The sequence below is a fragment of the Salmo salar genome, chromosome 23 (genome assembly GCF_965601325.2).
Source record: "Salmo salar chromosome 23, fSalSal1, whole genome shotgun sequence".
In the NCBI taxonomy this organism is placed as follows: Eukaryota; Metazoa; Chordata; class Actinopteri; order Salmoniformes; family Salmonidae; genus Salmo; species Salmo salar.
Genome location: NC_138313.1, coordinates 2976995 through 3049083, shown reverse-complemented (window position 1 = coordinate 3049083; position 72089 = coordinate 2976995). Strand labels below are relative to the sequence as shown.

General features: G+C 42.1%; 3 protein-coding genes and 1 non-coding gene across 7 annotated transcripts; 3 read left to right on the top strand and 1 right to left on the bottom strand.

Annotated features, from left to right (window-relative positions):
- Window positions 1-13236: 13236 nt before the first annotated feature.
- mk03 (Mitogen-activated protein kinase 3) lies at window positions 13237-27884 on the top strand. Of its 2 annotated transcripts, NM_001173796.1 has the most exon segments (10): window positions 13305-13644; window positions 15056-15238; window positions 16684-16873; window positions 17631-17747; window positions 17869-17983; window positions 19230-19361; window positions 20544-20653; window positions 23504-23634; window positions 23849-23971; window positions 27438-27884. In NM_001173796.1, coding segments are annotated over 8 exon segments (1170 nt in total). In that variant the 5' UTR covers window positions 13305-13441; the 3' UTR covers window positions 23624-23634; window positions 23849-23971; window positions 27438-27884.
- Window positions 27885-28004: 120 nt separating this feature from the next.
- LOC106583904 (lysophospholipase D GDPD3) lies at window positions 28005-56672 on the top strand. Of its 3 annotated transcripts, XM_082967880.1 has the most exons (12): window positions 28005-28161; window positions 29641-29873; window positions 30190-30232; window positions 46905-47040; window positions 47266-47311; window positions 49377-49495; window positions 50864-50953; window positions 51536-51669; window positions 51904-51963; window positions 52094-52145; window positions 53808-53904; window positions 55912-56672. In XM_082967880.1, the coding sequence occupies exons 2-11, from the start codon at window positions 29735-29737 to the stop codon at window positions 53898-53900; spliced, it is 912 nt and encodes a 303-aa protein (XP_082824006.1). In that variant the 5' UTR covers window positions 28005-28161; window positions 29641-29734; the 3' UTR covers window positions 53901-53904; window positions 55912-56672. The 3 variants fall into 3 exon arrangements, with proteins under 3 accessions (XP_082824006.1, XP_082824007.1, XP_014024024.1); XM_014168549.3 differs by lacking the exon at window positions 53808-53904 and having other exon boundaries at window positions 28009-28161; XM_082967881.1 differs by lacking the exons at window positions 52094-52145; window positions 53808-53904 and having other exon boundaries at window positions 28007-28161.
- LOC123729954 (U7 small nuclear RNA) lies at window positions 54683-54737 on the bottom strand. The gene has a single exon (XR_006761650.1). It is a non-coding gene; the product is annotated as a U7 small nuclear RNA (small nuclear RNA).
- Window positions 56673-60498: 3826 nt separating the features above from the next.
- Window positions 60499-70156, top strand: LOC106583905 (protein yippee-like 3). Its single transcript, XM_014168554.3, has 5 exons — window positions 60499-61539; window positions 62852-62970; window positions 65606-65649; window positions 67984-68092; window positions 68269-70156. Exons 2-5 carry the CDS (start codon window positions 62854-62856, stop codon window positions 68356-68358), a joined length of 360 nt encoding a protein of 119 aa, XP_014024029.1. The 5' UTR covers window positions 60499-61539; window positions 62852-62853; the 3' UTR covers window positions 68359-70156.
- Window positions 70157-72089: the final 1933 nt, after the last annotated feature.

The window sequence follows — 72089 nt, the reverse complement described above, 5'->3', positions numbered from 1 at the left end:
CATCAATGAAACATTTGACCTCAATACAGTTTTTTGTTCCAAAAACTATAATCTTTTACAAATAGTTTTTTTTAAATGGTATTGTCACGACTTCTGCCGAAGTTGGTTCCTCTCCTTCTTCGGGCGGCGTTCGGCGGTCGGCGGTCTTCTAGCCATCGTCGATCCACTTTTCATTTTCCATTCGTTTTGTCTTGTTTTCCTACACACCTGGTTTTCATTTCCCTCATTAATTGTTGTGTATTTAACCCTCTGTTCCCCCCATGTCTTTGTGTGGAATTGTTTGTTGTAAGTGCTTGTGCACATGTTTACTGGTGCGCGACAGGTTTTGTACCCATGTTTGTTATTCTTTATGCCGTTGGTTTTGCAATTAAACTGCTCCGGCTATTACCTAGTTCTGCTCTCCTGCGTCTGACTTCCCTGCCACCAGTTACGCACCCCTTACAGGTATTCTTTAAAAGGAGTGCAAAGGCGAATTCAGTTATTGCACATGCGCACTTCAAAGAGTAGGAGTTCCCTAATGGAAATATGCAAATACATGCTAGAACGCACCAATGGGATTTCGCTAGCTCGTGCTTGGCTCTGCTCACCTCTTTGCTTGTTCTGCCCACCTCTTTGCTTGTTCTGCCCACTATGATTAATTTGCTCCCATTGGAAACAACTGGACTACTTTCAATGAGACTTTTGGAGAAAAAAAAACATGCAGGGCTTGACATTAACCTGTTTATCCACTTGTCCTTCAGACAAGGTGACTGAAAATGTTGTTGTATTGTTTGATGCAAGAAACCACTTTACAAAATAAAATGCATTATTATTCCCATACCATTATTACAGAGAATCAGACAAATTATGCTACCCTCTGCCTATTGGCTACTTAGCTTATTCAAGCCTGTCTCAAAATACAACCTTCCCCTTTAAAAAAAAAAGCTATTTACCTGACTCACTTTTCAAAGATGTCTAGAAATATATATACATTTTGTGCTCTTGTAGGAAGCAATCACTCCCTTATTAATTACTACAGATAATTTATAACCGGGCAACTCACTAACTAGCAAAGGATATGAACATAATGTGCACACGTGGCTACATGCAGCTCTCGCTTTGATCTCGTTTACTTTTAACTGGACTGTGTTCGTGCTGTAAACACAGTCCAGTTAAAAGTAAACGGCACAGATCCATATATGGCAATGGCCTATAAATAGGAAAACTGCAGCTCTGATTGTTTATGCCACACCGGTCTGTGTATAGAGTATGAGCTGAGTAGTGCATGTCAATGCAATAGAATCCTACTCCGATGCGTTCTGCCTACAACAAAATCTCCTACATAGTTCGTTTTGTTTCGGTATGTTTCATTGAAAGTGACTAATATTGCATTGATTTGATCACAATTGCCACAGTAAAGGGAAACGTTGATAATGTTAACAGGGAAAACTCAAGTCAAAATGCAAAATGCAAGCTGAGATCTATCACTCAGACTTAAAAAACGTAAGCCTATGCAATATTAACCAATTAAAAACAGTACTGTAGCAATGAGGTTTGTGCAGTAAGCTATAGAGCCAATACATTATCACCGCATATTGACTTTGCTTGAATTGCCCTGCCAATCCATTGTTGTTCGGGACATTTTTGTAAATTATATTTCAAAATGTGAGCTAGGCCATATGATCACACCGATAATAGATCCGTTGTTGTATTACTCGTGAAGCACAGCGGAGTGAGCATACATTTAAATAATTAACTTTTTATTTTATTGGGCTGATGGTGCCTGCATCTGATGGTCAGTCTCAGCGGAGGGAGAGAGCAGCAGACTGGGGGTCTGCCTCTCAACATCCCACTGCTCTCCCTTACCAAAAAGGGACACCGTCTTCCAGATGATGGCGAAACTCGAATTGCACCGTATTATTTCTGTCTCATGTTGTTACTCCAATGAACAGAGAAAGTGAAATATTCCTCGATATTAAAAAAGACCCAAGTCGCAAATAATAACAACAACGCAAGCCTATAGAGATTCAAAGAGGGGGTATATTATTTTGGCCCTGGTGGCACAAAATCAAAAGTCTGACTGCATGGGGATGCTTGGACATATGGCCAATACGGGGGACCGTGTTGTGAGTGTTTCAGGGAAAAGGTGTACATTTGACTTCCATCATCTAAGACGTGACAATGGTTAATAAAATCTCCCCATTTTTGCCCATTTTTTTGCAGTCTTGCAGGCCTTCTCATACAGCTACAACTGTACATGCATTTGTAAATCAAGACCTTTCTTGAGTTGGGCTCTGGGATGGTGCAACTGTTGCGAATGTGAGCCTATGGTTGTGTGGGGGAAAAGGTTACAGTGTGTATGAGTGTGTGGGTGTATGTGTGTATACAGCAACTGTTGCGAAGGAGTAAAAGATGTTAGAGACAATATAGGATGATTCACAATAATTGTTTGCTAATATAACAATTGCTTGCAATAATGTACTTTTGGTAATGGCTAGACTGGTCAGAGGTAAAATCCTTTGCATAAATTGCCTATATTACTACAAATATGAATAGCTAACTATGAAAATAAGAAACAGGGTTTTAAAAAAATATATATATATTTTTTGATGGCTATATATATAATACAAATCGAGGTGAGGGCGATGGAAATGCATTTGGCGGTTGATCTGCTTCTGTTCTGTAAATGGCACTGTGTGCTCTTTTCGAAGGATGGATCCCAGTCTCTTCAGGGCTATGGGATACGGGGGGTCGGGGGTGGTCTGCCGGGCATTGGGATGACAACCCAACTCGGATGAGGAGGGCTTTTAGCGGGTGGAATAGTGGGGACCAATTGGAGGTTTACTTAGTAGCAATGCAAATATCATGGTATAGCTATATAGACACTCAATCATCATGTTACTTTTTAATGGTACATTTACAAACATATATTTTGATAAATAGAATTGAAAGTTGTGTCTCATTATGGTAAGTGGTGAAATAAGTAAAGCCAGTTACAATTGTAATGGCCTAGCAGATAATAAGAAAAGACGATCAGTATTTACCTGGCTAAAAGAGAAGGAATATAATATCTATTGTTTACAGGAAACTCATTCAACAATTTTAAATTAAGTTTTGTGGAAAAAGGACTAGGGGGGCGAAATATATTTCTCCCATGGGCAAAGAAATTCAAAAGGGGTGATGGTATTAATTAGCAGTAATTTTGATCCAAATGTGCAAATTGTCCAAACAGATCATCAAGGTAGATGTATTATTTTAAATATGTTATTGGACAATAAACAGATATGGCTTATTAACCTATACGGTTCAAATAATGATGATCTAAGCTTCTTTGAAACTATATATAACAATTTATCAACTCTACAAGCAACACTCAACTCTAACATTATGGTGGGAGATTTTAATACGGGTTTAAATACCTCTATGAACCGGAAAGGAAATCACACTACAAACTATCACCCTCAGGCACTTAACAGAATAGCTATACACCACAAATATCTCACTAAAAACATATAAAACATTTTTTATTCTAATAATAATAAAACTAAAGCCAATGCTAAACATAGCATATGTTTTATCTGTACAAATGAAATCTCTCCTTCGGGAGTCCACTGTATTTTATCTAACAATAACATGGGTTAATCATAAATTAGTCCCATCAATAATTTAATATATATTGCATAGTGTGGGATCCATTATCTACAGTAATTTGCCATCCCTAAGAACTGCAACATATTTCTTTTCATAATTAATTTTAATGCTTATAAAATCACTGTTTTTCTATCTCTATCTATTTCCCTGCCCTGTTGGCTTAAAATATGTCCTAAATACTTATTAACATAAGTCTACCATAATTCAAAATGATTCTTGCTAACTTTATAATCTTATTCAACAAAAAAATATAATAATACTATATCAATTTTACAGCCTTGTTGTGTTAAATTTCACACAAAAATATCATCTACATACAACAACAGCTAACTACCTAAGGGAGAATAAAACTTGGCTAGGTTACTAAACATTACTTAAAACCTGTTTAGGATAGGGGGCAGTATTTTCACGGCCAGATAAAAAACGTACCCGATTTAATGTGGTTATTATTCCTGCCCAGAAACTAGAATATGCATATAATTGTTTGATTTGGATAGAAAACACCCTAAAGTTTCTAAAACTGTTTGAATGGTGTCTGTGAGTATAACAGAACTCATATGGCAGGCCAAAACCTGAGAAGATTCTATACAGGAAGTGCCCTCTCTGACCATTTCTTGGCCTTCTATAGCCTCCTTATCGAAAACAGAGGATCTCTGCTGTAACGTGAAATTTTCCAAGGCTCCCATAGGCTCTCAGAAGGCGCCAGAACGGGGAATGATGACTCTGCAGTCCCTGGGCGGAAAACAGTAGCGCATTTGGATAGTGGTCGATCTGAGAACAATGACACGTGCACGCGAAGAGTCCATTTTACATGTTCAGTGTTTGAACGAAAACAATGTCTCCCGGTCGGAATATTATCGCTATTTCACGAGAAAAATCGCATAAAAATTGATTTTAAACAGCGTTTGACATGCTTCGAAGTACGGTAATGGAATATTTTGACATTTTTTGTCACGATACGCGCCGGCGCGTCACCCTTCGGATAGTGTCTTGAACGCAAGAACAAACGCAGCTATTTGGATATAACTATGGATTATTTGGAACCAAACCAACATTGAGTGTTGAAGTAGAAGTCCTGGGAGTACATTCTGACGAAGAACAGCAAAGGTAATACCATTTTTCTTATAGTAAATCTGAGTTTGGTGAGTGCCAAACTTGGTGGGTGTCAAAATAGCTAGCCATGATGGCCGGGCTATCTACTCAGAATATTGCAAAATGTGCTTTCACCGAAAAGCTATTTTAAAATCTGACATAGCGATTGCATAAAGGAGTTCTGTATCTATAATTCTTAAAATAATTGTTATGTTTTTTGTGAACGTTTATCAAGAGTAATTTAGTAAATTCACCGGAAGTTTCGGTGGGTATGCTAGGTCTGAACGTCACATGCTAATGTAAAAAGCTGGGTTTTGATATAAAAATGAACTTGATTGAACAAAACATGCATGTATTGTATAAGATAATGTCCTAGGAGTGTCATCTGATGAAGATCATCAAAGGTTAGTGCTGCATTTAGCTGTGGTTTTGGTTTTTGTGACATTATATGCTAGCTTGAAAAATGGGTGTGTAATTATTTCTGGCTGGGTACTCTCCTGACATAATCTAATGTTTTGCTTTCGTTGTAAAGCCTTTTTGAAATCGGACAATGTGGTTAGATAAAGGAGAGTCTTGTCTTTAAAATGGTGTAAAATAGTCATATGTTTGAAAAATTGAAGTTTTAGGATTTTTGAGGAGTTTGTAATTCGCACCACGCCCTATCATTGGATATTGGCGAGGTGTTCCGCTAGCGGAACATCTAGATGTAAGAGGTTTTAAGGAAATCATGAATGTCATGGATATATTGGAATTAGTGGATATATGGAGGCTTAAATACCCTGACCTAGTGAGATATACATGGCGGAGGCTTAATCAAGCTAGTCATCTTATCTACATTCTTATGCCATTCTCTCTGGCACCAAAAGTTTAAAAAGTGTTGATAGGGGACAGAATGCGGTCGGATCATCACATAATTGGCATATATATTACTCTTACAGAATTTCCACGTGGGCGAGGATATTGGAAATTTAATCAAAGCCTACTAGATGATAAATTGTTTAGAACTGGGACAGAATAATTTATAACTGACTTTTTAAGACATAACATAGGTACAGCAGATCCCCTTATTGTATGGGACACTTTTAAATGTGCATTTAGAGGCCAAGCAATTCAGTACTCATCTATAAAACAAAAGCAATTGAGATCAAGAGTCCATATTAACCAAGGAAATTGAAGGACTAACAGTACAGTTGGATAGCAATAAAAACTGTACCATATAGGCACAGAATAAGTTAACAAAAAGAAATGGAGGAACTTATTCAAGAAAGATCCAGTGTAATATATTATAAAAATAAAGCGAACTGGATGGAATATGGGGGAAAATGCACCAAATTCTTTTTCAATCTTCAATATAGAAATGCTACCAAAAAAATGTATTGAAACTTGTTACAAATGATGGAGTCACGCATGATTCACCGAATGATATTTTGAAAGAGGAAGTAAAGTACTTTAAGAATATGTTTTCGTTTCAGTCTCCTCCATCTCCACTAACCGAAGCTAGTTGTATGGATTTATTTCCCTAATAATAATGTAAAATTAACATCTGTACAGAAAGACTCATGTGAAGGCCAAATTACAGAGGAGGAACTTCTTTATGCAATTAAAGCCTTTAAGACTAGGAAAACTCCAGGGCTAGATGGCATACCAGTGGAAGTATACCAAACTTTTTTTGATATACTCAGAGGACCATTATTAGCATGTTTTAACCACGCCCATATAAATGGTAGATTATCGTAACAAGGTCTGATATCATTATTACTGAAACAGGACCCAAGTGGTACATATAAAGATCCTGTCACGACTCCTGCCGAGGGTGACTCCTCTCCCTGTTCGGGTGGCGCTCGGCAGTCGTCGTCACCGGCTTACTAGCTGCCACCGATCCCTTTTTCCTTTTTCCTTTTCTGTTGGTTTTGCCTTTATTTAGTGCACCTGTGTTCTATTTAGTAATTAGTTGGGTATTTAAGCCCGTTTCCCCACCTGTTCTGTGTGCGGGCTTGTTTCGTTCTTTCACACTGTGTGTTGTGTAGTGGAACGTGTTTTTGTATGAGACTCTGTATTTTGATTACGCCCTGTTGTATTTTTGGGTGAATACTCTTTTTGGTCGTGCGTCTAATAAAGCACTATAGTAAACGCTCTTGTTTCCTGCACCTGATTACACACCCACAACGTCCATCGTTACAGATCCAGTCCATTTAAAACATTGGAGGCCTCTTACACTTCAGTGTTGTGATGCAAAAATCCTAGCAAAATGCTTGGTGCATAGAATTAAAAAAGTATTGTCAGATATGATTCATCCTAATCAGACAGGTTTTTACATGGAACTACATTGGCGATAACATAAAACAAGTACTGGAAACAATAGAATACTATGAAATATCAAGGACACCAGGCCTGGTTTTCATAGCTGATTTTGAAAAGGCTTTTGATAAAGTACGACTGGAGTTTATATATAAATGCCTAGAAAATTTCAATTTTGGGGAATCTCTTATAAAATGGGTTAACCTGTTGGGGCTAGGGGGCAGTATTTTCACGGCTGGATAAAAAAACGTACCCCATTTAATCTGGTTACTAATCCTAATCAGTAACTAGAATATGCATATATTATATATGGATAGAAAACACCCTAAAGTTTCTAAAACTGTTTGAATGGTGTCTGTGAGTATAACAGAACTCATTTGGCAGGCAAAACCCTGAGACATTTTCTGGCAGGAAGTGGATACCTGATGTGTTGAATTACCTTTAAGCCTATGCCATTAAAACACACAGGGGTTGATTAATGTTTTGGCACTTCCTATTGCTTCCACTAGATGTCACCAGCCTTTACAAAGTGTTTTGAGTCTTTTACTGTAAGATCTGACCGAACAAGAGCCATGGAACGGTGATGGCCGATTAGACTCTGGCGCGCGAGTTCATGTTGGGTACCCTCGTTCCAATACGTTATAAAAGAGAATGCATTCGTCCACCTTGAATATTATTCATGTTCTGGTTAAAAAAGGCACTAATGATTTATGCTATACAACGTTTGACATGTTTGAACGAACGTAAATATATTTTTTCCCCTCGTTCATGACGAGAAGTCCGGCTGGCTTAGATCATGTGCTAACAACACGGAGCTTTTTGGATATAAATGATGAGCTTTTTTGAACAAAACTACATTCGTTATGGACCTGGGATTCCTGGAAGTGACATCTGATGAAGAGAATCAAAGGTAATGGATTATTTACATAGTATTTTCGAATTTAGATCTCTCCAACATGGCCGTTTGTCTGTATAGCAAAGCATATTTTTCTGGGCGCAGTGCTCAGATTATTGCAAAGTGTGATTTCCCAGTAAGGTTATTTTTAAATCTGGCAAGTTGATTGCGTTCAAGAGATGTAAATCTATAATTCTTTAAATGACAATATAATATTTTACCAATGTTTTCTAATTTTAATTATTTAATTTGTGGTGCTGACTTGACTGCCGGTTATTGGAGGGAAACGATTTCCTCAACATCAATGCCATAGTAAAACGCTGTTTTTGGATATAAATATGAACTTCATAGAACTAAAAATGCATGCATTGTCTAACATAATGTCCTAGGAGTGTCATCTGATGGAGATTGTAAAAGGTTAGTGCATCATTTTAGCTGGTTTTATGGTTTTGGTGACGCCTGTCTTTGAATTGACAAAACATTACACACAGCTATTGTCAATGTACTCTCCTAACATAATCTAACTTTATGCTTTCGCCGTAAAACCTTTTTGAAATCGGACAACGTGGTTAGATTAAGGAGATGTTTATCTTTCAAAGGGTGTAAGATAGTTGTATGTTTGAAAAATTTGAATTTTGACATTTATTTGGTTTCAAATTTGCCGCTCTTGAAATGCACCTGCTGTTGATAGGGTGCACCACGGGTGGCACGCTAGCGTCCCACATAGCCCCAAGAAGTTAAAGTTATGTATAGTAACCCCAGGAGTAAAATAGTAAATAATGGCTACACTTCAGAAAGTTTTAAACTATCTAGAGGAGTAAAACAAGGTTGTCCACTATCGGCATATCTATTTATTATTGCCATCGAAATGTTAGCTGCTAAAATTAGATCCAACAATAATATTAAGGGATTAGAAATCCGTGGCTTAAATGGTCTGACGGAGATGTGGACATACTCTTTATACAAATCCCAAAAGAAAGAAATGATCTCACTCCAATACATTTTATAGAAACTTAGCAAAAATAGATAAGATCTTGCTACCATGGAAAGGAAAATACCAGTCTATTTGTGGAAAAATCACCCTGATTAACTCTTTAGTCATATCACAGTTGACCTATTTGCTTATGGTTTTGCCTATACCTAGTGACCTGCTTTTTAAATTATATGAACAAAAAATGTTCCATTTTATTTGGAATGGCAAGCTAGACAAAATTAAAGTGGCCTATTTATACACTGCTCAAAAAAATAAAGGGAACACTTAAACAACACAATGTAACTCCAAGTCAATCACACTTCTGTGAAATCAAATTGTCCACTTAGGAGGCAACACTGATTGACAATAAATTTCACATGCTGTTGTGCAAATGGAATAGACAACAGGTGGAAATTATAGGCAATTAGCAAGACACCCCCAATAAAGGAGTGGTTCTGCAGGTGGGGACCACAGACCACTTCTCAGTTCCTATGCTTCCTGGCTGATGTTTTGGTCACTTTTGAATGCTGGCGGTGCTTTCACTCTAGTGCTTTCACACCCACAACGTCCATCGTTACGGATCCAGTCTACAACCCACACAAGTGGCTCAGGTAGTGCAGCTCATCCAGGATGGCACATCAATGCGAGCTGTGGCAAGAAGGTTTGCTGTGTTTGTCAGCGTAGTGTCCAGAGCATGGAGGCGCTACCAGGAGACAGGCCTGTACATCAGGAGACGTGGAGGAGGCCGTAGGAGGGCAACAACCCAGCAGCAGGACAGCTACCTCCGCCTTTGTGCAAGGAGGAGCAGGAGGAGCACTGCCAGAGCCCTGCAAAATGACCTCCAGCAGGCCACAAATGTGCATGTGTCTGCTCAAACGGTCAGAAACAGACTCCATGAGGGTGGTATGAGGGCCCGACGTCCACAGGTGGGGGTTGTGCTTACAGCCCAACACCGTGCAGGACGTTTGGCATTTGCCAGAGAACACCAAGATTGGCAAATTCGCCACTGGCGCACTGTGCTCTTCACAGATGAAAGCAGGTTCACACTGAGCACATGTGACAGACGTGACAGAGTCTGGAGACGCCGTGGAGAACGTTCTGCTGCCTGCAACATCCTCCAGCATGACTGGTTTGGCGGTGGGTCAGTCATGGTGTGGGGTGGCATTTCTTTGGGGGGCTGCACAGCCCTCCATGTGCTCGCCAGAGGTAGCCTGACTGCCATTAGGTACCGAGATGAGATCCTCAGACCCCTTGTGAGACCATATGCTGGTGCGGTTGGCCCTGGGTTCCTCCTAATGCAAGACAATGCTAGACCTCATGTGGCTGGAGTGTGTCAGCAGTTCCTGCAAGAGGAAGGCATTGATGCTATGGACTGGCCCGCCCGTTCCCCAGACCTGAATCCAATTGAGCACATCTGGGACATCATGTCTCGCTCCATCCACCAACGCCACGTTGCACCACAGACTGTCCAGGAGTTGGCGGATGCTTTAGTCCAGGTCTGGGAGGAGATCCCTCAGGAGACCATCCGCCACCTCATCAGGAGCATGCCCAGGCATTGTAGGGAGGTCATACAGGCACGTGGAGGCCACACACACTACTGAGCCTCATTTTGACTTGTTTTAAGGACATTACATCAAAGTTGGATCAGCCTGTAGTGTGGTTTTCCACTTTAATTTTGAGTGTGACTCCAAATCCAGACCTCCATGGGTTGATAAATTGGATTTCCATTGATTATTTTTGTGTGATTTTGTTGTCCGCACATTCAACTATGTAAAGAAAAAAGTATTTAATAAGATTATTTCGTTCATTCCGATCTAGGATGTGTTGTTTAAGTGTTCCCTTTATTTTTTTGAGCAGTATATAACGAATATGAATTCGGAGGACAGAAATGACATTAGACCTCTCATTAAAGGCATCAGTCATACAAAAGTTATACTTAAATCCAAACTGTTTCTCTAGTAAATTGGTAGGAATGTCTCATCCCATGTTCAAGAATGGCCCTTTTCCCTTTATTCAGATTACAACTGCTCACTTTCGGTTGTTTGAAAAGGAAATAATCTAAAAAAATATCGTTCTTTTTTAAACAAGCCTTAGAAAGTTGGTTGCAATTTCAGTTTAATCCATCTGAAAAGACAGAACAAATAATACAGCAAATATTGTGGTTAAACTCAAATATACTAATTCATTTAAAAAAAAATGTTAAAGTATAATTTTAGTGAATGATATCATAAATAGGACTGGTGGAGTTGTGTCACACATGCAGCTAACAGACATATGGAAATGTCTGCTCTACCCAAAATTACAATCAACTAATTGCAGCATTACCACAAAAATGTTGAGTGTGACTCCAAATCCAGACCTCCATGGGTTGATAAATTGGATTTCCATTGATTATTTTTGTGTGATTTTGTTGTCAGCACATTCAACTATGTAAAGAAAAAAGTATTTAATAAGATTATTTCATTCATTCAGATCTAGGATGTGTTATTTTAGTGTTCCCTTTATTTTTTTGAGCAGTGTATATTTACCAAAAAAAAGATATGGGGATTGGAAATTATGCAGACAATTACATTGATGGAAGCAACAATCTTTCCGCATTATTAAGCTGATCCACCCCTAAGAAAAAAAAGAAAAGAAAAAAAAGGCTATAGATACACTTTCCTACTCATTTACTACTTCTGAAGTACTTGTAGCGCTGAGTGAAAATGGTTTTGAAATCTCACAGTATCAATTTGCTGTAGCTTTCTTTAATGCCTGCTTAATTACTGCAAAACCCGTCATCTGAGCCAGCCGATTGGCCCGCGGAAGCCGGCAGTGCACTTGATTTGCTCTCTGGGCATGCCGGGATTGCAGATTGTTTCTCTAGTCTAGACACATGAAATTGTTAAAAATAGTAAAAGTTCGCACACCCGGCGCGCAGGGCAGCTGAATTGAGTGCATCTACCGCCAACAGCCACCCTTTTCTCCTTAATGTCAATATTGTCTCATCGGTGCAACTCCCCGACCGGCTCGGGACAGGCGAAGGTGTAGCTGTATCGTTAGGTTTTTTTACAGAAATGTTTGGCGATCGACTAGGAATGCCTTGGAGATTGACCAGTCGATCGCGATCGACCTGTTAGTGACCACTGCTCAAGAAAGTTGAGTGAAATTGAATCTCGTGCTTCTTTCTGTGGGCTAATATGTATGCGCTGCAGTCCTGTGGGAGCTGCGCTGCAGTCCTGTACTTCACTACATTCCCAAAGAAAATCATGTCGTTTTTACTCCAGACATTTAACCTGACACCCAAAAGTACTCGTTACATTTTGAATGCTTAGCAGGATTAGAAAATGGTCCAATTCACACACTTATCAAGACAACAACACATGGTCATCCCTTCAGCCTCTGATCTGGTGGGCTCACTAAACACAAATGCATCTTTTGTAAATTATGTCTGAGTGTTGGAATGTGCCCCTGGCTATCCATTCATTTTAAAAACAAGAAAAAGGTGCCATCTGCTTTGCTTGAAAGAAGGAATTTTAAAGTATATTTTAGAAGTTACATTTACTTTTGATACTTAAGTATGTTTAGAACCATATACTTTTAGACTTACTCAAGTAGTATTTTACTGGGTGACTTTTACTTGAGTAAGTTTCTATTAAGGTATCTATACTTTTACTCAATTGGGTACTTTTTCCACCACTGCTGTGATATGTGGTTGTCCACCCAGCTATCTTAATTAAGAGGTTTTAATTTTTAATTTGGCATTTATTTAACTAGGCAAGTCAGTTAAGAACAAATTCTTATTTACAACGACGGCCTACCCCGACCAAACCCTCCCCTAATATGGACGACGCTGGGCCAATTGTGTACCGCCCTATGGGACTCCCGATCAAGGCCAGTTGTGATACAGCCGGGATCGAACCAGGGTCTGTAGTGATGTCTCTAGCAATGAGATGCAGTGCCTTAGACTGCTGCACCACTCGAGAGGCCCTAGGTGAATGCAATAACTGTAAGTCGCTTTGGATAAGAACGTCTGCTAAAGGACTAACATGTAAATGTAAAATGGGTTGTAAAAATACATGAAACGTCCTGGGTGTGGGGAAAATGGAGGAATACAGGTTTTTATCACAAACAACATCACATTGGATCACTTTTAAATGCGGAAGACACATTTCAGTTGAATACATTCAGGTGGAACTGACTAGGTTCCCCCTTAACGGAAGACACATTTCAGTTGAATGCATTCAGTTGTACAACTGACTAGGTATCCCCTTTCCCTTTTATTTGGGTTCAGTTTCAATTTTTCTATTCAGCCTGCCATCCAGATGGTGGCAGTAACACATCACAGTTGGGATGTCAACCGCGGCTTAAATTCCAAAGCAAAGAAGAAGAAGAACTAGAAACGAATCCATTTACACACTCTGGAGGGGGGCCTTGAACGACTCATATTCATCCGTCAACGAAACGAACCAGGGAAATATATTTAACCTTCCTATCAACCTGAAGTCAATTTTAGATTTGCGCCAGGCCCCCTCCCAAATATTGACTGAAATAGTAGATTTCTAGACTGAATCATGGCGGATTCGAGCAACAGTGCTGCTTCGACTGGAGCTACAGGCTCGAATACTGGTGCCGCCGGGGCTGTTGAGCCCGAGGGAGCTACTGGAGCTACGGGGATCAAGCCCGTTTTGGAGGTGGTAAAGGGGCAGAACTTTGACGTTGGCCCCCGCTATGTCAACCTCTCGTACATCGGGGAAGGGGCCTATGGAATGGTTTGGTAAGAGAAAATAAACAATGTTCGCCGTAAAAACGTTGCCTTGAGTATAATGTTTTTTTTTTTTTTAAAACAAGCCAGCTAAGCTTCGCCTGAAGGCGTTGGCTAGCTCACTGCCTCCTCTGGATGTAAACGCACAATTCTGCACATACCCTTGTTGTGTATTCAATTGTACTTAACGTTACCATTGGTAGTAAGAAACTATTTATACGTAGTTAACTGGCTAGCTAGCAACAGATTGACAGCGTTTGGCTCACTTAGCTAGCTATAGTAGTTAGGTTTGTAGGTAGCTACTAACTAGCTACGCTTTGTGGTTTTGATGCCCACCTATTGTATCAAAGTAACGTGCACAATTGCATAAAACGAACAAGCTAGTTTCTACAAGACACAGCATACGTCATGTGTAGTACATTGGGGCAAACAATGTTAGCTATCTAGCTAGTTTGCAAACTAACTAGCTATATTATAACCGCAGCGCAGGCTAACTTGCTAGCTATAAACGTTATCTTATAATTAGCTAATAGGCGTGGTTATTATGAGGCTGCCAAAATCTTTTTCAATACAGGAAGTGCGATGAAGTGATTGCGCAGGTCTTTGTAATCTTGATACATTAAACAGTCTATCGTTCACACAGCGTGAGTCGTTTTTTGATGGGTCAACTGTTACTAGCAAGTTAGTTACCGGTAGCTAACTAAACAGTTCGTTGGTTAATTAACCAACCTCACTGGTCATACCACTAGTTTTCTAATAGCAAATGTATTTCTGTGCAATGTTGCATAGTGCACAAGGTGGGCGAGAGAATTGTTTAATTAAGCAAGTTCAAAGATTGAGTTTAGCACGATTTCAGATGTTTACATTGGGCCTTTTATGGTAAAGGGAACCAGACTTTACAGCTCCAGCTATATGCAGTATCAACATTTTATGTACCTCTTGTAGGTGTATGGATGTCAAGTCAGCGAGGCAAGTTTTGACTTGCGAGTCAGATCAAGCATTTCTGGCCTTATCCAAGTTATCTAAACAATGGCTAGGGAAAGTGTTACACCATTATTTCCTACTTGACATTTTTTTACCAAACGCAGAACTTCCTAGGGCACGCCATAGCATGCACACTCTGAATGTAATCAAAACCGTGTATAGACTATTTATTTTTAATGACTCAAGAACTTTTACATTACCTTGACAGTTTTTTATTGACTAAGTTGTCAATTAGAGCCTAACCTTAATAATTCAATATGAGCCCATGTTCTGCGATGGTTCCTCTTAGTTGGTCGTCTCATTGTGCTCATGCTCAGGTGTCAGTCATCACTGTGTCACTATTATAAAGAACTGCCATGTCATATGCAATGTGCTGGGCTTATTGTGCAGGTTGTAACTGGAGCCCTCTCTTCCCCCCCCCCCCCCCCACCCCACGCAGCTCGGCCAATGACGGCATGACAGATTCTCGCGTGGCCATTAAGAAGATCAGTCCATTTGAGCATCAGACGTACTGTCAGCGCACACTGAGGGAGATCAAGATCCTGCTGCGGTTCCGCCATGAAAACATCATCGGCATCAACGACATCCTGAGGGCCCGCCGCATCGAGTGCATGAGGGACGTGTATTCTTTTACCCGAAAAGGGAAAGGGGGATGCCTGGTCAGTTGTACAACTGAATGCATTCAACTGAAATGTGTCTTCCGCATTTAACCCAACCCATCTGAATCAGAGACAAATGGGGAAACTGTGTGTGTGTGTGTGTGGTGTGTGTGTGTGTGTGTGTGTGTGTGTGAGTGTGTGAGTGTGTGAGAGAGAGAGATATATCGATCTCTGCACATTACTAGTGGTGGGTAGGCTAAATAAATACAACAGAATAGGCCTAGTTAAAATAATAGTGATAAAGGAACCGAAATATGCTGGGAAGAGCATGCCCAGAGCTCATGGCTGAACAGTACCCGGCTTGAAATTGGACTGGGAGAGAAGGCCAACATTCCCTTTGTTTTATTTCTTTTTTACATCCGCTCCACCAACCTGCAAAATTACACAAGCATGGCTCCTCGCTCCACTCAGCGCACATGCTCTGGTGTGGTATTAAAAAAATACTCATATAAAATGATGTAGAATTGCATGAAATGGGTTTATCAAAGGCTTTTCTCAGACGAGCAAATACTATGATAGATTTATGCAATGCAGGCTGTATCATAGCATCATAATGATAGATTTATGCAATTTATCCAGGCTGTATCACAACCGGCCGTGATTGGGAGTCCCAATTGTTCTTAACTGACTTGCCTAGTTAAATAAAGGTAAAATAAAACAATTATTATAAAGTTAAACATTTTTTTTTTATAATAATCTGAAACTGCATAGCTAAGGCTCTGGTCTGTCCAAGGAGTGAGGGTAAATAGTATGCATTTTCTCTATCTACTTTGTTTTAATTATTATTTTGGGTATAATGGAGGGTCTGGGTTTTATTTTTTTTAAGTGTTCAGGGAGGGTCTGGTACAAATATATTTTACTGAAGGGAGGGCCATCCATTTTCATTTCAGAGACGTCCAATTTTTCTCCAAGTATCCCTCATAAATAACGTACAGTCCCTAAATGTTTTGCATTGTTCCAAGGTTGATGACTTAACCTTTGTTTTCAGTGTTATAATTCCATGCAGAAGCATTGGAAAATAAACAAATTCATTGGACCTGCGCCGAAGTGAAAATTACAGGAAGTGAATGTTAGCAATACAGAGGGGGACGGGACTAAGTGATATTATTATGGGTGTGTAAAGGCCTTTATGTTTTTTAAAACTCCACCAAAAATTCACACTTAATACATGGAATTGTTTGCGGTCAGGTTCAAATGGATATGTGGTTGTTGACCTGTAGTGCCCGCAACTGTCATATTCCTCCTCATCCTCTGTTGTCTCCTGGAATGGCGCCACCTGCTGGTTCCCAGCTATATAGTGCTGGTCCTCATGGAGACAGACCTTTTCAAGCTTAGGTCTAACAGAATAACATGGGTTATGGTTTGGTCCCCCTCTGTTCATTAGGCTCCTTAACCCCTTGTTTCCCAGCTACATAGTGCAGGACCTGATGGAGACAGACCTGTACAAGCTCCTGAAGACCCAGATGTTGAGCAACGACCACACCTGCTACTTCTTGTACCAGATCCTGAGAGGCCTGAAGTACATCCACTCTGCCAACGTGCTGCACCGTGACCTCAAGCCCTCCAACCTGCTCATCAACACCACCTGTGACCTCAAGGTAATAATAACCAGAATACTACTACTAACCCTATATCTACAATACTACTACTGCTAACCCCAACACTACTACTAATCCCAACTGTAACCTTAAGGCATGGTTAGCTACCCATTGGTATAAGATCAGGGCTGATATTTATAAAGCATTTCAGAGTATAAGTGCTGTTCTATGGTCAGTATTTCCTTGTCAATACATTTTTATTTATTTAGCTAGGCAAGTCAGTTAAGAACAAATTCTTATTTTACAATGATGCCCTACCCAGGCCAAACCCTCCCCAAATCAGGACAACGCTGGGCCAGTTGTGCGCCACCCTATGGGACTACAGATCACTGCCGGTTGTGATACAGCCCAGCCTTAACTATTGCCTACCACTGGGCGCGAACTCGTGATACTCAGAGCCGAAGCGTGCTGCTCAGACCACTGCGCTACGGCAGTTCACTAATGGACAGGAGGCACCTGATCCTAGATCAGCACTTTTTCTCTGAGACACTTATGAATACGCCCATGTTTACCCTAGCTATCACCCAATCATAACCATTAGAGAGTGGGGAAATCTAATCTTGGACCAGTGGTTAGGGTCTAACCAACGTGTGAAGAAAATGATCTACTCTATAAGCATTAGAGGGCGTTGTGAGGATTTGCTGGCATGAACAGGCATGTATTTCTTCCGCCGGTTCTGTTGCAAATTGTTTCTTAAGTTTTGTGTATGTGTGTCTGCATGCTTCTCTCCGTGTTTTAATGACGGCTCTTCCGTCAGATCTGTGACTTTGGGCTGGCACGGATAGCTGACCCAGAGCATGACCACACAGGCTTCCTGACAGAGTATGTGGCTACGCGCTGGTACAGGGCCCCCGAGATCATGCTCAACTCCAAGGTGGGTGTGTGGACTGTGCATTGATTACATGTCTGTGGACCATGTTTTCTCTGTCAGGACTACTCCTAGTCCTTTGATAGTGTGTATGTGAATGTTTGTACTAACGCCGTGTGTTGTTCAGGGCTACTCCAAGTCCATTGATATCTGGTCAGTGGGCTGCATCCTGGCTGAGATGCTGTCCAACAGGCCCATCTTTCCTGGGAAGCACTACCTGGACCAGCTCAACCACATACTGGGTGAGAGAGAGACAGGTTGCGAACCAAATGGCAGCCTAATCCCTATCTAGTGCACTTCTTTTGACCAGAGCCTTATGGGCCCTAGTCAAAAGTAGTACAATATAAAGGGAATAGGGTGTGACACTCCCTCAAACTTTTGCATGACTTGCTGTGTCCTCTTTTCCGAAATACCCTTTGGAAATATCCTTGACTTTGGCTTCTGTCTGTGAGAAGGGTGGACATGGCTAAACTTACCTGAACTTGCCTTATACACTGAACAAAAATAGATCCTCAGGATCTTGTCACGGTATATCTATGCATTCAAATTGCCATTGGTAAAATTAAATTGTGTTCGTTGTCTGTAGCTTTTGCCTGCCCATACCATAACACCACCGCCACCATGGGGCACTCTGTTGACATCCGCAAACCACTCGCCCACACAACGCCATAGACTCTCTGCCATCTGCCTGGTACAGCTGAAACCGGGATTCATTGGTGAAGAGCACACTTCTCCAGCGTGCCAGTGGCCATTGAAGGTGAGCATTTGCCCACTGAACTTGGTTACGACGCGGAACTGCAGTCAGGTCAAGACCCTGGTGAAGACGACAAGGATGCAGATGAGCTTCCCTGAGAAGGTTTCTGACAGTTTGTGCAGAAATTCTTTGGTTCTGCTAACCCACAGTTTCATCAGCTGTCCGGGTGGCTGGTTTCAGACAATCCTGCAGGTGAGGAAGCTGGATTTGGAGGTCCTGTGCTGGCTTGCTTCCATGTGGTCTGCACTTGTGAGGCCGGTTGGACATACTGTCAAATTCTCTAAAACGACGCAGTAGAGAAATTAACATTAAATTCTCTGGCAACAGCTCTGGTGGACATTCCTGCAGTCCGCATGCCAATTGCACGCTCCCTCAACTTGAGACATCTGTGGCATTGTGTTGTTACACAACTGCACATTTTAGTGGCCTTTTATTGCCCCCAGCGCAAGGTGCACCTGTGTAATGATCATTCTGTTTAATCAGCTTCTTGATATGCCACACCTATCAGATGGATGGATTATCTGGGCAAAGGAGAAATGCTAATTTACAGGGTTGTAAACAAATTTGTGCACAAATAGATCTCCTGAAACATGGGACCAACACTTTACATGTTGTGTTTATAATTTTTGTTCAGTATACATTTTATATTTCCATTTTCAAAGCATTTCAACTGTTTGCTACCTTGTGTCCTGCTGAACAGGACCCAGGTGTAAAGTGTGTGATTGGTTGTGCAGGGATCCTGGGCTCTCCCACTCCGGATGACCTGAACTGCATCATCAACATGAAGGCCAGGAACTACCTGCAGTCTCTGCCTGAGAAACCCAAGATCCCCTGGAACAAGCTGTTCCCCAAGGCGGACAGCAAGGGTAGAACACACATTATTACATTATAGTAATTTATCTTACCCTGAGTGATTTAGTACATTCATCTTAGGGTCACTAGGTAAGATCGTCATAGTAAGAAACTGTTCTTCAATAAAGCAGCTATTAGCAAAGTCAGTGCAAGAAAGGCAAGTACAACAGCATTGTTTTTATTTATTTTTTCACACACAAAATACATACATTCACAGTTTGATCAAGTTTGATCATAAAGTTAGTGGTCCCCTCCCCCATGTCAAACACTTGGATTCAGGAGGTGGGATTAGTAAGGGGATAGGGTGACATCACCTTACCTAATTTTAATACGCCAATGGTAACATGATATTCCCTTACCTAATTTAAATAAGTATAGCCTTGTAACCAACATTGGCGACGGGTGCCAAAATGTGACTGTTGGGTGTCAGCAAATATATAATACAAATTTTACACTTCATCTATGGCAAAGATACTTGTATGTTTCCCCTTTCATCTGTGTCTGGCGTTAACTAGTTACTGGCTAGCTAGGTCTTCAGCCAGCATGAAACAAAAGGGGGGAAGAGTCGTTCAAAGTTGTCAACACATCCGTCAGTGTTGCTGTCAGCCGCCTCCCAAGAGACATGCCAAACATTGATGCAGTTTCGATGTGCTTTGAGTTGCTTTGTGTATCACAAAATTAGCTTGAGATGATTTTACTGCAACACGGCCCCACTGCATCCAAGTTGATTTACACACTACTGGTCAAAAGTTTTAGAACACCTACTCACTCATGGGTTTTTCTTTGTTTTTACTGTTTTCTACATTGTAGAATAGCAGTGAAGACATGGAAACTATGAAATAACACACATGGAATCATGTAGTAACCAAAAAAAAGAAATGTAGAAAGTAGTACAAATGAAAAAACCCTTGAATGAGTTGGTGTTTTAAAACGTTTGACCGGTAGTGTAGGTGTTTCAAAGAGCTGTCAGTCGAGTTCATGAATGTAAGCTCCCTGGCCCTCTCAGTGTTTTTTCAAACTTCCTGGTAGTTAGCCATGAGAGGGGAGAAAAATAATTTTTCTCCGATGTTGAGCATTTCTATCCAAAACAAATATTATAGCTGATATTTGAGTAACTCAAAAGGCTTTTACATGGGAATCAGAATGCCTGTTAATGACCTTTTAACAACACCCGTCTCTCCGTCTCCTCCCTCCAGCTCTGGACCTGCTGGGCCGCATGTTGACCTTTAACCCTATCAAGCGCATCACGGTAGAGGAGGCCCTGGCTCATCCCTATCTGGAGCAGTACTACGACCCCACTGACGAGGTATGACAGCAGCAGGCCACCCTCACATACACTAGTGTCCTCACATACTGTAGTGCCTTGTCCAGAAACCATCGAAGGCCCTTTTCACATATAAAATTTGTTACTCTGGTTCAATTTCCTGAAGCGTTTGAGAATTCTACAAAATATGTTTTGCTTTCACAACACCTAAAAATAGACCACATTTTACATGCTAGCTTTCTAACGGGCAAAGTTCCACACGGCTCACGCTGTCACGTCACAATACCTGAAACTTTGGTCCTGGATTGTGGTCCTACTACTCCTGCAGGTCCAGGATTTGTTTCAGCCATGGTTCGTTTGCGTTTTACACATGCTTTATAGCGTGGATAAGTAGGGATGCGCATCTTTCCCTTTCAAGACCTATCTAGATACATGGGCTCTGATACGATACAAGAACGATACATTTTGGTTTGAAACGATTCGCTGCGATTCAGTTTAGAGAACAAATTGAAGTGATACGATTCGATGCACTAACATTTGTTGAATAAACACATTTTCCATTCTAAATAAAAATCTGCTGCTGCTGGATCTCATGAGCTGGGCCTCTCTGAGCTGTATGTATGCATGCCCCGTTCAGCAGGTATAGCCAGTAGCTTACTTTTATTCCAGTAAAACACCATTTTCAACAGCTTATAGATGATAACCTATATAATTTTCTAGGGTATTATCACTCAACTATAGTAATTAAGCCTAATATTGCGCAAGCCATTTTAGCATTTGAATGCTGAAGGTGCAGATTCAGGACAGGCAGCCTACATCGTGTTGGTCAGGGTATCAGGCTACTAGGATACTGATATGCGTGTAACGTTTCAACAAACCCACTGTAGCACTGTACTTCTCATATCCCACTCTGGGTTAATGTGATGGGCTGTAACTGTTAAGTAGCTCTCGAGCCCTGGCAGTCCGTCCATACAGTATGTAGTAAGTGCAACACAAGGTGCATTGGATAATTCGTTGACGACTTCAGCTTGCTTATATAGAGTGGGTACTACTTGTTGGCTGAAATGGGTACGAGAGGGCGAAGTTCATAATGTGGCGCAAGCACTTTCAAGAGGTGCTGAAGACACCCTATTCTTCTCAACCACCGATAATGGGTGCATATCCGTGGCTATAAACATACCTATCGCTCTTGTAATTTCTTTGACCTGGTCAGAATCAGCTGCGAAGGGCTGTTTGGATGCACAGGGGAGACAAAGGTTTTTCTTTTTTTAGTTTCCGTCTTGCTCCAGTGGTAGGAATGCTGGGGTGATGTCAGCCTGTCAACATGTCAAAATCAAATCCAATTTTGGTGCCATACACATTTAGCGCACACACACAGCAATAGTTAAATAGGATGGCATTGACCAGAATACAGTATATACATATGAAATTAGTAAAACAGTATGCAAACATTATTCAAGTGACCAGTGATTCTATGTACATAGGGCAGCAGCCTCCAAGGTGCAGGGTTGAGTAACCAAGTGGTAGCCAGCTAGTTACAGTGGCTAAGTACCAGGTGGTGATACAGCCCGACAGGATGCATGTGTAAAAGTTTGTTAGGGTCTTAGGGGCCAAGCCAAATTTATTCAGCCTCCTGATGTTGATGATGACGATGATGGAGAATTCTCCTGGTTTATCGACCTCGCCATTGCACAGAGCTGGATCCCGGCTGCGTATCACAAAAGGACAGTTTGAAATGCGGCAATTGAGATTTTATTTTAGATTAAAATGTTTGCATGGGCACTAGTTGTTTCAACGGAATAGTCTGAAATGTTTTTTTTTTTTTCCCAGCTCAGATTGACTCGAGGCATACAACGTAACGTAAGCATAGCCTATAGGCCTAGATGTTTTTATGTATTTTCTTTAATTTATTTATTTGGGTTCGCAGTGCAGACCGAACCGAGGTCCCTGTGCTGACCGGTTCGGTACGAATACGTGTACCGTTACACCCCCTAACTATTGATATTCCCTAGGGTTGTTACATGCTTAGTTCAACATACCATAACACCACCGCTAACATGGGGCACTCTGTTGACATCCGCAAACCACTCGCCCACACAACGCCATAGACTCTCTGCCATCTGCCTGGTACAGCTGAAACCGGGATTCATTGGTGAAGAGCACACTTCTCCAGCATGCCAGTGGCCATCGACGGTGAGCATTTGCCCACTGAAATTGGTTACGACAATGAACTGCAGTCAGGTCAAGACGCGGTTGAGGACAACGAGCACACAGATGCGTTTCCCTGAGACTGTTTCTTTCTTGTGCAAACCCACAGTTTCATCAGCTGTCCGGGTAGCTGGTTTCAGATGATTCCGCTGGTGAAGAAACCAGCTGTGGAGGTCTCAGGCTGGCATGGTTACACGTGATCTGCAGTTGTGAGGCCGGGTGGACATACTGCCAAATTCTCTAAAGTGATGGAGGGGGCTTGTGCTAGAGAAATGATCATTCAATTCTCTGGCAACAGCTCTGATGGACATTCCTGCAGTCAGCATGCCAATTGCACACTACCTCAACTTGAGACATCTGTGGCATTGTGTTGTGACACAACTGCACATTTTAGTGGCCTTTTATTGTCCCCCGCACAAGGTGGACCTGTGTAATGATCATGCTGTTCAATCAGCTTCTTGATATGCCACACCTGTCAGGTGGATTAATTATCTTGGCAAAGGAGAAATGCTCACTAACAGGGATGTAAACAAATTTGTGCACAACATTTGAAAGAAATAAGCTTTTTGTGCGTATGGAAAATTCTGGGATCTTTCATTTCAGCTCATGAAACATGGGACCAACTTAAAATTTTGCGTTTCTATTTTTGTTCAGTGTAGTATTTTCATTTGTGTGTGTGTGTAGCCTGTAGCAGAGGAGCCGTTCACTTTCACCATGGAGCTGGATGACCTGCCTAAGGAGAAGCTGAAGGAGCTCATCTTTGAGGAGACGTTCCGCTTCCAGGCCACCTACCAGGGCTCCTGAGACATATAGAGGTAGACACACATGCATACACGCATACATACACACATGCATACATGCATACATGCATACATGCATACATGCATACATACATACATACATACATTCACTCCATAACGATTACTAGAGCTTTGGAAAAGATAGGTGGACATTCTGCTCACACATGAAGACACTTTTAGCTGTGATTTTTCTTTTGTCATTTTTATCTCCTGTTCATATGTGTTTCAGCTTTGAAGACGAGTGACAAAGCGGCACGGAGTCTTGAAACAGGAAGACTCCAAACGACAAGATACAAAAACAACATATATATATATACAGCATACAAAAAAAAAGGACCAGAAACATTTAACAGTTAGTATTTTCTTATATATATATTTTTATTTCTATTGCGGGGAAGTTGTGTTTTTTTGGTGGGAGGGACTGTTGTCTACTTAAAGGAAAGATTCACCCATTTTGAATGTTATTTTGTTTATGTGCATATCAGCGACGTTCTATTGATTCCCGGGTTATTTCATGTGTATCCTGAGCTATTGCCAATCAAACAGGCAGAAATTCGGATGGTATGTCGTAGCATTGTGATAAAGCCACTCTCACTACACTGTAAGTTAATAGGAATTCGACTGTTAGATCGCAAAAATGTCTATAATACATGTCAGATTTCAAATCCTGGCCGATGTCTCACGGGAGGTTGTCTTCTCTCAAATGAGCCATTGATCATATTTTTGTGATTATTCCTACCTCGAAATGTGTAATTAAACAGAGGGTCCACCACATTTCTTCTATTTGTCTGCTCTTTTAGTTCATGGTGCATTTCATGGTTCCATTGCGTATGTCAGACTCTGCTCTGCGACTCACATCGAGCTGCAGGTTAAACATGGTGAGATTGTAGACTCCTAAATTGATAGTGCTGTTTGTTTAGGCAATTTTACAACTATTTTGCATGCTGATATTGACTCTGGTGTTATTTTGTGTAGCTACACTTGCTAGCCAGCTTGCCAGCCAGCCCATAAAGAGAACATTGGATTGTGGGTTTTGTTGTCGAATTGAGCTGCAACTGATTTCCATTTTCACATGTTGCTACCAACCTTATTATAACAACAAAATGAAACATTTGTTCACAAAAACGTTGTTCTTACATTAGTGTTATTTAACACTGTAAATTATAGGAATGAGTGGTTTTGGGTGGATATTTTCTTTAAGTACTACTGCGCTCATTTTAACCACCATCAGGATACTCTTCCCTCTTTCTCTTCTTTTACTGCTTTCTGCGAGGAGTGTGCACTGTTTAAAAAGCAAGAACTTAATCTTACTTCTGTCTGACCAACTCCATTTACCACTCTTCCCTAGGAGCCTTTCTTTTTTCCCCTCTGTAAATCTGTTTTCTTTCTTTCCATCTCTTTCTCACTAGTCACAGTATATGTTACTGTATTAACCAACACCTTAACTGTCTGTCTTGCTCCATGGAATTATTGTTTGAGAAAAAAGACAAAGAAAAGATGGCTGGGCGCTGGTTATATGTGTACATACATGGTTTTGTTTGAGTGATCTCGTGGCGGTTTGGTTTGTACACCGTTATTTGAATGTTTATGATCAGTCAGGAGTCGTATTTGTATGTTTTGAAGTTTATATTTAAGAATAATTTAACATTTTTTGGGGGGGGCCACTGATTTCTAGACATTCTCTACTTGCAAAAACAAACTGTTTTACTAGCATGTTGAAGTTTTATATTGCGTTGTCTTTTCTTTAGAAATTATGTATGTTCATCTAAATGAACATGCATACATTCTTAAAATGTACAAAAGTGGCAAAGGGAGAGTGGGATGGAGGCATGGAGAGACGAGAAATGGCTTGAATCGTCTTTGTACTGTAACCCACAGCTCTCTTTCTCTATCCACACTTATAAAGAGGATGAAAGAGTTTTCAGATAGAAATACATGACCTAGAACAGGTATGATTACCCCACATCTTAGAAATGCTGATGTGATTCTCCTATTCTTTCTGTGCTAGTCTCTGACTCACTAACACCGATCAGCGACATGCCACAGACCCTCACCGGTCCTTAAATGGGAGGTTAAGAAAATAACTCCAATCTTTGTTGTAGAGAGGTACATATAGTATGTTTCTCTTTGCCCAAAACCAAAATGTCACCAAAACCAAATTCAACTTGAAATCAGCCTCCATATTAGAAAATATTAATTTCTCTGCCTATTTGCCATTCCTCCCTCTCTCTTCCCTTCATGTGTCTGGTATCGTTTCAGGGAGGACAGTGATCTGTAAATACTGTTCATTTATTTAGTTGTGGAGGGTGGCAGGCAGAATCAGCAGATATACAGCTGACATTTACTTTAAGCTTGTGTTAATCTGATACTGGTTGCCATGGTTACGGTGTCTATGGTAATTCGCGGCTGATTTGCTCTTTGTTTCCTGCTAATGTACCATGTTTTATGGTGATTGTTGCTCAGAGCTTAACGCATTGCTGTCAGATCTCTGAGTGTCACATTTTCCACTCACATCGAACAGTGGACTGCTCCATTTTGCCATAGCACATCCTCAGCCCCTCAGACGCTATAAGCCTTTCATTGGTAGAAGTGGCCCTACTTTCAGATCTGGGATCAGTTTAGCCTCTCCTAATCCTTACATTTAGTCAATAGAGGAGGCGGAGAGTAAATCTGAGGCCAGGGCTGTGTTCAGTACGTTCTGGAACGTTCAATTGAACGGAAGCAATGCTGTACTGAATGACCAGTTGAAAAACTGGGAGGGGTTGGGTAAAGCTGTCAGCATGGCTACTGCCCTTTTTTAAAACACTGTCAGTTATGAGCAAACACACCTCAAAGTGTGTTCAAGAATGTTTTTGGGAAACGTGTCGGTCAGTACAAACCGTTCCGCAACGTAGCAAATGTTAAAGCGAACTGAACGCACCTCTGATCGATCAGTGCATATGAGCAGTATCATCCATTCCACATCCCTCAATTACCAACCATGCTTTACTCAAAGGGCTTTCCCCTTCAGGTCCCACCCACCTTACATTTATCTCGCTTCTGATTGGCTGAGACCTCCCAAACCACATCCCAGGTTGCTCTGCCATTCGTTTACTCATTTCTTTTTCTCTTATTTCCTCCTGTACATTTTTATTTTTTTTGTTCCTCCTCCCTCGAACTGATAACTTTTTTTTTTCCCCCCCAATCGTGGCTAGAAATTAAAGCAGATCTGATTTAAAGGGGAGGAGCATTGCTTGAGTGACATCTGTCAGTCATGTTGGGGGAAGAGGGGTTACTTGCGTCAATCATCTCAATCAGCGCACCTGCACTTTGCCACAGTAACCAAACTTTTTCCCCTTCTGTTTTTTTCATTGTTTTTTTTTTCAACTGTTTTAGTCTTAAGTCAAGACATTGGCCTACTCTTTTGCGCTTACTTAAATTTCTTCTTTTTCCTCCCTCTAATCTGCTTGTATTTCTGGGCAGATTTTTCATGGAAGCTCACTGGAGCTCGTCACACTTTTTATTGAGTGTGTGCGTGTCAAGTGTCTGAACACACATTTGCGGTGTCCCACCCTGGTCCGCACTGTTTCATTGTGTGTGTGTGTGGGGGATAGTCTGTGGTTGAAACACAGCAGACACTACTCCAATCGGCAGGATGTATGCATGTGTCTCTCTGCGTCTGTGTTTTATCTTTTTGAAACGCACTCCAGAGGCTTTCCCCTTACTTGTATCTGCATGTTTGGATTCTTGTGACTGTCTGTCGTTCTCTGACCAAAAGCTGCTTTTACTATCCCCCAACCCCTTTTTACCCCCCCCCCCCCCCCCTATCCCCCCACCAGCGACACGACCCAACTGACCGCCAGTCTCATCGGAGGACCATGTGAATGAACCAACGGGACCATGTTTGCAATACGCAATCACTCACTTTTTCACAGACGCACGCATACACACATCCTTGCACACAAAACGCACCACACATGCACACGCACAGAATACATGAATAAAACATAAATAGTCAGGCCGGTTTCTTAATAATGTCCTTTTTTTAAATGGCTGTTCTTATTATTGTTATAGTGATGAGTTGTTTTTTTTTTTATATACATAAGGGATTTTTTATTTTTATTAATGTTTTTATTTCTCTTTTTTGTTTCTCTTATGGTTGTGCTATAACTAGTAGTGTTTTCACAGATATGAGCTATTGAGGGTTATCGTCTGAGTATTATGAATTAAACAATTTAACAAACAATTATATACATATAATAAATACAATTCCTGATACTGGTAAACTGTCTGTTGGTTTTCTTTGTCTTATGGTCTGTCCTTGTTCGTGGTACTGAATGGCAGTGTGGACAGCGTTATAGAAAAATCTAAGGATAATAGTGAATTTGCCAGTAATATTCGCTGTTAACGTGTCACAACCTGCTAAAAAGAGTAATCTCCTCCCTCCTGTTCCAAGCCAAGTTGTCTGTCCTGTTAGACAACTCTTTCTCCTTTTCCTCCTCGGCATGTCTGCATGGGTCAGGTATTCTCCCACGGAGCTCAACCTCTGTTTACTTCATCAAGGTTTGGGAATACGTAAAGCACGACTTTAGTTTAATAGCTAATGCAGGATTGAGTGACAGACTGCATTTGATATACTGGTTGGTTACAGAAGGCAAAGGGCACTAGAAAATCTTACAATACCTGCTTGAACTGGACCTTGGATTGTGTTTGTGTGTCAGTTGAGGAAGGAATGCTATACTGGGGAGTGAACAATTTATTTAATTTTTTTCTCTGGCATACATTCTATGCTTTTGCTTCTCCGATTTATCTAGTCTAGTCTCTCGTTTGCTAGCTTTCAGCATTTGTATTGATGTAAACAATGCTGTGCTATACAGAATTCTGCTGAAGTTGCATGCCAGCTTGTGAAAGTGCATTTACATAGTGTACTTAACAAAGAATAGGTGTCAAAAGCTATGTCTGTGTGTTTGCGCCCGTGTGTGATAAAAATTTGAGTGAGTTTACATACCCATCCTTTGTTAAATAAAAGGTACCTGACGGCGTCGAAACCTGCCATGTATCAACGCTTGCTCACACGCCCTTTACCAGCCTATACTGTTAGCTCTCTCTCATATCTGTTGCTAGAGGTAGCACCCATAATGTTATCATTACATTCATATTCCCACCCATAAATGCATGTTATTTGAGGTTTGCTTTTAATGTATATTATAGCCGCACTTCGTGTAGGATAGTTCCATTTACATGATTACTTTATCACACACACAGTGAAAGAGAGCGTGAGTTTCTGTGTCACAAAAGGCAGTAAAGCCTGAGAAGAACAATCTATGCCACAGGGAAGGGAAAAAGAGGGGAGAGAGAGGTGTTGGAGACCAGCTCCTACTGACGGACTAGTATTTTAATTAACTGTTATTTTACGACTTTGTGTGGGTACCAGTTACACAGTGAGAGGGAGAAAGAGAGAACGGTAAAAAGGAGAGTGCGATGGAGAGGGTTGACTACAAACAGAGCCCATGGAGGGAAGGAGAGTAGTGTTAGGTGAGGTTATGAGTAAGAGTTTTGCTAAGCATTCGAGTGCAAGTTATGGGAGTAGGACCTTGTGGCACTTCCTTCGGATGCCTCCTTTGGTTGTACCAGTTTTTCATGTCCTGTTTTTTTGTTAACTGTATGAAAGTTGTTACAACATTGTTCTAGGCTGACAGGTGACCAATGGACTGACGGAGAGAGAAACCGAGTGATCAGAATAAGAGAAGGCGTAGTAAAGTGGAGGATAGAAAGAGAGAAGATAATTGTGTGAAAAAGAGTCAAGTGAAGTTTATTATATGAGCAGGTCAATTGAGTGTCTTTAGATGCACTTGAAGAGGATTTGGAGTGGTTTCTACATTGGCTGTTAGTTACCTGTGTTATGAAGCAGCTCGGTGGGGGATAGCTGAAAATATTCAAAGTATTTTATTACAACTTGCAGAACAAGGGACTCATCTGGCAGGTTCTTTTCCATCAGTACACAGCCTGACATTTGTAGGTGTTCTATTCATTTATTGTTAGAGTATCTAGGAGGATCCAAGGACCTCTGCCTTTTGATACTGCGCCTAATTGCCTTCGGACACTTTTGAGGACCGTTTGTTGAGGAGAATTGATTATGGCCAGTTCCCTGTACTTTATCCTTCCGGCCCTAGGGGGCTACACCCTGACGTCACTCTACCTGTTGAAGAACCCTCAGATCCTCCACAAGAAGAAACGGGCTGCCTTCCACTGCACCCACATCTCACACAGAGGAGGTAAGGAAGGAACGGTGGAGGGATGTAGTAGTTAACCTTGCTGTTTCACTTTTCATCCGTAATCATTGACGTGAATGGACTGGACTAGTGAAAGTGGAATGTTTGGAGCCTGTGGTGTAGCTGCAAGCAGGAATGCTGAGTGACTATTGATTTGACCCAGAGTCACACTATATTTGGGTAAATATTTGGCTCTGATTTGAACTATCCTGTTATTTCAAGTCAGTGGGGATCAAGGAAAAGCAGGCTATAGAGCGAGAGTCTTGGAGCTGGATATGACACTGATATTCTCTGCTTTTCTTCTGATCTGTGTTGGCAGGAAGCGGCGAGAGGATAGAGAGCACCATGGAGGCCTTCACACAGTAAGTGACCAACCCTAACCAAACCTGACTTCAGATCAGTTACAGTGCTTATCATAAGTATTCACCCCCATGAGATTCCTTCACATTTTATTGTGTTACAAAGTGGTATTAAAATGGATTTAGTTGTATTTTTCTTCAACGGTCTAACCAAAATACATGTATTTTTAATAAACGAGTCAATACATGTTAGAAACACCTTTGGCAGAAATTACAGATGGGATTCTTTTTGGGTAAGTCTCTAAGAGCTTTGCACACCTGGATTGTGAAATATTTGCCCATTATTCTTTAAAAAATACTTCATGCTCTGTCAACTTGGTTGTTGATCATTGCTAGACACAGACAGCGAATTTCAAGTCTTGCCATAGATTTTTAAGCAGATTTAAGTCAAAACTGTAAGTAGGCCACTCAAGAACATTCACTCATTGGAGGCTGCTGAGGGGAGGACGGCTCATAATAATGGCTGGAATGGAGTCAATGGAGTGGCAACCACATCTTTAATGTGTTTGATACCATTCCATTTACTCCATTCCAGACATTATGAGCCGTCCTCCCATCAAATCAAAGTTTGTTTGTCATGTGAAATGCTTACTTATAAGCCCTAACCAACGGTGCAATTTTTAAGTAAAAAATAGGTATTAGGTAAACAGTAAAGAAGTAAAAAAACAGTAAAATGACAGTGAAACTAACAGTAGCGAGGCTATATACAGGTGGTACCGGTACAGAGTCAATGTGCGGGGGGACCGGTGAGTCGGGCTAATTGAGGTAATATCTACATGTAGGTATTGTTAAAGTGACTATACTTAGATGATAAACAGAGAGTAGCAGCAGAGTATAAGAGGGGTTGGGGGGGGGGGGGTCTTGAATGGCAGGACACAATGCAAATAGTCTGGGTAGCCATTTGATTACCTTTTCAGGAGTCTTATGGCTTGGGTGTTAAAGCTGTTGAGAAGCCTTTTGGTTGTAGACTTGGCACTCAGGTACCGCTTGCCATGCGGTAGCAGAGAGAACAGTCTGACTGTGGTGGCTGGGGTCTTTGACCATTTTTAGGGCCTTCCTCTGACACCGCCTGGTGTAGAGGTCCTGGATGGCAGGCAGCTTAACCCCAGTGATGTACTGGGCCGTGCGCACTACCGTCTGTGGTACCTTGAGGCCGAGCATTTGCCGTACCAGGCAGTGATGCAACCAGTCAGGATGCTCTCGATGTTGCAGCTGTAGAAACTTTTGAGGATCTGAGGACCCAAGCCAAATCTTTTTTTTTCTCTCTCTCTCTTCACGACTGTCTTGGTGTGTTTGGACCATTCTAGTTTGTTGGTGATGTGGATACCAAAGAAGCTCTCATCCTGCCACACCACAGCCCCATCAATGAGAATGGGGTGTGCTCGGTCCTCTTTTTCCTGTAGTCCACAATCATCTCCTTTGTCTTGATTACGTTGAGGGATAGGTTGTTATTCTGGCACCACCCCGCCAGGTCTCTGACCTCCTCCCTAAAGGCTGTCTCGTCGTTGTCGGTGATCAGGCCTACCACCTGTGTCGTCTGCCTTCCCTGTAGCTCAGTTGGTAGAGCATGGTGTTTGCAATGCCAGGGTTGTGGGTTCAATTCCCACGGGGGGCCAGCACAGAACAAAAAAAAATGTATGAAATGTATGCATTCACTACTGTAAGTTGCTCTGGATAAGAGCGTCTGCTATTTGACTAAAATGTAAAAATGTCTGCTAACTTAATGATGGTGTTGGAGTCATGCCTGGCCATGCAGTCGTGGGTGAACAGGGAGTACAGGATGGGACTGAGTACGCACCCCTGAGGGGCTCCAGTGTTGAGGATCAACGGGGCAGATGTTGCTACCTACCCTCACCACCTGGGGGCGACCCGTCAGGAAGTCCAGGATCCAGTTGCAGAGGGAGGTGTTTAGTCCCAGGATCCTTAGCTTAGTGATGAGCTTTGTGGGCACTATGGTGTTGAACGCTGAGCTGTAGTTAATGAACAGCATTCTCATATAGGTGTTCCTTTTGTCTTGGTGGGAAAGGGCAGTGTGGAGTGCAATAGAGATTGCATCATCTGTGGATCTGTTTGAGCGGTTGATAGTGTTAATGTGAGCCATTACCAGCCTTTCAAAGCACTTCATGGCTACGGACGTGAGTGCTACGGGTCTGTAGTAATTTAGGCAGGTTACCTTAGTGCTCTTTGGCACAGGGACTATGGTGGTCTGCTTGAAGCATGTTGGTATTACAGACTCAAATCAGGGACATGTTGAAAATGTCAGTGAAGACACCTGCCAGTTGGTCAGCACATGCCTGGAGCACACGTCCTGGTAATCCGTCTGGCCCAGCGGCCTTGTGAATGTTGACCTTTTTAAAGGTCTTACATCGGCAACGGAGAGCGTGATCACACAGTCGTCATGAACAGCTGGTGCTCTTATGCATGCCTCAGTGTTGCTTGCCTCGAAGCAAGCATAAAGGGATTTAGCTTGTCTGGTATGCTCGTGTCACTGGGCAGCTCGTTGCTGTGCTTTCCTTTGTAGTCTGTAATAGTTTGCAGGCCCTGCCACATCCGACAAGTGTCGCAGCCAATGTAGTATGATTCAATCTTAGTCCTGTATTGGCGCATTGCCTGTTTGATGGTTCGTCGGAGGGCATAGCAGAATTTCTTATAAGCTTCTGGGTTAGAGTACCGCACCTTGAAAGAGCCAGCTCTACCCTTTAGCTCATTGTGAATGTTGCCTGTAATCCATGGCTTCTGGTTGGGGTATGTACGTACAGTCACTGTGGGGACGACGTCCTCGATTCACTTATTGATAAAGCCAGTGACCGATGTGATGTACTCCTCAATGCCATCGGAAGAATCCCGGAACATATTCCAGTCTGTGATAGCAAAACAGTCCTGTAGTTTAGCATCTGCTTCATCTGACCACTTTTTTATTGACCTAGTCACTGGTGCTTCCTGCTTTAATTTTTGCTTGTAAGCAGGAATCAGGTGGATAGAATTATGGTCAGATTTGCCAAATGGAGGGCGAGGGAGAACTTTATGTGTCTGTGTGTGTGGAGTAAAGGTGATCTAGAGTTTTTCTCCCTCTGGTTGCGCATTTAACACGCTGATAGAAATTAGGTAAAACTGATTTAAGTTTCCCTGCATTAAAGTCCCTGGCAACTAGGAGCGCCCCCTAAGGGTGAGCGGTTTCCTGTTTGCTTATTTCCTTATACAGCTGACCCAGTGCAGTCGTGGTGCCAGCGTCCATCAATTAACAGCCACGAAAAAAATTGATAACTCTCTTGGCAAATAGTGTGGTCTACAGCTTATCATGAGATGCTCTACTTCAGGCGAGCAAAATCTAGAGACTTCCTTAGATTTTATGCACCAGTTGTTGTTTACAAATATACACAGACCACCCCCCCTCGTCTTACTGGAGCGTGCTGTTCTATCTGGCCGGTGCAGCGTATATCCCACTAGCTGAATATTTTCTATGTCGTCATTCAGCCACGATTTGGTGAAACAACATAAGATATTACAGTTTTTGATGTCCCCGTTGGTAGGATATTCGTGATCGTACCTTGTCTAATTTATTGTCCAATGATTGTACGTTGGCAAGTAATATTGATGGTCAGGACAGATTTCCCACTCGCTGTCGGCGGATTCTTACGAGGCACCCCGCCCTGTGTCCTCTATACCTGTGTCTCTTTCTCTTGCCAATGAAGTGGATTTCGGCCTTGTCGGGTGTCTGAAGTATATCCTATGCGTCCTGCTTGTTGAAGAAAAAATCTTAGTCTAATCCGAGTTGAGTGATCGCTGTCCTTATATCCAGGAGCTCTTTTTTGCCGTAAGATACGGTGGCAGAAACATTATGTACAAAATAAGTTACAAATAATGTGAAAAAAACGCATAATAGCACAATTGGTTAGGTGCCCGTAAAATGGCTGCCATTTCTTCCGGTGCCATCATCATCAGCAGCAGCCTTCACTGCGATTCACTGTCTTCTAGGTTATTGTCCTGCTGAAAGGTGAACTTGTGTTTGGTGAAAAGCAGACTGAACCAGGTTTCCATTCAGTCAACACTCTCGGTACAACACAACTGTATGAGTTACACTCTCACGACTTCAATTGAAGAACAAAAATCACGCCTGACAAGGCCAATGAAATCAATGCCTTATTGAAACCCTTCAATTATTCCGCTCTTCACCTCGATTTCAGCAGGAACGATTCATGCCAAAAACAAACATCTTTGGAACATGAGACTGACTTTTCACCAACTAAACTGTCCCTTTGTGGTAGCGTGTGCTCACCCGTTGTGTGCAAACCAATTAGTTATTATATGGATTGCTTGACCTGAATGTAGCAATGAGTAAGATGGCTAACACAACCGAAACGATGAAGGCTAACAAGCTGGGTCGGGACCATGCCCAAATTAATAAAAAGATATTCACGTTTGTTGTCTTGTATGTCTCAGCCAGCTCGGTGCATTCTCTGGCTGCCCTCGCTCGAATCAGTTTGTGTGTGGGCCTAGGGGACGATTTTACTAACCGTGGCTTGCCCACAGCTGGCAATGTACTGCTAGTCTAAGGCGCAGGTTCTCTTGACAATCGTGTCTCATTCTTGAGGGGCCTTGGTGTTTCCAATAGTGACTTCCTCTCCCGGTTGCCTGTACCTCGGCTGAGTCTGAGTTGCGGGACGCGGATTTGTTTTTTGGTTGGAGCAAATGTATTTTCTTCCTGGGTGTGGTGTATGCAGTAACTGCCTGCACCCAACCCGGCTCCTGATGCCGGTTACTGGAGGCTACTTGAAGGGATAGGGCGGCCAGGTTTGATGGGTACCCACCGCCGCCTGTGTCTGCCTTGGTCATGCACCGCTTGCCTCTCTTCCCAGAATCTTTTTTGATTAAGGGTTCGGTCCCACCCCGGTGATCCGTTCCTACATAGACTTTCGAGCCCGGGCTAGCTAAACAAACGCTGCATAGCGTGATAGACACGTTGGCCAACACACCTAGGCGAGCTAGCTTTTACTAGTTATTCCTACCTTCCCATGGTGAAGTTGCTTGGGTAGCTCGCTTGTTTAGAATATGTAGAGTTAAGTCACTTGGCTATTCTAAACAGACCATGCTCTGGTCAAAGAGGCTAGCTAGCTTAGACTAAAAAGCTTCCTGCCTAATGTCGGCTAGGATGCATAACTTCTGCCAAGTGAAACTTAGTAGCTTTCCCCAAGCACCTCCGATGAGAAAGCAGCCTCTGAGCACTTGGCTCGGGTAAACCCCAGAACGAGGGTCCTTGGCACGGGTGTGAGCGACCAGTGCACCCCTCCACAAAAACATTACTTTGACAACAGTGCCCCCACGTTTGGTTACTGTCCAAATGAGGTACTACGTCAGCCCTTGCCGGAGCCCCCATGCCCCTTAAGTGGTTGTTAGTAGCAGAGTCGAGGGAATTAGCAGGGTTGGACACGACCATGCTATTATCCCACACAAAGTCTCTTTGGTTGTCAAAAGTGGTGGAAAAATAAGTAATCTCTCCCAGTCCCCATGGTGGTGTCATGACGTTGCCCTCTTTGGGTTTTCTATGTACCATCCCCCTACCTCCCCCTACCCAGGCCCTGTTTGAGCGGTCGTAAATTCCTAAGAAAATGTCCCGCCTCATGGCCACAGTATAAAGACAGGGTGTTTTCATAGAGAGACAAAGGAATTCTTCCACCTCACAGGACTGGAGAACCGAATGACATTTATGTTCTGGAGAAGGTATAAAAGATCGGTGAAGAATCCAGCTACGAACTGGTCCGTTTGGTACAATTTTGTGAAACTCATGAGACAATACGGCCACATTGCCATGGCTCTGTTTATATAATAGCCTCAGTTGTGAGGCTTATATCTAATGGTTGTATAAAATGAAAGAATAAGGATGGAACTGTTTGTGAAATTGTGTAAATATGATTTTGGACTGTTTAATGAAGGAAACTCAAATTCCCTTTGGAGTCTTAACTAAGTCCTTGGCACGCCCCCAGGGACACAGACAGGACCTGGCGTCATGAGACAGCCTTTTTCTGTATTCCAAATATAACCCCCACCCAGGGTTTCTATCATCAGACCAGCTTACCTCGAGAACAAGAGGGTCAAGGTTTGACCATGCATTCCTCGTTCTGAACTTTGACCATACCACGTGGTTAAACTCTTAGACTATTGATACCGACAGAATAATAACAAGTCTTTGATATTAATTACTAGTCTGCAGCTAGGAATTCGATATCATTGAATGCGAAGACCGACGAAACACCCATCCTATAACAACATTAATGAATGTCACTTTGAAATATCCATTCTGACCGAGAGGGAGAGAGAGCGCGGAAAACTCTCCAACAGAAACAAACTTTTCAACAAAGATCTCGACGACACACTGAGCGTAAATATATATATTGATTGCAATTATTCCCGAATGAGTGAGCGTTCATGTGCAAAGGATTAGCATTTCAATTGTTAATATTTATCAACTCTGTAGTGTCTTCTCCGCTGACCACACTCCCCCTTTTGTCTAAGAAGCCGCCATGCCGGTTTAGCCCACTAGGGCACATTCCTTTATCATTTCTTTGTAACGATACCTACTGTTTGTTATGCATTTCTGTGAATTATTTAGTTAGTAAATAAACGATTTTAAGACAATTGATGTATGGATGACTCATAGTGAAGACTGGGTTCGTGCAGATAACCAACAATTTACGATGTTTGGAATGAGACTGGCGTGAGGTAAACTAATACGTCATTAATCAGGAGACTCAGAGATCAGATATTATGATATCTGAAAGTTATATTAGGAAAATTATAACTTTGTAATCTGAATATTTTCCTTGGTGCCCCGACCTCCTAGTTAATTACAGTTACACGATCAATCAGTTTAATCGCGTAATAATAATTACAGAGTTATTTGATAAACATGTCTTCAGTTTAATGATGCCAAAGACACGACAGTGGTGTCCCGGCCCTTCAGAAGGCATTTCACGGGAGGCTCACTGTCTGCACCGATCAATGGCGCGCAAACGCATACCAACAGGAATGTCGGGGTACAGGCTACAATTTGTTGTGCGTTCCCCAAGCTTCTGCAGCGTCATCACTTCGACTGTTCCCGAGTCCACAGCGCTCGTTTTGAGGGAGGAAATATCCTCCTGTCTCCAGAAGCAGGTAATCTGAGTGGTTCCAATGTTGAAGATCCAGGACGGCTGGTACGGAAGGGACGGGATTGTTTGTCCCATTCAAGACTTACGTGCCCTCAGCAAGCACCTCAGTCTACATATTCTGAATGTTCACGAGCCGATTGGTATTACACACATCCATGCTACTGTCCCATATTCAGTCTCTAGGCTTCATAAGAAACCAGAAAAGAGCCGTCTGACTCCATCTCAGCGCATTCCGTTTCTGGGTCTCGAGCAAGACTCACTAGTATCACACTTTTCTATCCCCACGGTGGGTGTCTGGATTCCGTCTCTACTTAGACACATTTTGGCTTCTGTAATGGAAGTCGTTCCCCTTGGGCTATTGTTGGCGCGGCCCTTCCGGTGCTGAGTGTTAGCCACTCACCTCGATGCATCTCGCAGCCTAAGCCGGTTGCTTCAGGTGTCCCTGTCAGGCCAATGGGTCCTGGCCCTGTGGTGTGACCCTCTGCTATTGTCAGGGGGCTCCCATGGGCTGAGTTGTATCCCGCTAAGTGATCACAACAGATGCATCCCCCCAAGGGTGGGGTGTGCTATTCGAAGGCAACTCAATTCGAGGGGTATGGACAGTTGGTCGGAGCGCACTGCATATCAATTACCTGGAGCTCCCACTGGAGCTGGGGGAAATCGTGGAGATCATTCGCCTGTTGGGCGGGGTCCTGTGGCAACTCCCGCTGCGCAGGGATCTGTTGTCCCAGGCGGGTTTGGCCCACCCCGGCCAGAGATTTGGGATCGGTGGGCTTGGCCCCTGAGAGGTCCAATCTGACTGTTAGAGGTTTACCTCCGAACTTGATTGCTACTAATCAGTCCGCAAAGGCGCCCTCCCAAGAGTGTGGCAGGCATTTGAGCTTGGGTGCCTTAATAAAGGAATTGTTCCTTTTCAGAGTTCTCTGAGGGACATTTTAATGTTCCCACAGGAGCTTTTCGAGCAGGGTCGTCCATTCACCACTTTGAAAGTGTACATGGCAGCTATTTCAGCATGTCATGTGGAAATTGGTAGTGCCACTCCAGGGACTGGCGATGTGGTTCCTAAAAGGTGTGCACCACCTGAGACCGGTTTCTAAACCTATTGCATCCAGTTGGGATTTAGCTTTGGTTTTGGATGCTCTGTGCAAGGCCCCCTTTAACCTCTATGGGCTAGGTGGGACGCTAGCGTGCCACCCGTGGTGCACTCCATCAACAGCAGGTGCATTTCAAGAGCGGCAAATTTGAATCCAAATAAATGTCAAAATTCAAATTTTTCAAACATACAACTATTTTACACCCTTTGAAAGATAAACATCTCCTTAATCTAACCACGTTTTAGGATTTCAAAAAGGTTTTACGGCGAAAGCATAAATTTAGAGTATGTTAGGACAGTACATTTACAAGAGTTGTGTGTAATGTTTTGTCAAGTCAAAGACAGGGTCACCAAAACCATAAAACCAGCTAAAATGATGCACTAACCTTTTACAATCTCCATCAGATGACACTCCTAGGACATTATGTTAGACAATGCATGCATTTTTAGTTCTATCAAGTTCATATTTATATCCAAAAACAGCGTTTTACTATGGCATTGATGTTGAGGAAATCGTTTCCCTCCAATAACCGGCAGTCAAGTCAGCGTCACAAATTAAATAATTAAAATTAGAAAACATTGGTAAAATATTATATTGTCATTTAAAGAATTATAGATTTACATCTCTTGAACGCAATCAACTTGCCAGATTTAAAAATAACCTTACTGGGAAATCACACTTTGCAATAATCTGAGCACTGCGCCCAGAAAAATACGCGTTGCGATACAGACTAGACGTCATGTTGGGGAGATCTAAAATCGAAAATACTATGTAAATAATCCATTACCTTTGATTCTCTTCATCAGATGTCACTTCCAGGTATCACAGGTCCATAACGAATGTAGTTTTGTTCAAAAAAGCTCATCATTTATGTCCAAAAATCTCCGTCTTGTTAGCACATGATCTAAGCCAGCCGGACTTCTCGTCATGAACGAGGGGAAAAAATATATTTACGTTCGTTCAAACATGTCAAACGTTGTATAGCATAAATCATTAGGGCCTTTTTTAACCAGAACATGAATAATATTCAAGGTGGACGAATGCATACTCTTTTATAACGTATTGGAACGAGGGTACCCAACATGAACTCGCGCGCCAGGTGTCTAATGGGACATCATCGTTCCATGGCTCTTGTTCGGTCAGATCTCCCTCCAGAAGACTCAAAACACTTTGTAAAGGCTGGTGACATCTAGTGGAAGCAATAGGAAGTGCCAAAATATTCCTCAGCCCCTGTGTTTTTCAATGGGATAGGTTTAAAGGTAATACAACACATCAGGTATCCACTTCCTGTCAGAAAATGTCTCAGGGTTTTGCCTGCCAAATGAGTTCTGTTATACTCACAGACACCATTCAAACAGTTTTAGAAACTTTAGAGTGTTTTCTATCCATATATAATAAGTATATGCATATTCTAGTTACTGGGTAGGATTAGTAACCAGATTAAATCGGGTACATTTTTTTTATCCAGACGTGCAAATGCTGCCCTCTAGCCCTAACAGGTTAAAACCACTGGAGTCTTTGGATCTGACGATCCTCTCCTACAAGACCTCCTTGCTCGTGGCTTTGGCCTCGGCAAAATGCGTTGGGGAGCTCCATGCGTTATCCATACACTCTTCCTGTACACAGTTTGCCCCTGGAGACTCTAAGGTAACGTTATGTCCAAATGCGTCCTTCGCCCCGAAAGTCATGAATATGTCCTACAGGTCATTAGCTTTTGATGTATTTTTTCTTCTGATGAGCAATAGAGGTTACATGCCCTGCGTCCAGTACAAGCTTTACGCACATACATTGAGCGGACCCGGGATATCCAGTTATGTGACCAGCTTTTTGTCTGCTTTGCTCCCTTTAGGGCGCTCTCTAAGCAGCATCTTTTCCACAGGATTGTGGAGGCTATCTCCCTGGCATATAGCAGCAAAGGTTACCGAATGGTGTACACATCCACTCCACCAGGGGCATTATTTAAAGGGTTGACCGTTGGGGATATTTGTTGCAGCGAATTAGGCATCACCACACACTTTTATGAGGTTTTATCGCTTGGATACCACTGCTCCCAGTTTAGCCCACAGCGTGCTTACAGCTGGGAGAGGAGAGGGTCATTAGGCAGCACGCAGTGTACGCAATACCCAGACTACTGGGTGGTCTGCCATGGGTCATTTCATTTGGTATCCGTTGGGCCCGGCTTGGGGCGGGATTCTAGTTTCCCATACTTGTGTTGTACGGAGAGTACTGACTGAAAGGGAACTTAACCTTAGGACTATAACTACTGTTCTCTGAAGGAGGGAAACAAGGTACAACACCTGTTTGGCCCTGTGCTGCCCGGTTCTGGGCTCGGTGAAGAACCGTACTGTATTGAAATTTTGGGCAAGTATAACGCAAACGTCTAGCAACCCAAAGGTTGCATGTTCGAATCTCATCACAGACAACTTTTTAGCTAATTAGCAGCTTTGCAAATACTTTGTTTTTTAGCTGCTTTGCAACTACTTAAAATGTTAGCTAACCCTTCCCATAACCCTTTTAGCTAGCCCTTCCCCTAATTTGTTTGGATGTGACATCATGAAAGACAGTAGAACCACATAACTGTACCTCTGTTTGTCTACACTTCTTAATTATGAGGTTTGCATCTGAATGTTGTATAAAATGAATGATTAAATATTAAAAGATACAAATTTTGAAAAGATAGAAATGTGATTTTAGTCTTCTACATGAGAAAATGTTTTTTTTAATATAAAGTTTACCAAGTCAGTAACCACGCCCACGTGAGCACAGTAATTGTGCGAAACGTAATGGAACACCCTTTTTCCCCAATTGTTTAAAAGGATGCACTGAAGAATGAACATATTAGACCAGTTATGTTCAGTGCCAGCTGAAAAGGTTACAAATGGTTCAGATATCTACCACTCTATAGACCAAGCGTGAGCCGAATGTTGCAAAATGGTTATAAACTCTGAAATGATCGGTCAATACAGAAGAAGCAAATCCTAGACGTCGCCTTATCAGTCTGCAGGTGGAAGTGTACGTAGCCTAGGACGAGAACACCGACAACCTCTGAAGCATTCTAACGAGATCAACTCTGAGAACTACTGTACAAGGTACGGTGAAGTATACATTCTTACCACCACCACGACCAGGAGTTCTACCTAAGGACATGGTGATCTCTGGTGGCTGAACCAGAGTCGTACACCCAACATCTCCGTGACCAAGGATTTGGACGATCAAGGACAGCTCAGTCATGCATTCTCTTTTCCCGACTGAGCGATTATTAGAGTGCTTAAGATTTTGTATTTTCGTGAGCGTAGCTTCCCAATGTCCGATAGAGTAACTCCTTTGTCTCATCCTCTCTCTGAATTCGCCACCGTGTTATACCCAAACTGTCCTGTTTTGCTACTCTTCTGGAGACAATTTACTGTATAATGTTTGTGTATTTGTGTATTCTGTAATTGTTTAATTAGTTAGTAAATTAATAAATAATTGAGCTGATTCATCAATAAAGTAGGGTTAGTGCAGACTACAATAAATGAGGACGTTCAGAATGACTGAGGTAATAATACATTAATAAGTGACTGTAATCGATAAGACATGAAAATATCTGAAGCGTTCAATTCGGGAAATAGTGACTCTTTAAACATTTTCCCATGGTGCCTCGACTATTTAGTTCATTAATGTTACAAGATTAGTTTAATCCCATAATAATAATTACACAGAATTGATTTGATATAACAGTCTTCACATTAATGAGAAGTCACGTCACGACAGTATGCTTGTCATCGTTAAGGACTGGGGAGAATTTCAGGATAAAAAAGATACAGAATTGATCTAAGCACAGGCAAAACCTGGTTCAGTCTGCTTTCCACCAGACACTAGGAGATTAATTTACCTTTCAGCAGGACAAAAACCTAAAACACAAGACCAAATCTACACTGGAGTTGCTTACCAAGAAGACAGTGAATGTTCCTGAGTGGCCAAGAAGACAGTTTTGACTTAAATCTACTTGAAAATCTATGGCAAAACCTGAAAATGGTTGTCCAACAATGATCAACAACAAATTTGACAGTTTATAGAATTTTGAAAAGATTAATGGGCAAATGTTGCACAATCCAGGTGGGGAAAGCTCTAAGAGACTTACCCAGAAAGACTCACAGCTGTAATCAATGCCAAAGGTTCTTCTACAAAGTATTATACAACGGGTGGGTCTAATATCTTGTGTTTCACTGAGTCATGGCTGAACGATGACACGGATAATATTGAGCTGGCTGGGTTTTCCGTGCATCGGCAGGACATAACAGCTACGTCTGGTAAGACGAGGGGTGGGTGTGTGTGTCTATTTGTCAATAACAGCTGGTGTGTGATGTCTAATATTAAAGAAGTCTTGAGGTATTGCTCGCCTGAGGTAGAGTACCTCATGATAAGCTGTAGACCACACTATCTACCAAGAGAGTTTATCTATATTATTCGTAGCTGTCTATTTAACCACTACAAACCAATGCTGGCACTAAGACCTTACTCAACGAGCTGTATAAGGCCATCAACAAACAAGAAAATGCTCATCCAGAAACTGCGCTCCTTGTGGCCGGGGACTTTAATGCAGGCAAACTTAAATCCTTTTTACCTCATTTCAACCAGCATGTCACATCTGCAACCAGAGGGAAAACAACTCTAGACCACCTTTACTCCACACACAGAGATGCATACAAAGCTCTTCCTCGCCCTCCATTTGGAAAATCTTACCATAATTCTATCCTCCTGATTCCTGCTTACAAGCAAAAACTAAAGGAGGAAGTACTAGTGACTCACTCAATACGGAAGTGGTCAAATGAGAAGAATGCTTTGCTACAGGACTGTTTTGCTAGTACAGACTGGAATATGTTCCGGGATTCATCCAATGGCATTGAGGAGCATACCACCTCAGTCACCAGCTTCATCAATAAGTGCATCGATGACGTCGTCCCTACAGTGACTGTAGGTACATATCCCAACCAGAAGCCATGGATTACAGGCAACATCCACACCGAGCTAAAGGCTAGAGCTGCCACTTTCAAGGAGCAGGACTCTAATCCGGATGCTTAGAAGAAATCCCGCTATGCCCTCAGACAAACCATCAAACAGGCAAAGTGTCAATACAGGACTAAGACTGAATCCTACTACACCGTCTCTGACGCTTGTTGGATGTGGCAGGGCTTGCAAACTATTACAGACTACAAAGGGCTACCCAACCGCAAGCTGCCCAGTGAGGCGAGCCTACCAGATGAGCTAAATGCCTTCTATGCTCGCGTCGAGGCAAGCAACCCTGAAGCATGCATGAGAACACCAGATTTTCCGGACGACTGTGTGATCACACTCGCCGTAGCCGATGTAAGCGAGACCTTTTAAACAGGTCCACATTCACAAGGCCACGGGGCCAGACGGATTACCTGGATGTGTACTCAGAGCATGTGTGGAACAACTGGCAAGTGTCTTCACTGACATTTTCAACATCTCCCTGACCGAGTCTGTAATACCTACGTGTTTCAAGCAGACCACCATAGTCCCTGTGCCCAAGAAAGCGAAGGTAACCTGCCTAAATTACTACCGCACTGCACCATAGCACTCATGTTGGTAGCCATTAAGTGCTTTGAAAGGCTGGTAATGGCTCACATCAACACTATCAACCCGGAAACCCTAGACCCACTGCAATTTACATACCGCCTCAACAGATCCACAAATGACGCAATCGCACTCCACACTGCCCTTTTCCACCTGGACAAAAGGAACACCTATGTGAGAATGCTGTTCATTAACTACAGCTCAGCGTTCAACACCATAGTGCCCAAGCTCATAGTGACCAAGCTCATCACTAAGCTAAGGATCCTAGGACTAAACACCTCCCTCTGCAACTGGATCCTGGACTTCCTGACGGGTCGCCCCCAGGTGGTAAGGGTAGGCAACAACACGTCTGCCACACTGTTCCTCAACACTGGGGCCCCTCAGGGGTGTGTACTTAGTCCCCTCCTGTACTCCCTGTTCATCCACGACTGTGTGGCCAAGCACGACTCCAACACCATCATTAAGTTTGCTGATGACTCAATGGTGGTAGGCCTGATCCCCGACAATGATGAGACAGCCTATAGGGAGGAGGTCAGAGATCAGGACAACCTCTCCCTCAATGTGAGCAAGACAAAGGAGCTGATCGTGGACTTACATGAAAAGGAGGGCCGAACAGGCCCCCATTAACATCGATGGGGCTGTATTGGAGAGGGTCGAGAGTTTCAAGTTCCTTGGTGTCCACGTCACCAGAAACTTTCATGGTCCAAACACACCAAGACAGTCGTGAAGAGGGCACGACACCTTTTCCTCCTCAGCAAACTGAAAAGACTTGGCATGGGTCCCCAGATCCTCAAAAAGTAATACAGCTGCACCATCGAGAGCATCCTGACCAGTAGCATCACACCTGGTATCGTCATCTGACCGTAAGGCGCCACAGAGGGTAGTGCATACGGCCCAGTACATCACTGGGGCCAAACTTCCTGCCATTCAGGACCTATATACTCGGTAGTGTCAGAGGAAGGCCCAAAAAATTGTCAAAGACTCCAGTCGCTCAAGTCTTAGACTGTTCTCACTACTAACGCACGGCAAGCGGTAACGGAGCGCCAAGTCTAGGTCCAAAAGGCTCCTTAACAGCTTCTACCCCCAAGCCATTCGACTGATGAACAATTAAATGGCCACTGAGATATTTACATTGAACCCCCCCCCCCCCCCCCTTGCTTTTACACTGATGCTACTCGCTGTTTATTATGATGCTGTTTATTATTATGCATAGTCACTTTACCCCTACCTACATGCACAAATTACCTTGACTAACCTGTACCCTCTCACATTGACTCGGTACTCATAAACCTTGCTGTCTGTCTCTTCGACATTTCAACATTGTTTTAATATTCAAACTCAATCTCAAGCTGTCCCATAGTTATGAAAGTGTCGGGAGTCAGGATGAGACCGACAAGCAGGCAGCATTTCTCAGCCAGTCGAAATCATGAATCAGCTGGCATCATTTTCATGGATATCTACAAAGGAATAACAATTGAAAAAATATCAAATGAAATGAAGTACGGCTAGTTTAAAGTCTATCCAGCTTCAGTTTGAAGTGTTTGTGTTAGCTGTGTTATTGGCTAGCTCCTCTGAACAACAGTGTCCTGATGAGAGAGCACATTTTCTATGCCAGGCGAAATCGTGCCTCATTAACTCATTGTTTTGGTTGTATCCAAATAGATTACACTAGAAAACAACTTAAAGAAATGCAAATGAAGCTACTTTGCTGTTATTTTGCACTGTTTGATGTGACTGTAAGTTAGCCGTAGTTGGCTAGCTAGAATTCAAGGGATAAAAACGTTGCCAGCCGGTATGGGTATGGAACATTTAGAACGAATGACTAGAACAAAAAGACTGAGCAACTGGGTCGAGTCTCTGGCAAACTAACCGGCTTGGGGTGCAACCTTAGATTTGTGTTGGGACTATATCTTGTGGAAGGATGAAATAGTTTTAATAAAGTTGAATGAAAATATGTCAATCATTATTTGAATATGTAGGTAACCCGTTGTTCAAAAGAGATAATGCCCTCGAAGCCGGTGTTTGGAGGGTATTGGCACAGTTTGCCGGCCCTAGACGAACACCCGTGCCAATATATCCTCCAAACACAGGCTTCTCAGGCATTATCACTTAATTGAATCAGGGGTGTGAATACAGTACTTATGTAAATTCGATATTTGAAAAAAATATGAAATCTTCTTAACTTTGTTATTCCAAAAAAATATATTTCATCCATTTTGAATTCAGGCTGTAACACAACTTAATGTGGAATAAGTCAAGGGGTATGAATACTTTCTGAAGGCACTGTAGGTCCATTATAATTTTGACATACTTTCGCTTTGGTTTTAGTCATTTTAAAGTATGTTTATTTTATTTTTTTGTATTTTTTCTCAAACCACCTTTAAGCTGGTTTGGACCCCCTCACGGGCCAGATCCGGGCCGTATGTTTGACACCTCTGAGCTAGATTCAATCAGATCAAGCATTAACATGCGCTAACCGACACCTGCATAGTTGGTGTTTCAAATCGGTGAGCAGCTGCTCGTGTGGTCATTGTCACAAAGCCACACCCGTCCCACTCACATTAGAAGTTCAGAACTAGAAAATGAAGTCTATATAGAAATAATGAAACTCAAATTAAAAATCATTAAACTAAATATTTCAGCCTAATCGATGTGTAGATTGTATCACACATTCCAGTGTTGGAACTTGTAAACATGGCTACATGGGATTTCTACTAATGTGCCAATGTCTGCAATAAGTATGATGCCGGGAGCCACTTGTGGATTGACAGCTCTAATGCAGTTCCACCTACGACACCTTCAAAACAACAGTTATGCGGGTGTCGGTATTTAATCTAGCCCCCCCCCCCCCCTCAGTGCGGTGGAGCAGGGTACAGGAATGCTGGAGCTGGACTGTCACCTGACCCGGGATGGTCATGTGGTCGTGTCACATGACGAAAACCTCCTGAGGCAGACTGGCCGTGATGTCACCATCTCCTCCCTAAACCTAGAGGTCAGAGGTCAAATGTATATTAAAACCATAGAAATAGAATGTAAAATTCCCCTCGGTTGTTGCTTGAACTCTGTTACCATAGCTATTCTGACCTTAATGTGTATGTATTATAATGTGTATACATGTAGGCCCCTTTTATAATCTGTTCCATAAACTGTTCCATACAGTAATGAGACAGTTCATTCATTTTGTAGTATAAAATACGATTTGTGTTTTTCTTTTCAGGACTTACCCTTGTATAAGGACAGACTGGAGGTCACGTTTAATGCAGGTATCCACTGTAACGCATACACACATACACTACATGGCCAAAATTATGTGGACACCTGGTCGTCAAACATTTAATTCCAAAATCATAGGCATTAATATGGATTTGATCCCCCTTTGCTGCTCCTGGGAAGGCTTTCCACTAGATGTTGGAACATTGCTGCGGTGACTTGCTTCCAATCAGCCACAAGAGCATTCGTGAGGTTGGGCCTCGCTTTGTGCACGGGGGCATTGATTTTAATTTTTAACTTTTTTTCATTTTTATTATTAGTTGTGAAAAATATATTATTATATATTTTTTTTAACCCCCTTTTCTCCCCAATTTCGTAGTTAATCTTGTCTCATCGCTGCAACTCCCGTACGGACTCGGGAGAGGTGAAGGTCGAGAGCCCTGCGTCCTCCGAAACACAACCCAACCAAGCCGCACTGCTTCCACAATGCACATCTAACCCGGAAGCCAGCCGCACCAATGTGTCGGAGGAAACACCCTACACCTGGCGACTGTGTCAGCGTGCACTGCGCCCGGCCTGCCACAGGAGTCGCTAGTGCACGATAGGACAAGGATATCCCTGCAGGACAAACCCTGCCCTAACCCGGACGACACTGGACCAATTGTGCGCCACCCCATGGGTCTCTCAGTCGCCGCCGGCTGCAACAGAGCCTGGATTCGAACCCAGAATCTCTAGTGGCACAGCTAGCACTGCGATGCAGTGCCTTAGACCCCTGTGCCAATCAGGAGGTCCGCACGGGGGCATTGTTATGCTGAAACATGAAAGGGCCTTCCCCAAACTATTGCCACAAAGTTGGAAAGGGGGAAGCACAGAATCGCCTAGAGAATGTCATTGTATGCGGTAGCATTAAGATTTCCCTTCACTGGAACTAAGTGGCCTAGCACGAACCATGAAAAACAGCCCCAGGGCATTATTCCTCCTCCACCAAACTTTACAGTTGGCACTATGCATTCGGGCAGGTAGCGTTCTCCTGGCATCTGCCAAACCCAGATGTGTCTGTCGGACTGCCAGATGGTGAATTGTGATTCATCACTCCAGAGAACGCGTTTCCACTGCTCCAGAGTCCAATGACAGTGAGCTTTCACCACTCCAGCCAACGCTTGGCATTGCGCATGGTGATCTTAGGCTTGTGTGTGTCTGCTCGGCCATGGAAACCCATTTCCAGACGAACAGTTCTTGTACTGATGTTGCTTCCAGAGGCAGTTTGAAACTTGGTAGTGAGTGTTGCAACCAAAGACAGACGATTTTTACAGGCTACGCGCTGTGAGCTTGTGTGGCCTACCACTTGGTGGCTGTGCCATTGTTGCTCCTAGACGTTTCCACTTCACAATAACAGCACTTATAGTTGACCGGGGCAGCTCTAACAGGGCAGAAATTTGACGAACTGACTTGTTGGAAAGGTGGCATCCTATGGCGGTGCCACATTGAAAGTCACTGAGCTCTTCAGTACGGGCCATTTTACTGCCAATGTTTGTCAATGGAGATTGCATGGCTGTGTGCTTGATTTTATACACCTGTCAGAACGGGTGTGGCAGAAATAGCCAAATCCACTAATTTGAAGGGTGTCCACATACACTACATCACCAAAAGTATGTCTCGATCAGACAGACAGCGTCAATGCTGCGTAATAAATTGAATTTCTTCATTATGTAATCCGATGTTTTTTGTGGCTGTGTGTACAACAAAAGTTCCACATTCACCTTTTGCTACTATTTCTGTCAAGTCTATGCATACGTTGCACCACACAACACACTGCAACTCAATGCTGCAAGGCAAACGCAGCTTTCTATTGGAAATTCATGTACTTCTGGTGTACCAAAATACATCAACGCTGTCAGCCTAATCAAGGCAATACACACACAGAGACACATACACTCATCCACCATACTTCTCTGACAGAAGTGGGTCAATGGCATAGACAAATGCTCCTTGTGAGGTTTCGCACCAATGTGTGTGTGCGTATATGCGTGCATGCGTGTGTGTGTATAATCATGACATTCACCACCTCACCCTTCTCCCTCCCATCCCCTCCCTTTCTTCCTTCCTTCCCCACACCAGGCCGCTACAGCACCGGTACAGACAGGAAGTTCACCCTGTTGGAGGAAGTGTTCAGGAAGTTCCCTAAGATGCCAGTCAACATCGAAATCAAAGAAGACAACAGCTTGCTGATGGAGAAAGTACAGGACTAAGCTGAATTTAATCAAATCCAACTTTAATTAAACTTTACACTGTTTTAAAGTTACCCCATTGAGCTAAATCCAATCAAATTCAACTTTATTTACAGAATATACTTTATAAATATAGCAGTGAGCAGCAATGAACGGGGTTCACAGGAGGACAGAAAGGACACAAGATAGTTGGATAACAAAGCAAGCACTATATCATGTTGGAACTATCTTCCTTTATGTGCAATCAGTGAAAGCATTACCAAGGTTATCTCTCAATACCACAAGGATGACGACATCTATAGTGCCACCAACTGGTCCAGTGCAGCCATCTAAGGTTGCAGTGACGTTATAGTCACACAGCTTCTAAGGACATATACATTGGTTTACAAACCAAATTTCATGGCCCCATGTCTATCGGTTAAGTTCTTATAGCCCTGGTGTTATATGGTGCCATCTAGTTGTGTAACGTGGCCGACTTTGAATGCAGCAACTAATCATTATCTAATTCATTAGAGGCTAATTCATTGAGTCTATACCAAATCCGGAGTCAATATGATTTATGGTTCGTGAGAAGATTTAAGTATTTTTAGCATTAGCATATGTGCTAATGTGTATTTATAGGTACAGTGCAGCCATATTTGAATGTAACAACTAAAACCATTAAAGACTGATGTCATGAGTCGAAATATAAAATCTGGACATAATCTGACATTTGGGTCACAAGGAGAAGATGATTGCAGATGTTTTTGAGCATAAGCGTTCCATATGCAAAGAATTAGTTGTTAAGTTCCCGTCTTTTGAGTAATCAATACCAATTTCAGTGTGGTTCATCTTAGAGACGTCCATGATAGCAGTTTCAAGTTGATAGGCCATTGTGAAGTGGATTTAAATGGACACGTAAAATCTGCTTTTTGATTTGTCATTAACCAATCCCCTAGCTTGGTGTTATTTGGACTTGTTTTTCAAAGGTTTTCCAAAATTCTCAAGATGGATGAAAAAATATATCCTGACAGGCCTTATGGGTCCTTGAGGCAAATTTGTTCAGCATGACGAAAGACACCTACCTCAAACGGGGCGGTGGCTATGAGGGTTTAAGTGAGACCGCTTATAACATTGCCACCTATAGGCCAATCGGTACCATTCTTTTTGACACATATTTTACTCATGGTCTTTATGTGCCAAATTTGGTAACTTTTTTCCTATCTAGGCTTGAGTTATTTGACCATGTCAGGGGAAAAAAAGAATCTAACGATAATAGGTTTCACAGCTTCACTGAATGTCTAAGTCACAGACCACGAATAACTCCCCTCTCCCTTTCTGCCCCGGTCTCTCTTCCATCGCTCTCTCTCGCTCCATACCTTCTTCTATCTCTCTCAGGCGTCCAACATGGTGAAACAGTATGATAGAGAGGACCTCACAGTGTGGGCGACTGTAGACTCTACCATTATGGAAAAGTGCCGCAGAACTGTAAGTGTCAACTAGGGGAAGATACAATAAACTGAACCAGGGGTCTAACTCCAACTCCTGTCCTAGGAAGAGATGTTTTCTTACACTCTCAACCCTCCCTCTCTCTTCCCTGTCCTTCCTGCTCTCCCTCTCTCTCTCAACCCACCCTCTCTTCCGTCTCTCTCTGCTCTCCCTCCTTCTCTCTCTCAACCCAGCCTCTCGCTTCCCTGTCTCTCTCTGCTCTCCCTCTCTCTCTCTTCCCTGTCCCTCCTGCTCTCCCTCTCTCTCTCTCAACCCACCCTCTCTCTCTGCTCTCCCTCTCTCTCTCTCAACCCACCCTCTCTCTCTCTCTGCTCTCCCTCTCTCTCAACCCACCCTCTCTCCTCCCCTCTCTCTCTGCTCCCCCTCTCTCTCTGCTCTCCCTCTCTCTCAACCCACCCGCTCTCTTCCCTGTCCCTCCTGCTCTCTTCTATCCCATTCCTCCATCTCTCCCTCTCCTCCCCTCTTTCTCTGCTCTCTCTGCTCTCCCTCTCTCTCTCTCACCTCCCCTCTCTCCCTCTCTGCTCTCCCTCTCACCTACCCTCTCTCCCTCTCTCCTTGTAGAACTCCACCATGCCCTATAGCTTCAGTATGAGACGAGGGCTGCAGCTGCTCCTCCTTTACTACAGTGGCCTGCTGCCCTTTGTACCGCTGGGAGAGAGCTTCCTGCAGTTCTACCTGCCCCGCATTATTAACAGGTGTGTGTCATGTATGTTTTTTTTGCGTATGGGTTCCAAAGTTCATGTGCTGATACAGAACCCATCTGACTTCACCATCATCTGTTATGGATGTGTGTGGTCACATGTTTATCTTTGAGTATAGGTGCAGACGGATGTGTGGTGACAGAGAGCTTTCTATTGTTCTTTCTCTGGCAACCTTGTGTGTGTCGTAAATTGTAACTGTATCATATAATCTCATTCTATTTGGTGCAGGACATATATTCCTGAGGAGCGTCTTCTGAAGAACAGAATGGTCATCTATCTGATAGAAAAGTGGGTACATTTACTACAGTTACAAAGCAGTTCCCTTTTCCTACTAAAACCAACAGACCATATACCTTGTATATGTATAAACACTTTGATAAAAGATTAAAGCACCTGCAAAACGTTCATGTTGTTCCAGATTAACGATGAGGAAGAGTCTATTCAAACATCTGGCCAACAGAGGAATTCAGGTACAGAGCAACCATCAGCATTACTATTATCATCATAATTGTTACTGCCATCACTTCCTAGACCCTTCTGCTAACTTCTACCGCTTCAGTATGTCATGGCCCGTCAGTAGGCTCAGCAGAGCTCCTGTTACATCCCTCTTTCCCTTATCCAGCCCTTTAAGAACTATAGACACTCAGAGTGTGTAGGGCAAGGAGCAAACATAGGAGGAGTTCCAATCCAGCCCAATTTTAGTGGAATTTCTCTGTTATACTGATCTATAATGGGCTTTTGGATGATCAGTGGGCAATGGCCAGTTTTCTGATAGACTGAGGTCATGCAAACTCACATTCAAAGTCAAACGCGGCACGCGGCCTGCTCCCCGCTCGGCAGCCAGTCGGGCGACGGGGGGCCCGACCCGGGGGCGGCACTGGGCCGTGGCCCTGCCTGGGGCGCCCCCCATGGCGGCCCGCGGGGCCGCGCGCAGGCGGCCCTCTCCCCCCCCCGCACGAGAGAAAAATGCTTTCTAAGCGTACAACAAGCTTCATCCCCTTGTCCCTGTCGAAGAGAGGAGGGTGTCGGCTTTCTGTAGGTATAATTATTTATTTCCCAACTCTCAATATTCAGCTCAATCACAACTATTTTACAACCAAGATATTTTTATATGGGTTTGAGATATGGAGCTCATGGGTAGTAGCCTACAAATGTGTTTTTTAGCACATAACATTTACTGTTGGATTAATACATGGCTACTAGCAGTGGATATTATATTTAGAGTTAGAAATGTAATTAATGTGCTTTTTTAGTAGTTTCCACTTCTACAGGTGTTGAACCCCACATTAATTAGCCTATGATATTAGTTACTGCACATTAAGATGTATGTAATTCATCTCTATCGAACAAAAATAAATCAGTAAATCCTGGAGTCCTATTTGGACAGTAAAATATAGCAACTATAGTTTAATTTTGAACCCCAAAATTCATGACAATCACTGGATTAGCACATAAAAATATATTGAAACATGCATTCCTGCTTGGACGTGAATAACTCAGTAGTCTATTTATTATACTTCTTAATAAAGTACTACTAATGACTTTATAAGATGATTACTGACCAAATCATGGGCTGGTGCCATCAACTGTAAAAGTGAGTGGCACCAGTGGAAAATGATAGTCTGGAGGCCTGTAATAGAAATTAATAGGGTAGTTGTTGATTCAGGGGAACACATATGATAGGCAGTCATTTGAAATATAGCTTAAGGTCTAGATTCAATCAGATCAAGAGTTAACCAGCGATAGCTGCATTGCTGATGCTTTGGCGGTGTTGGAGCTGTCAAATCGGTGAGCAGCTGCTCTTGATTATTGTCACAAAGCCACACCCCTCCCACCCGCGTTAGAAGTTCAGAACAAGAAAGTGTAGTCTATATAGAAATAACGACACTCATATTGTAAATCAAACAAAATAATGAGGATTTCTATCAGCCTAATCGATGTGTAGATTAATATCTCAAATTCCAGTGTTCGAAATTATAAACAAGGCTGCATGGGATTTCTCTTAATGCAACTTCGTGCAGCCAATGGCAATGTCCGCTTTAGGTATAATGCCAGGAGCTACTTGTGGATTTGACATTTCTAACACAGTTCCACCTCCAAAACAACTGCTTTGTGGGTGTTGGCTAAAGCAGAAGAAGCACAGAGTGACAGCAGAGAAGATGCTGAGACAGATCGACAGCACAACAGGGAGGCAAACAAAATTGCTAGAGCAGATGCACAGTTAAAGTGGTGAGTTGTATCTCCAGTGGTGCTTTTACATATTGTATTTGTTTTAAACATGGACTGGTTAAAAAAGATGAGGACCATGTCTCGTCAGTCACTGGTACAGAAATGGTTGAGAAACGCTGTACTTAACTGCCAATGTTATGTGTCAGCACTACTGCTTGTGTCTAAATTTAACTTAGTGGATGCGAATGTCAGACAGAAGACTCAAACCTGGTGTAGATGTAGGTCTGTGATAAGGTCTGGGCAGTGGCTGATAGGGTCTGGGGACCACTCCCCCTGTGGTGGGGGGGGGGGGGTGAGTTCGTGGCACGAGTAGTGGTGTGGGCTGGTATAGATAAAATGCCAGGGCTGAATTCTTGTCCCAGTCCACCCCTGCGGCCCAGCTCACTAATAATCACCTATATTTTCCAAATGTTTACAATTTTTAGTGCAGCGCTCTTGACCTTCTTGAAGACCGAATGCGCACCTGGGTCAAAATGAGTTTGACACACCTGGTGAAGGGACAGGTGACTGAAATGGAACCAGGGTCAGCATTTCACATTCAATGTTCAGATATTTCAAGTTCAGATAGTAACTCCGTTTCACTTTGTTTTGGACCATTTTCTTCTGTTTTGTACCTAATAAACACAACCCAGCCCTCTCACTCATATCCACCAACATGGAAAATACTGTAGTATTCACCGTAGAGGTTTTGCATAATGTACTAGACTGTAGCGCTTTTGCAGGCATTACTGTAGTATTTACTATAGTGTTTTTGTTTTATTATCTTTGACATAGAAGTGGAGGCTTTCTCCTTCAGGAAACCTACTGGAGAAATACTAAAAGAGCGAATTTTACATAACCTGTAGGTAGGTAGGACTGGAGTCTGAACGAATAGTTCAGAGCTTCTGCTCTTTTCAATAACCTGTAGGGATCACAATATATGGTCTATACTTAGCCTGTAGGTTTCTCACTTACAGTGCATTCAGAAATTATTCAGACCCCTTCACTTTTTCCACATTCTGTTATGTTACAGCCTTATTCTAAAATGTATTTTAAAAAAAACGTTTTTTTCCCCCTCATCAATTTACACACAATACGCCATGACGACAAAGCAAAAACAGGTTTTTAGAAACTGAACTATCACATTTACAAAAGTATTCAGACCCTTTGCTATGAGACTCGACATTGAGCTCAGGTGTATCCTGTTTCAATTGATAATCCTTGAGATGTTTCTACAACTTGATTGGAGTCCACCTGTGGTAAATTCAATTGATTGGACATAATCTGGAAAGGCACACACCTGTCTATATAAGGTCCCACAGTTGATAGTGCATGTCAGAGCAAAAAACAAAAAGTGAATGGAATACTTTCTGAATGCACTGTATGGGTGGCACAAAATGGGGTGAGGGGAATGGGCAGGGTATATGCAAATTGAATACTATAGTTCCTCATCACCTCTTTGAAGTCACGTAGATGGTATCCAGAGAGTTAGGTAAATCAGCCTTTCATTTCCTTGCACCTTACTTGTGGAATGATCTACAATACACTTTATAATTGGTGGAATTTGTGCCTCTATGGCATTTCAGACGGTTGTTAGGGGACCTTTTTACTGAAGAATGTCTTTTTTCTGTTTTTCTTTTTGTGTATTCTGTATAATAACCTGTATTTTATTGTGTATATGAATGTGTATTTTGGTGCTTAATACGGGGCTCATCTGGAAAAGTGACCTTGGTCTCAGCATTGACTCCTTGGTATTTACTATTGTTAAAAAAGTGTAGTGTTTTTGCGGACATTACTGTAATATTTACTACACTGATTATTTTTGCAGATAATACTGTAGTATTCACTATAGTATTCTACAACATTCTAAAATACTAGTAATACACATGATCAAGGGATACTACAGTGTGTAGTACAGTATACAAAGGTTTACTATAGAATTATTTAGTACGTATTGTAGTATTTTATAGTAATCTGTAGTATTTTTTTCATGTGGGATAACTGACGTCTGGCCCGCTCTGTCCTCAGGTGCACCTGTTCGTCTGCAACGAGGATCCTGACATCGAGGCGGCGTTCGAAGCAGGAGCCACAGGCGTCATGACAGACTACCCCACCCTCCTGACTGACTACCTACACAGACACAGGAGTCAAGACTGACAGCCCAAACTTCCAATCAAACTACTAATTCACAAACAGGGTTCTTAACTGACAGCTCGAGCTACCTATCAAGACACATCCACTCGTACATTGTGTATCACTGAAAGAACCACACTGAAATCGCAATTTTCCTTCACAACTCCGGTCTCCACCAATGAGCAAAAGGACAGCTCTGTGAGGAAGTTGCCCAAAAAGCACAGATCCAAGACCAGTGTAACTTTCCCAAATCCCAACCTTAACCAATAGAGGGAAAAACACATAACCAATCTCTGATCAATGTCTTTAGGCAACTTCATTCCATCTACACAAAGGATGTCACTTACACTTACTGTCTTTTGGTTAATGGATTGTGGCCATATATTGAGGCACTGTTCACCTCTCTCTGCAACCTTCCCAAACCTTAATGGATCTATCAGTGACTGTCTGGATGTTGTTGGGAGGAGAAGTAATTACTTGTCTATATCCTTGATAATTACTTGTCTATAATTAAGTCTATATCATTGACATTCTCTCATGGTATTATGACATTTACATAATGGAACTGACTTTTGGGGTATTTATGACATGCTATACAAATTGTATGTTTATCAGAGCAAAGATGATTTAAATAAATACTTGTATAGTTTGAAGCATTCAAGACCAACTTCCATTTGTTTATACCACTGGAAAATAACGGCTTCCAACACACAGTATTTATGTATTTACTTGCTTCACTTCCTCATTCTCTCGGCCCATGCCATGGTCAAAGTCCGCTCACAGTTTAACAATAATCTACCAGCCAGTCAGGTCCCAGTGGGAAACAAAGGCTGCACTTTCCTGACCTGGTTCCCTGTGCGTTGGATGCAGTATAACAAATGTTAAAATAATAAGTAGATAAATTCAAACAACTCTTTAGAGACGTGGTAAGAGATTAAGACCTTGTCCTTTAGAATTCGTCGAAATAAGCCTTCTGTGACGCACACAGCAGCCACAATGAATAAGAGCTGGAAACACAGGGCACTGGACTGGTTCATCTAAATCTAGATAAGAATTTCAGACTTGAGAGTTGAGTACAAGTCAGAACTTTAGCTAATGTAATTTTCTAATCATGTTGTTCATGTATAATGACTGTTTTTAGAACAATAATTTCCCCCAGAGTTGCATTTGCTCCATTGTTTTCATTTTTGTTTGTGGCTCTATGATGGTATGCCCATCTAACAGTGGCTGTATTAGTAGGCCAACTGCCAATGTTATGTGTCAGCACTACTGCCTGTGTCTAAGTTTAACTTAGAGTGGATGCGAATGTCAGAAGAGTCAAGCTTGGTGTGGATGTAGGTCTGGGCACCACTCCCCCCGTGGTGGGGGTGAGTTGGCGGCACGAGCAGTGGTGTGGGCTGGTATGGATAAAATGCCAGGGTCAAATTCTTGTCCCAGTCCACCCCTGCGGCCCAGCTCACTAATAATCACCAATGTTTTTACATTTTGACAGCAAGGACATATAACCAATTTTCAGTGCAGCGCTCTTGACCTTGTTTATCCAGTGGCTTTATTATTGGGTCTACAGTTATTGTGTTATGTAGCAAGTAAACTGTAGCTAGTATACTGTCTTGAGCTACAGTATCATATCCATGGAATTAGAATAATTTTATAGGATCTCTATGATCTTTCTCATGCGTGACCAAGGACAACATGGACAGGATTCAGATGACTTCTACATAGCTTAGCATGCGTAGTAGAAATGCCTGAAACTAGTTCCCCTACATACTGGTCTTGACGAGAAAAAAAAACTTGTCGGGGGAGGTCCTCTTCTGCACTGTTCAACCAATCCAGTAAATGTGGAGGAGGAGAACAGATGGAGCGTCGCCATAGAAAGGAGTCACCCTACCTCAGTGGAGTAGCCTTGTTAACGTCCAAAAGAGGAAGTTGAGTCACAGGCTCTTTCCATTTCCCCTGAAAACTGGAACATCTGGTTGTTTTTGACTCAGCAGAGATACTTAGAAAGTAGGAGATAGGAATCCCAGTGGCCAATGAATGGTGAAATGTATAATGCCTCACTAGCAGACTGTTGACCAATCGCGTTCACGTTGTCATTCTGCGTCATGCGGTTGCTAAACTAATCGTCAAGCAATCCCTTCTAAAAGTCAGGGTTTGATGCCACATTCATGTGCGAGTCGGACCTAAGAAACTCAGAAATTTCTGAGTTTCCTAGTTCCGTTTAGCATATGAACAGTACCACCGTATGAGTCATAATACCCACCATTAATTTTTCCCATAAGCGATTTCAGAAATACTTCAAATAAGGGCTGTGTATTGTGCAGTGGTAAGTAAAAATACCTTAAAGTACTACTTAAGTAATTTTTTGTGGTATCTGTACTTTACTATTTCCATTTTTGACAACTTTTACTTAACTACATTCCTAAATAGAATTCTGTACTTTTTACTCGATACATTTTCCCTGACACACAAAAGTACTTTCTTAGGACAGAAGATGGTCCCATTTGCACTCATATCAACAGAACATCCCTGGTCATCCCTATTGCCTCTCATCTGGCGGACTAACTAAACACAAATGCCATGTTTTAAAATTATGTCTGACTGTTGGAGTGTGACCCTGGCTATCCGTAAATAAAAAAGAAATAACATTTTAAAAAATTGTCCTGTCTGATTTGCTTAATAAGGAATTTAATTAGTTGTACTTTTACTTTTGATACTTAAGTATATTTTAGCAACTACATTTTCTTTTGATACTTAAGTATATTTAAAACCAAATACATTTAGACTTTTACTCAAGTTGTATTTTACTAAGTGACTTTCACTTTTACTAGAGTCATTTTCTATGAAGGCATCTTTACTTTTACTCAAGTATGTGAATTGAGTACTTTTTCCACCACTGGTATCATGTAGGTTTACCCTGGTGTGACGTTTTGATAATCGTGTCAATCTCTCCCCCCGGGATGGTTGAGCTAACGTAGGCTAATGTGATTAGTATGAGGTTGTGCGTAACAAAACAAAATCCCAGGACATGCCCATATCTGATATGGGCAGAAAGTTAGCTTAAATTCTTAACTTATCTAATGTTAGCTAAATTTAGTAATGAATAAATTGGCTACATTTCTTTAAATTGACTATTCTGTGAACTGTCTTGTGCAAGTTTTAAAATTGTCACAATACTTGTTAGCAAAGGTGTCAGCTAGAGATGACATGCAGGGATTTGTAGTCTTGCACAATGTCTACTTTGATCCTAATTACTATTTTAGAATCTGAGGGTAAATAGAGACAAATATAAGTCACCTTATCCAGGAGAGATTTACATAGTTATTGAAACATCATGCCAGGGTAAGCCCACACCAAACACAGACCTTATTTTAAAATCCCTTATGGGAAAAATGAATGGTGGAAAAACGATTATAACCATTTCCCTGTTTGACGGCTAGGTATTACGACACGTCCACTATGGGGCTCTATGCCGAGAAACCTGACTAGGTAATCTCGAAGGTATTGTTAGGGTTTAACCAACTATTTGTTTGCATAACCAATATAATACAACTATTTAAACCTATATAATAAAATTAGTTGTGGTGCATAACTTATGAATACTAATGCTAAACATAAAAGGTTTATATTGTATTAACATAGATTGAGCGACATATAATAGACATGACTAACTGGAGGGTTGCTGGCTAGTAGTGTAGGCTGAGTAGACTCGTGACACACACACACACACACACACACACACACACAATGCCTGGTTGTGGGGCCGCTCAAGGACAGGTGTATGTGAGGAACTGATAGAGGGGAGAATGGCTGTAGCATAAAAACAGGCACTGTCCTTGAGTGTCTGACTCTCGGTTACACACACGAAGATAAGCTAGAAGACAACTATGCCTGGCAACAAAGATGCGTCTAGAGGCTGGGACCAGCCTGCACGCCAACGATAGGCTGGAGTAAGTCTAAACCACACCCAAGCCTCTACTATGACAGGCCCTCAGGGAGAGGGAACTACGTCTGTCAAGAAGTATTTAAGGAAGAACTTATGTCATTTCAGTTCTCTGTTTTGCCCTGCGAGGTGTTACAGGGAGCCCGTATATACGAACCACCTATTTACCCTTCAAGGGTTTGCATTAATTAAAGTACAAAGAAATCAGAAGTTACTATGTGCTGAATATTTTGTTCCGATACCAGATCGAATTGACGCAACCTAACAGTATGTAATGTCACGATTTAAAAGCTTATACGACATTATAGAGAGCAAGTTACATGGAAACCATGTGTTTGATACCATTCCACTAATTCCGCTCCAGCCATTACCACGAGCCCGTACTCCCCAACTAAGGCGCCACTAACCTGCTGTGGTTCCCGTAAATCGTGCTAATGTTGAGTTTTTGAGCTAGTTCCCAATTGACTTCCATTCACTCCTTGATGGAGTGATCTGTCCCAGAATGCACCGAGCTGCCCATTGACAAAGCATTTGCAACTTACACAATGTAATACGATTCCAATTGAGCTTCCCATCTCCTCAAAAGTATCTCTGGACGCAGATGCTAATGGTTCGAGACAACTGGGAACTCGGAAATCTCCGACTTCCGACATTAGTAAATTCAAGAACCCTGGAAACTCGGGAAAAACGATCTCCGACTGGGAAAAATCGTTTTGAAAGGTCATCCAACTCGGAATTACAATTCGGAAACTCCGGCATCTTTCGAGAGCTCCAACTTTCCGACCTGAAGACCACTGACGTCATGATTTGAAGGGGAGAAAAAAAAGTTTTTTCGAGTTCTCTATGGTAGAGTCTTGAAAGTACCATAACTATGGCAGAGTTCTATTAAACTGGCCCGGGTTAAATATGCCTATAGCCCGTCATGTGACTGGGTGGGAGAGAAGCGCCCTGCTCAAATCTGCACCGCTTGGTTATGTTGTCAACAAGGCAGCATTATTCATGTTTCAGAAACATGGCTCACAATCATGCCTGGGAATCGAATTCAATAAACTTTCAGCCAGTGCAAAACATGCCTACATTGGCGCCCGGTCGAATCTCCTCATAGAAACGAGTAAAAATTCAACCTAATTGTCCGACCTACATTCCCCCAGTCAATCTGACGATTCCCATTGGTCGTTGGGGATTTGTTTTGTAGCTGGTGACGTTTTTGGTACCGCCTCCTTAACCAGCGTTGTAAACAAACGCTGCATAATATTGCAAGTTTGTCAGTCACCACGAAAATATCCTATCTACACAAAACTTAAGTCGGAGTAGCTATTGTCATTTTAATTACAACATACACGAAACTGTTTCATCTCAGAGAAAAACTTGTTCCTGTTGTCAAGTGTGAGAGACCGAGAGAAAATCTACACCACGATTCTTCTTGTTTGTTTGGATCCATCTGTCCGATGGTTTCTTGCTGGAAAAAGTGATCTCCTAGACGATTTAGCAATTTACTGATGCATCTTAGTTGACCATCTTAGTTGCTGGTCAAATCTTCGTTCAAATTAGGTCTTCCACTGAAAATCCGATAACTACTTTAGGTGAGTCCAGAGCTATTTTCTATTGCGCTTGTATTTCCTTCCATGTAGGTTGCTAGCTAAACCTGAAATGGCGGGTTTACAGTAAACATGTTCAGCTTCTTCTCTAAACCCAGATTATGGTTCAGTTGCTAGCTAGTAAGCTAACGTCAACATGTTTGCTAGTCTCTCACGATAGTTGGCTAAAATGGATAGCTAGCCACAGAGGAAGGCTGTCGATGAATAATTCACTGTATGCATCGTTTTGGGGAATTATTGGCTAGCTGCCTATGTAACGTTAGCTGGTTGCTTTGTCAGAATGTGGAGCGAGTCAGCTAACGTTAGCAGGCCAGCAAAATTCCAAGGTTCAGAGTGATGTTTTGCTTGTTCGTGTATGCGCTGGCATTAATACTGCGGCGTTATTTTGAAATGACTCTAGCTACAATAATGGATTTTCACACTAACATTTAACCGTTTTAAATGACATAAGACTTTTGAGTAAAAAATAACACATTTTCCCCATCCATCTATGGAGCGCTACTGACTCTGACCATACATAGTCGGGTTTAGCTGGTACAGTAAAGTAGGTCAATGCATGTTGTGTTCTGTCTGGTGCAATGGTCAGAGTTATTGGGATCCTTGCGACGTCCCTACCCAAAACTTAACCCCTAACCCTAAACCCTTACTTAAAACATTTCAAATGTAAACTTCAATGGGTAGGGACGTTCCAAGGATCGTGGATAACACGGAGGATCGCTTGATAGCACGGACCCTGCTGTAATTGTACCAGGAAGTGTGCTGCGAATTAGACATGCATATGGCTTAAAGTTAAGTCACTAATATGCGCCCAGACTTGTTTCACACTCCTAATAATACATTTAGTTCATTATTGTTTGATTCTTTCTGACATTTTGACACTCAAGGTGTGACCTGTCATGCCTAAATGGAGGAAATTAACAGTTGAGTGCATGTGTTTTCTACAATGCTGGCATTACTTTTTTGCAGCGTTGGACAGGACAGACAGCCAAAAGTTGTTGAACTTGTTTCTTTCACTTGCATTTTCCAGTTTTCAGTTGAAAGCCATGGGAGTCATATGTTGCTCTTTGTGTTTGTGTTGTTTACCCAAATTTGCCTAACCCTATTTGGCAAATAAGCTTACGAAATGGTATCTTCTCATAGTTACTAAACTTCACAAATAGTGAAATTTAGGGTTTACTACAATCACATTTAGGAGTAGCCTAGCATTATGAGCCCCTGTAATACCCAATATCCTCTCTGTCTCTCCTGTTTTCCTGTTAAACGCTAAGTCTCTCTGTTTTCTTCTCTATCTCCTCAGACATGGTGAAGCTGACAAAGGCTAAGACGTTCCAGGCGTACCTAGACTCGTGCCACCGCAGGTACAGCTGTGTTCACTGCCGAGCACACCTGGCCAACCATGATGACCTCATCTCCAAGGTGAGACTACAGGGACCGTTTGTGGCCAGTGGGTTAAATTCCATATAATTGAATAATAAGCCTATGTGTTGGCTGCAGGGGTTGGAACCCGGTTCAGGGAACAGAACAGAAAACCGGAAAATAATGTAATTTTTCAATAACAGAAACGGAACCAGGAACGAAAGTGATCCATACTGCTCCATAACAGAACCATTATTTTAAAAGCATGAAAACCGGTTAATAAATGTTATTTTACATTCCAGGCATTTTTTTCTAGTCCCACAAATAAAATGCAACAAAGCACCTATGCAAAACCCTCTCTATCACTCAGAAACGTATTCCATTGTCTGTCTGCAAGCTGAAAATCTTAGCCTAAACATGCACAGGCAATCTGCCCCTCCCCCCTCCAAAGCATAGGCTACTGTACTGATGTAAGAAGACGGGATAGACATTTTTAATTAGCTAGAGAATAATGGATTTACTTTTTCAATGTCAGTTAACTATGCTTAGTTATCACATTTCACGTTGGACTTATTTTTTATTCTGGTGACGTTCTGCAAACACAAGCGTTAGCTTGCTAGTTCAAGCGCGTAAGCTTGCTAGCTCAAAGGACATTCAAAGTTCCTTCATAGAAGCTGCTCCGCCTAGGTATAATTCTGTGGATCTAATTCAGATAATGGATGTCATAGCAACCCTCTCGCTCTCTCCCGACCCATAAAATTTCAGTCACATCTTGCAAAATAGGCTACACTTGTCCGTCCATCACACATGTAAACAACTAGTTTCCTGCTCTATCCACACGGATTGGTGAAGTAATTTAATGAGCTAAATGTAGAAACTATTGATTTCACAGGTAAAAAAATGAACAGAAAGGAACTAAATAAACCGGTACTTTTTTTTTTTTTTGGTCCTCCAATAAATCGGTATCAGTGTTGAAAAATCACAATCAGTCGACCTCTACTCTGAACCGGTTTGAACCAAAAAAAGTAAAAAATACACTTATTTTAACTTAATATAATACATCAATAAAATCAATAAAATCTATTTAGTCTCAAATAAATAATGAAACATTTTGAATTTGGTTTAAATAATGCAAAAACAAAGTGTTGGAAAAGAAAGTAAAGTGCAATATGTGCCATGTAAAAAAGCTACCGTTCCTTGCTCAGAACATGAGAACATATTTAAGCTGGTGGTTCCTTTTAACATGAGTCTTCAATATTCCCAGGTAAAAAGTTTTAGGTTGTAGTTATTATAGGACTATTTCTCTCTATACCATTTGTATTTCATATACCTTTGACTATTGGATGTTCTTATAGGCACTATAGTATTGCCAGCCTAATCTCGGGATTTGGTAGGCTTGAAGTCATAAACAGCGCAATGCTTGAAGCACAGCGAAGAGCTGCTGGCAAATGCATGAAAGTGCTCTTTGAATGAATGCTTACGAGCATGCTGCTGCCTACCACTGCTCAATAAGACTGCTTTATCAAATATCAAATCATAGACTTAATTAAAATATACTAACACACAAATACGAGCCTTAGGTTATTAATATGGTCAAATCCGGAAACGATCATTTCGGAAACAAAACGTTTATTCTTTAAGTGAAATACGGAACCGTTCCATATTTTATCTAACGGGTGACATCCGTAAGTCTAAATATTGCTGTTACATTGCACAACCTTCAATGTTATGTCATAATTATGTACAATTCTGGCAAATTAATTATGGTCTTTGTTAGGAAGAAATGGTCTTCACACAGTTCGCAACAAGCCAGGCAGCCCAAACTTCTGCATATACCCTGACTCTGCTTGCACAGAATGCATGAGAAGTGACACAATTTCCCTAGTTAAAAGAAATTCATGTTAGCAGGCAATATTAACTAAATATGCAGGTTTAAAAATATATACTTGTGTATTGATTTTATGAAAGGCATTGATGTTTATGGTTAGGTACGCATTGGACAGTGCTTTTTTTCGTGAATGTGCTTGTTAAATCATCACCCGTTTGGCGAAGTAGGCTGTGATTCGATGATAAATTAACAGGCACCGCATCGATTATATGCAACGCAGGACAAGCTAGATAAACTAGTAATATCATCAACATTGTGTAGTTAACTAGTGATTATGTTAAGATTGATTGTTTTTTATAAGATAAGTTTAATGCTAGCTAGCAATTTACCTTGGCTCCTTGCTGCACTCGCGTAACAGGTAGTCAGCCTGCCACGCAGTCTCCTCATAGAGTGCAATGTAATCGGCCATAATTGGTGTCCAAAAATGCAGATTACCGATTGTTATGAAAACTTGAAATCGGCCATAATTAATCGGCCATTCCGATTAATCGGTTGACCTCTAGTTCAGAGCTTTATTTTGCTGGTTGGAAAACAAAACATTTGTGGTTTTGTTTAGAACCAAACGATTGGGGGGGGGAAAAATTGTTCCAACCCCTGGTTTGCTGTGTGAAATTATATTACATATCAATAACATTGGAAACAGCCACAGTCCTCTGTTGCATTGTAAGCTGAGAAACGTTACCTCAATGTCACACTTTCTTTAAAACCACCGATTTTAATTTTTTTATTTTATTTATCTTGCATTGTCGCTCTCTCTCTCTGTCTTCGTGGCACATTTGAGTTCATTCTTTTTTTTCTGTCGTCCAGTCTTTTCAGGGTAGCCAGGGACGTGCTTACCTCTTCAACTCTGTGTGAGTATCTTTACTTGTCATCCAGTGTATTGGCCATATAGCCTACACAGTGTACCCATAACTAATAAGCAAAATAGTATCCCTTTTAGGTCCCTAAAACACAGTCCTACCTTAGTTACCACTCAAGCCTCAATACACTGTCATTATCATGCATCTGCCAGGTTCTCCTTATGCCACTTCAGTGTGTTTACTCTAGTCCTGTAACCCATACAATGCAACCTGAAGCCAGTTCACTATCCTAAAAGTGGATGTCACGTTCTAGTTGAGTTATATTTACCTTCTGTTAGCTGTAGTTTGAATTTATTTTTTTAACTAGGCAAGTCAGTTAAGATCACATTCTTATTTACAATGATGGCCTAGGAACACTGGGTTAACTGCCTTGTTCAGGTGCAGAATGACAGATGTTGACCTTGTCAGCTCGGGGATTCGATCTAGCAACCTTTTGGTTACTGGCCAAACGCTCTAACCACTAGGCTACCTGCCGCCCCATTTAGTAGTTAGCATGTCATTTCTCAACTGGTGCATAGCAAACACCCTTCGATTTGGGGCTAAATATTAGGTTCTGTATAGAATGATCACCTTTCTTGTTAAAAAAAGAAAGAAATATATACAGTGGGGGGAAAAAAGTATTTGATCCCCTGCTGATTTTGTACGTTTGCCCACTGACAAAGAAAGGATCAGTCTATAATTTTAATGGTAGGTTTATTTGAACAGTGAGAGACAGAATAACAACAAAAATATCCAGAAAAACGCATGTCAGAAATGTTATAAATTGATTTGCATTTTAATGAGGGAAATAAGTATTTGACCCCCTCTCAATCAGAAAGATTTCTGGCTCCCAGGTGTCTTTTATACAGGTAACGAGCTGAGATTAGGAGCACACTCTTAAAGGGAGTGCTCCTAACCGCAGCTTGTTACCTGTAAAAAAGACACCTGTCCACAGAAGCAATCAATCAATCGATTCCAAACTCTCCACCATGGCCAAGACCAAAGACCTCTCCAAGGATGTCAGGGACAAGATTGTAGACCTACACAAGGCTGGAATGGGCTACAAGACCATCGCCAAGCAGCTTGGTGAGAAGGTGACAACATTTGGTGCGATTATTCGCAAATGGAAGAAACACAAAAGAACTGTCAATATCCCTCGGCCTGGGGCTCCATGCAAGATCTCACCTCGTGGAGTTGCAATGATCATGAGAACGGTGAGGAATCAGCCCAGAACTACACGGGAGGATCTTGTCAATGATCTCAAGGCAGCTGGGACCATAGTCACCAAGAAAACAATTGGTAACACACTACGCCGTGAAGGACTGAAATCCTGCAGCGCCCGCAAGGTCCCCCTGCTCAAGAATACATATACATGCCCGTCTGAAGTTTGCCAATGAACATCTGAATGACTCAGAGGACAACTGGTGAAAGTGTTGTGATCAGATGAGACCAAAATGGAGCTCTTTGACATCAACTCAACTCGCTGTGTTTGGAGGAGGAGGAATGCTGCCTATGACCCCAAGAACACCATCTCCACCGGCAAACATGGAGATGGAAACATTATGCTTTGGGGGTGTTTTTCTGCTAAGGGGACAGGACAACTTCACCCCATCAAAGGGACGATGGACGGGGCCATGTACTGTCAAATCTTGGGTGAGAACCTCCTTCCCTCAGCCAGGGCATTGAAAATGGGTCGTGGATGGGTATTCCAGCATGACAATGACCCAAAACACACGGCCAAGGCAACAAAGGAGTGGCTCAAGAAGAAGCACATTAAGGTCCTGGAGTGGCCTAGCCAGTCTCCAGACCTTAATCCCATAGAAAATCTGTGGAGGGAGCTGAAGGTTCGAGTTGCCAAACGTCAGCCTCGAAACATTAATGACTTGGAGAAGATCTGCAAAGAGGAGTGGGACAAAATCCCTCCTGAGATGTGTGCAAATCTGGTGACCAACTACAAGAAACGTCTGACCTCTGTGATTGCCAACAAGGGTTTTGCCACCAAGTACTAAGTCATGTTTTGCAGAGGGGTCAAATACTTATTTCCATCATTAAAATGCAAATCATTTTATAACATTTCTGACATGCGTTTTTCTGGATATTTTTGTTGTTATTCTGTCTCTCACTGTTCAAATAAACCTACTATTAAAATTATAGACTGATAATTTCTTTGTAAGTGGGCAAACATACAAAATCAGCAGGGGATCAAATACTTTTTTCCCCCACTGTATGCTTATCTGGTGGGTCACCAGAAAATCTGATAAGCTTAGGTCAGGCCACAAAACAGACATTTGTGGCAGGGAACCATGTCGGTAATTGACCTGTGGTTCTTGTTCCTGGTGTTTTCAGGGTGAACGTGGGCTGTGGTCCTGCCGAGGAGAGGCTGCTACTCACCGGGCTCCACGCTGTGGCAGACATCTACTGTGAGAACTGCCATACCACACTGGGCTGGAAATACGTAAGGACAAACACACACACACACATACTATGCTACTTATCGATGTCTACACACTGTAAATAACTCAAATAATATCCTCAATCCCCATCCTCAAAAAATGTAGATGTCTTTTATGCTTGTCTACTACTCACTCCAGCCTCTTATCCCCCACACCATCTCTATCCCTCTCCCTACAGGAGCAGGCCTTTGAGTTGAGTCAGAAGTACAAGGAAGGGAAGTTCATAATTGAGCTGTCCCACATGATAAAGGACAACGGCTGGGACTGAGCGGTGAAGGGAGATGTTTTCATTGATGTTTCATCCCTCATCCATTGCTCTTCCTGGCCTGAATGTGTGTCCCCTCACCCTGCGTAAGGGCCATCGGCTCTGCCACTCCGTCACTTCATACAGCTTTGCCAAGAGTAGCATGTGATGTTTATATATATATATACACACACACAGAGTATACCAAACATTAGGAACACCTTCCAAATGAACAGCCTCAATTGTCTGGGTATGGACTCTACAAGGTGTCGAAAGCATTCTACAGGAATGCTGGCCCATGTTGACTCCAATGCTTCCCACAGTTGTCAAGTTGGCTGGATGGCGGAACATTCTTGATACACACAGGAAACTGTTGAGCATGAAAAATCCAGCAGCGTTGCAGTTCTTGACACAAACTGGTGTGCCTGGCATCTACTACCAAACCCCATTCAAAGGCACTTAAATATTTAGTCTTGCCCATACACCCTCTGAATGGCACACATGCACAATCCATGTCTCAATTGTCTCGAGGCTTAGAAGTCCTTCTTTAACCTGTCTCCTCGCTTTCATCTACACCGATTGAAGTCGTTTGAACAAGTGACATCAATAAGGGATCATAGATTATCTGTAGTCACCTGGTCAGTCTGTCATGGAAAGAGCAGGTGTTCTTAATGTTTTTGTATACTGTGTGTGTGTGAGATATATACACACACACACACGTAGGTTTTACGAGTTTCATATAAAACCTACTCCAGTTACGGGAGCACCTTTGTCAATATCGATATCCCAATGTTTCGTTATATTGTGGTAGAGAATGAGTGAGTACAGGCTGTATGTGTGAGCGAGAGTTTGTATACACTTGGGCATGTGTGAGTTGTGTGTTTACGAGTGTGTGTGTTGCAGTGCGACCACTTTTTAGCAATCTCACTAAATCCTACTCATGTAATCTGTGCGTCTGAGTGGGATTGCAGTCATCAAAAAACTAAATTCTCTCTCATTAAGTGCAATTCACAGGGTTGAGACAATTAGACCGTTATGCAAAAACCTAGCGCCCCGAAGGCTGTTCCCTTTTTTGAAGTTTTTAGGTGAATGTGTGAAAAAGCAAGTTACCTTGCTTTGTGTGTGTTTTTTTTAAGACTTCATACTTAATGTTTGATGGTACAAGCAGAGTTGAAAAAAAGTAATTATGTTTAGTGCTGCTCTGTCATGTTACTGTTGGAGTATGAAGTGCAATACAGTAGGGTGTGTCTGCGTGAGAGCGCGTGGTTAAAGTTCACTTTAAAATGTCAGCAATATAACATTGGTCATGTTTTTTTATCCTTTAAATGGCAATCAATGTATTCAGTTAATGATGTCAAGGGCTGCAGCATTACACAGTTTGTAAGTGTTTCTGTGCGATTGGCCCATGTGAGTTTGAATACTGTGTGTGTACATTTTTGGCGTATGGGTATTTTCTCTGTATGCTGCCTGTGGGTATGCATTTTATGGTTTGTGTGTGTTTATAGTGAAAGAGTGTATGATCAGATGCAGTACTTGCTAGACAGTTAGCAAATGCTTTAGTTTGGGGGTAAAATCTTTTGTTTCTGATGTGTAATTGGATATCCATTTTTACATTATTTCCATTTGAGATCAATCTTGTAAATACAGCTTAACACTGAGCAGCATGTACATAAGCATTTATTTGATCATATTAGAGAGCAGTGTGTAATATCAAACAGGATGCATATATCTATAATTATGTAGCAGATGGTGACTATGTAAGTTTTTCATTAAAGTGTTTTATTTTAACCTGAACTTGCAACATTAAAGTATGTGGTAAATATATCTGCCTGTTGTTTCTATTACAGTAGCTATGTTTCCATCCAATTGGTGAAAGATTTTCAGGCGAATATTCCAAAATCTTGCATAAACAAAATCTGCACATTTTTCCACCAGTGGTCTAATAAAAAGCAGTGCGTAATGACGTAGTGCACATTAAAAGGTACTTTTTCGCTTAAGTTGTCATGTACCGAATAAAATCCAAAGTTCTCAATGTGTTTAATTAACTCAAGCAATAATTTTCCATGTGCGCTCCAGACAACAGCTCGCAGATATAGTGCGGGTAGGTTTGCCTACATTATAAGATTCTAATGGATAAGAGCGACAATATGTTTTATGTCAAACGTCACCCAATCCACGATCATCATGTCATCAGAATAAACCCTAATTCAAACACCACTCTATCGCCGCACTGAACTAAAAACGTTCACTTTCTCTTTGGAAGAGCGGGGATAGATTGCCGTCTGAAACCACGCAGTGCGCCTAGTCGGATTTTTGAGGATAGTTATGCAGCCTCTGTCACTCTTTCGGCATGGTGCGGGTGCTCATTCATGCATCGCGTCAGAGCAGTTCTTCAACTGTCGGGACAAATTGGGTGCAGTCCAAACACTTAAAAGACACACCCTCGTCCACTTACCCTCGTCTTATGCCCTTGGGGGAATCCCCGTCGCCATGTTGGCGGGTGGTCCAAATGATTAGCCAAGCAAGGGAGGTTTGCAACATCAGTCCCTCAGCCCTCGTTTTTAGTCGGCTTTGCGAGTGTGCAATTATGTTTACTCCGGGACCTGAAACTCCCCATAATTCACTTCTCGACATCCGCTAAGAAAAGTCCACGAAAACTTAAAAACAACATCAATAGAGAAGTCAACATACAAGTGTAAGTAAAAACGAATGCAACTAAGTTAGAAATGTTGCTACTATGTAAAAAGTAAATATGTTTTTGTTTTATCTTTTGGAAATTGTAGAAATAAAACATTTTCATTCTTCAGGAGTTACAGCTAGGCAGGCTAACATTAGCAAATTGGTTTGCTAGCTATCATACAGTAGGTGTAAATTAATAATTATATTTAATATAAGTATACATGCACTCATAATTGACTGTAGCGCAGATAAAGCACCCACAAGCTACCCGTGGCTGAAAATACAATCATCGCGGGATAAACAAGTGACGTTTATTTCCTGCCAAAGGTGGTCCATTTAAAAGTCATTCCATCCTCCCTTGCTCTGCAAGTGTATATGTAACACTATAGCTTCCGTCCCTGGGCTCGAACCAGGGACTCTCTGTACTCATCTACAACTCTCTCCCACGAAGCATCGTTACCCATCGCTCCACAAAACCCGCAACCAAGGGAACAACTACTTCAAGGTCTCAGAGTGAGTGACGTCACCGATTGAAACGCTATTAGCCTGCACCCCGCTAACTAGCTAGCCATTTCACATCGGTTACATATACTCGTCAGACGTCATGGTACGTCATCAGAAGTATCCACTTCATTTGTGGGCTGAGGGGATAGGGTGTGTCTTTTAAGTGTTTGAACCGTAGTTATGGTAATATTTGTTCATATATGTTAATTGCATGCAAATAAAGGTTGATAAGTTAGCGCACCCACGGCCTCGGATTCGAAGGTGTTAGAACAGACCAGGGGAGAACTACTGCCCCTCATTGAAGCCACAGAGGTTCTAGGCCGACCGCGGTGCTGCAGGTATTGTTAGCAGAAAAAAAGGATCCACCATTATAGTGAATGGAAAAATGTCAATCTTCGTGTAAATAAAGACATACATCAAGATGTATGTCCTTGAACTGATTATTTTAAAATCGAACACAGGATATAAGGATAATTTAGTGGCTAATGGCAGCCTGCAGTACTCCGGTCAGACTTTTAAAAATATTTGTATTTATTTAACCTTAATTGAACTAGGCAAATCAGTTAAAAACA

Excerpts from the sequence above, each read along its gene's own strand:
- mk03 (XM_014168528.3), top strand. The coding sequence starts at position 13,442 with ATGGCGGATTCGAGCAACAGTGCTGCTTCGACTGGAGCTACAGGCTCG. Across the intron at positions 16,874-17,630 it reads ACACCACCTGTGACCTCAAG|ATCTGTGACTTTGGGCTGGC; the intron begins GTAATAATAACC and ends CTCTTCCGTCAG. Across the intron at positions 19,362-20,543 it reads CCCCAAGGCGGACAGCAAGG|CTCTGGACCTGCTGGGCCGC; the intron begins GTAGAACACACA and ends TCCTCCCTCCAG.
- LOC106583904 (XM_014168549.3), top strand. The coding sequence starts at position 29,735 with ATGGCCAGTTCCCTGTACTTTATCCTTCCGGCCCTAGGGGGCTACACC. Across the intron at positions 30,233-46,904 it reads ACCATGGAGGCCTTCACACA|TGCGGTGGAGCAGGGTACAG; the intron begins GTAAGTGACCAA and ends CCCCCCCCTCAG. Across the intron at positions 47,041-47,265 it reads TCTCCTCCCTAAACCTAGAG|GACTTACCCTTGTATAAGGA; the intron begins GTCAGAGGTCAA and ends TTTTCTTTTCAG.
- LOC106583905 (XM_014168554.3), top strand. The coding sequence starts at position 62,854 with ATGGTGAAGCTGACAAAGGCTAAGACGTTCCAGGCGTACCTAGACTCG. Across the intron at positions 62,971-65,605 it reads ATGATGACCTCATCTCCAAG|TCTTTTCAGGGTAGCCAGGG; the intron begins GTGAGACTACAG and ends TCTGTCGTCCAG. Across the intron at positions 68,093-68,268 it reads CCACACTGGGCTGGAAATAC|GAGCAGGCCTTTGAGTTGAG; the intron begins GTAAGGACAAAC and ends CTCTCCCTACAG.